This window comes from Manihot esculenta, chromosome 4 (assembly GCF_001659605.2).
Source record: "Manihot esculenta cultivar AM560-2 chromosome 4, M.esculenta_v8, whole genome shotgun sequence".
In the NCBI taxonomy this organism is placed as follows: domain Eukaryota; kingdom Viridiplantae; phylum Streptophyta; class Magnoliopsida; order Malpighiales; family Euphorbiaceae; genus Manihot; species Manihot esculenta.
In genome coordinates this window covers 995,366-1,067,454 of record NC_035164.2, presented here as the reverse complement: position 1 = coordinate 1,067,454, position 72,089 = coordinate 995,366, and the positions used below count along the sequence as shown (strand labels likewise).

General features: G+C 29.3%; 8 protein-coding genes and 1 non-coding gene across 9 annotated transcripts; 5 read left to right on the top strand and 4 right to left on the bottom strand.

Moving 5' to 3' along the window:
• The first annotated feature begins 5,754 nt into the window (after positions 1–5,754).
• On the top strand, positions 5,755–5,835 carry TRNAL-AAG. The gene has a single exon. It is a non-coding gene; the product is annotated as a tRNA-Leu (tRNA).
• Positions 5,836–13,170: 7,335 nt separating this feature from the next.
• Positions 13,171–15,783, bottom strand: LOC110613849 (arogenate dehydratase 3). The gene has a single exon (XM_021755207.2). The coding sequence runs from the start codon at positions 14,781–14,783 to the stop codon at positions 13,479–13,481; it is 1,305 nt and encodes a 434-aa protein (XP_021610899.1). The 5' UTR covers positions 14,784–15,783; the 3' UTR covers positions 13,171–13,478.
• Positions 15,784–18,290: 2,507 nt separating this feature from the next.
• On the bottom strand, positions 18,291–19,951 carry LOC110613990 (arogenate dehydratase 3). The gene has a single exon (XM_021755433.2). The coding sequence runs from the start codon at positions 19,854–19,856 to the stop codon at positions 18,570–18,572; it is 1,287 nt and encodes a 428-aa protein (XP_021611125.1). The 5' UTR covers positions 19,857–19,951; the 3' UTR covers positions 18,291–18,569.
• Positions 19,952–22,794: 2,843 nt separating this feature from the next.
• Positions 22,795–31,960, bottom strand: LOC110613523 (nucleobase-ascorbate transporter 12). Its single transcript, XM_021754695.2, has 10 exons — positions 31,170–31,960; positions 30,485–30,582; positions 30,209–30,379; positions 29,391–29,491; positions 27,313–27,448; positions 27,091–27,141; positions 25,878–26,165; positions 24,710–24,944; positions 23,910–24,196; positions 22,795–23,411 (listed from the first exon to the last, which is right to left on the bottom strand). The coding sequence occupies exons 1-10, from the start codon at positions 31,690–31,692 to the stop codon at positions 23,190–23,192; spliced, it is 2,112 nt and encodes a 703-aa protein (XP_021610387.1). The 5' UTR covers positions 31,693–31,960; the 3' UTR covers positions 22,795–23,189.
• A 5,517-nt stretch (positions 31,961–37,477) lies between these two features.
• On the top strand, positions 37,478–40,342 carry LOC110612934. The gene is made up of 3 exons (XM_021753796.2): positions 37,478–37,756; positions 37,862–37,971; positions 39,934–40,342. Exons 1-3 carry the CDS (start codon positions 37,581–37,583, stop codon positions 39,963–39,965), a joined length of 318 nt encoding a protein of 105 aa, XP_021609488.1. The 5' UTR covers positions 37,478–37,580; the 3' UTR covers positions 39,966–40,342.
• A 6,843-nt stretch (positions 40,343–47,185) lies between these two features.
• LOC110613922 lies at positions 47,186–48,438 on the top strand. The gene has a single exon (XM_021755341.2). It carries the CDS (start codon positions 47,404–47,406, stop codon positions 48,304–48,306), a length of 903 nt encoding a protein of 300 aa, XP_021611033.1. The 5' UTR covers positions 47,186–47,403; the 3' UTR covers positions 48,307–48,438.
• Positions 48,439–52,610: 4,172 nt separating this feature from the next.
• LOC110613616 (fructose-bisphosphate aldolase 8, cytosolic) lies at positions 52,611–54,693 on the top strand. The gene is made up of 2 exons (XM_043955805.1): positions 52,611–52,818; positions 53,033–54,693. Exons 1-2 carry the CDS (start codon positions 52,791–52,793, stop codon positions 54,079–54,081), a joined length of 1,077 nt encoding a protein of 358 aa, XP_043811740.1. The 5' UTR covers positions 52,611–52,790; the 3' UTR covers positions 54,082–54,693.
• A 140-nt stretch (positions 54,694–54,833) lies between these two features.
• Positions 54,834–55,461, bottom strand: LOC110613967 (stress-response A/B barrel domain-containing protein At5g22580). Its single transcript, XM_021755408.2, has 2 exons — positions 55,294–55,461; positions 54,834–55,206 (listed from the first exon to the last, which is right to left on the bottom strand). The coding sequence occupies exons 1-2, from the start codon at positions 55,410–55,412 to the stop codon at positions 55,005–55,007; spliced, it is 321 nt and encodes a 106-aa protein (XP_021611100.1). The 5' UTR covers positions 55,413–55,461; the 3' UTR covers positions 54,834–55,004.
• A 13,200-nt stretch (positions 55,462–68,661) lies between these two features.
• Positions 68,662–69,918, top strand: LOC110612756 (ribosome-inactivating protein gelonin). Its single transcript, XM_021753539.2, has one exon. It carries the CDS (start codon positions 68,662–68,664, stop codon positions 69,583–69,585), a length of 924 nt encoding a protein of 307 aa, XP_021609231.1. The 3' UTR covers positions 69,586–69,918.
• Positions 69,919–72,089: the final 2,171 nt, after the last annotated feature.

The window sequence follows — 72,089 nt, the reverse complement described above, 5'->3', positions numbered from 1 at the left end:
GTGAATTCTAGAAAAATTAGACATTAAATTTGTTATAAATTTAATTATTACAATTTAAACAATATATCAACTCATTTAATTTTATATATTTTAATACACTATCTTTAAAATTATTGCAGACCAAAATATTGATGCTTTTTTATAATTTCATTTTGCTATATGGACTTGGTATAATTCTATTTGAATAATGGTTAATGGGTTAATTACAAATTAAAAAGCAATGTTTGATTAAGTTGAAAACTTATGAAATTTATTAATTAAATTATGAAAAAGTAGTCAATAAAATAAATTTATCGACTATTTACTAATCATTTGAAATATTGATCATTAAATTACTGATCAATAAAATGTTATAACTTTTTTTAATATTTTTAGTAATTCTAATCTATTTAGTAATATAACACAATAACCACGTAAAGTAAGTCATGTATTTCACAATTGAAAATATAGTTTGATAATAAAAATCTAATCGGATAATATTCGATAATCGATTTCAATAAAAAAAATAATAAAATTGAAATATTTTAAATCTCAACTATTTATTAAGACTCGCACCCTAAAGTTAGAAGACAAGATTCTATGAGATTTAATTGGCATGTGACATTTAATTGGATATGTAATATTCAGACATATTACTTCTTTGGCATGTGACATTTAATTGGGCAACAAATATATTAGTTCTATTTGTATTCTACTAATTTAATGTTTCCTAATTAGGTTATGTTGCATTTTTCTAGTTTAAATAATATTAAATTATTTTATTTAAATAGGATTCAATTATTACTTCTAGAACAATTCTTTGATTATTTCAAAGTCTATAAATAGACTACTATGCTATGTTTATTCTGGATATTTATTAATTAATTTTTAGATTATTTTCTCCTCAATTTTTATCACTTTTTAAGTGTTGCCAAAGATTTCTCATCCGAACTTAAAAATTTTCGATGCAAATTTTATTTGTAATCTCTTTGTAACTCGATACTCTCGCATTTTTTTTTTTTAAATCTAACTTATTTTTTTCCTTTTTTTATAGAAAACGATCTGCATCTGTTGACTATCAATGAAAAAGAATATATTATTGTCCCTATTAAGAAATTCAGAGATATTATAATCGTCACTTGTAATTTTTATATGGTGGGGATATTTCTCACATACAATCCAATAAATTTTCAGAATATGCAAACCTCTTTAGCAGATTTATGGCATCATTTAGAGGGGTATCTAGTATGGAATTAGAGGAAAAAAAAAATATATGTTTCGGTTACAGGTTGTTACAGGTTTTCATTCCTTTCAACAGGATGCCTCTAACAACACCTTGCGAATGTTAATTTGACAGGCAACAGTGGAGCGGCTCATCCCGTCAAAGGACGGGATAGCCGAAAGCAATGAACATCCTGTGTTGGAACTGTCGAGAACTTAGCAATCCTCAAACAGTTAATGCATTGAAGAATTTGGTTACTAATTACAAGCCGGACATTTTATTTTTGATGAAAACAAAAACTCTTAGTTCTCGTATGGAATTTTTTCGTAATGTTTTATATTTTGATGGTTGCTTCTTAGTCAATAAATAAGGATTGGAAGAAGATCTTTCGTTAATGTGAAAGAGTCATGTATCTATTTCTGTGGTTGGCTTTTTTTCAAATTTTATTGATTCGGTTATTTCGGAAGGTAATATTCAATGGAGGTTTACTAGTTATTATGGATTTCCGGAATCGCAACGACGATGTCAGTTTTGGAACTTTATTCGAGTTTTATCTCGTAGAAACTCTCTTCCATGGTTTTGTTTGGAGACTTTAATGATTTATACTCGAGAGATGAGAAAGAAGGAGGAGCATTTTTGTCAAATTATTTTATGCAGGGTTTAAACAGGCACTTGAAAACCATTTTTGCTAAATTATCTTATGCAGGGGTTTGATTTTGAATAATTGTAAATTTTTGTTAGACGCTAGAACTAATATTTCTGTTAGATGGATTCGTCTCAATATTACTCTAACTGTTCATACTTCGGCTAAAAAATCTATTAGATATAATGTCTCAATATCTCTCCTAATTTAATAAAATTTTATTAATACTGAAGTTTTGATTTAAAAATAAAGTGTTGCAAATTTTGATTTATAATCTTACAAAAGCTGCACCAATGTAAATGTTTCATTACTATTATTTGATCTTAAATTCAAACATCAATTTAAACAAACCATGTGACCAAATCATTTATCATAATAAACCATAAGAAAAATTATTTTTTAGTCTCTGAAATACAACATAATTAATGGATTTATTCTCTATTTTTAGAACTCAACCCTTTCATTTTTTAAAATTTAATTTTATTAAAATTCAAAGTCTCTCCATCTAAAATTTATATTAAATCGATGATTTTGACTTTGTCATAAGAATAAATATAATTTCAAAAATATTCTTATCAATAATAAAATGAAAACATTACTATTTAATCTTTATAGCATGAAAAACTCGCTACTTAATCTCTCAATTTTAAAAAATATATTAAAATGTCCCTAACATTTTAAAAAGTCTACTAATTAGTTTCTCTATTAATTTTATCATTAAATATTATACTATTTAGTCCCTATAATTTAAAAAAATTTATTAGTTAGTCTCTCAAATTATTAAAAAATTTATTAATTAGTCCCTCCATATTAGGGTATTTTAGATTTTTTTTTATAATATTTAACGATTAAAATTAATAGAAAAATTAACTAGTAGACTTTTTAAAATATCAAATATATTTTAATAAATTTTTCAAATGGCGAGCAATAATCAACAGTGAGCCGCATCACAAAAGTAATTTCTATTGAGTAACAGTGATGAAAACCGAGCGATATCAAAAAATAATTTTTATTGAATTTTAACTTTTTATTTTTAATAATTTAAATTTTATATATTTTGATTTTTATTATCTTTACTGAATTTAAATTTTAAATTTATTGAAATTTTTATTTATTTATGAAAATTGAGTTTAAGATTTTCTTCCTTAAATTTTGACGAAATTAAACTTGAGGACTAAAGTATTAAATTCAAAAAATAAAAAAGATAAATTTATTAATTATGTAATATTTTAAGAATAAAAATATTTTTTCCTTCAATTCTTTGAGAGAGATTTATAAATTTATAAGAATTAAATTTTAGGGACTAAAGTGTTGAATTTTAGAAATTGTAATTCAGTTATTTTTCTTATTATTAATGATATTTTTGATAGAAAAATTTTTAATTTTAATAAAATTAAATCTCACGAATAAAAATATTAAATTCTAAAATTAAACAGATGAATCCGTTAATTATCGTAATAAACCAGAAATAAAAAAGTAATTTTCCTAAACCATATCATGTTCAAATCAACAATAATCGAAGTAAATTATATCACAGTTTAACTCTTGTTGCTCATATTAATTATATTATCTTTAGTATTTAAAATATGAGAAAGTCGTTTACTTCTTATGAATTTCTTTTCATTTTTTAGATGTATTAAGTTATTTTCTTGTTTTATATCGCTAAATTAATTAATATTATTCTTTTACTATTTTGAGTTTACTTAACAAGCCTATAAATAACTTGGGAGGCCTAGAGAAAAGCTTTGATAATCACAGGTAATTGCAACATAATTGCAACATAATTAGCTTTGGTATATGTAATTTCATCATTGAACTTAATAAAATCTAAAGACAGAGAATTCAGAATTTTAGTTTGATGATAAATATATCCGAGTAAATTTAAAAATACAGATTTTATTTTTTTTAATTTTTAAACCCAGGATGAAAACCGGTTGGGGAGACATTGGGTGCAACTCCTTTACAAGTCCATGTGGTTTTGGCCAGAATAAAACGTTTTTTTGGCATGAATACCAATAGTGATAACCTCTTCAAGAGATTTTCTCTTTTGATAAAAGTAAACTCATTCTGTTCTTTTCAAATAAATAAATAAAAAAAAAGGTAGGTGTTGAGAACAATCAAATCTGAATCAAGACTCTTATGAGAGAGGAAGTTGCACATTTCAGTCCATAATGGAGGTCAAGTCCCATCATCTAACATGCACTAGTAACATAACATAATATAATATAATATAATAAAAAATTAACTTGAAATCTTATAATTGAACTTCATAAAATTTAATTTAAAAATTAATTTATACTTGATAAATTTAGAGCTATATCAAGCTATTTCAAAAAATAATATACTGAAAATTTTTAAAATCTTTTTTTTTTTAGGATAAACTATAGATTAGTCTCTCTATTTTAAAAAATTGTCAATTTAATTATTCACATTTCAAAAAATAATATAATAAAAATGACTAAACTACCCTTTAAGTAAAAAAATCCAACCAAACAGTATTCACTACATCCCAACACAGAAGAAGATTAAGGAGGAGGAGGAGGAGAAAGGATCGGGAGAAGAAGAAGAAGAAGAAGAAGAAGAAGAAGAAGAAGAAGAAGAAGAAGAAGGAGGAGGAGGACGAGGAGGAAGATGAGGAGAAAATGAATAAGAGGATCAGAAGGAGGAGGAGAAGGAGAAAGGATCGGGAACAGAAGGAGAAGGAGAAGGAGAAGGAGAAGAAGAAAAAGAAGAAGAAGAAGGAGAAGGAGGAGGAGGAAGATGAAGAGAAAAGAAAGAAGAGGATCGGGAAAAAAAGAAGGATGATGAAAAAATGATAGTTTAGTCATTTTTATTAAAATAAATGGAAGGTTAACTGAAAATTTGACGGTATAAATTATTTTATAATTTTTTTAAATGTGAAGAATTAAATTAACGATTTTTTAAAATAGAGAGACGAAAGATTGTATTTTACTCAATTAGAGGGACTAAATTATAATTTACCATTTCTTTTTATTAGAGATTATCCCTTTCCGCCCGGAGGCATTTGATAAGCTGTCAAATCTAACAAGATATGAGGCTGGTATTGACAATAGTTAAATTAATGCACATTAAGATTAGTGGGTTGAGGGCCTAATTTTGTCATTAAACTCCTTATTTGCTTATTTTCTCTGTTTACTTTCATTTAGCCACATGTTACCTGGAAGATTTGAGGTCCAAATTTTTCTGCTCATCATCAATGGCACCTCAAAAATCCCAGTTTTGATTGGATAAGGATTTGATTGATTGGAGAGGTAATTGGTTGGTAGAGATAATGCAATATTAATATCTTAGCTAAGAGTTTATTATTTTTCTTTAATATTTTGATAGTGCAAATAAAAAAGGTGATTCAACCCTCTAGCCAGTGGCAATTCGGATCCGTGAGTCATATTTGTACACGAGTGTCCGCATGAATTTAATATAAATAATAATCATCTCAAATTTTAAATATTAAAATAAATATTTTATTATATGTGGTACACAATATGATATAATTAATTAATTTAATTTAATTGAGTTAATAAGACATTATCTATCTAATATGATTTAACTCGAATAATCTTATTAATACCATTTGATATAATAAATTTATTAATATTGAATAGATATGGTTTATTATTTATATATTAATAGCAATATTTAGATATAATTTTACTAAATATTTACAAGATATATCAATTACAAATCGCCATTAATTATTAATTATTAATAAAATTATCAATTATCACTCGTAAATTGTATGCAACAATTAATAACAAATGTTCAAAAAAGACATATGTGGAAATATTGACAAATAATTTGTAAATAATTTCAAAAATATGTTTGCTATTATATTTGAAAATAAAATACGAAACATGTTGTTAAAAAAGATCAGCAACGTTTAGGCAAGCAAGTTGAGATGGCCGAGTTGGTCTAAGGCGCCAGATTAAGGTTCTGGTCCGAAAGGGCGTGGGTTCAAATCCCACTCTCAACAGCTCTCTTTTTTAAGCTTTTGTTGTTTTATTTTATTCAAAAATATTTAAAAAATACGTTATTGATAATTTTTTTACATTATAAAAAATTATTGATATGATAAATAAAATATAATTAATAATTTAAAAATATATTTTCTAATTTTATTTATTTCTATTATAATATAATTTTTATATCGATATTTTTAAAAATATTTAAAAGTTATCATAATTTATTAATACTGCCGATATTATAAATATTATTTTAATATAAATTAAATTATAAATTTTAAAATAAAAAATTAATAAAACAAGGAGTTTTCTTTTCTAAAAAACCAGACACTCTACAATATGTTTTTTATTTAATTAAAGAAAAAAAATAATACAAGTAAAATTCATCTAAGTAGGCAAAACCCTCCAAAGTGCTGAGATATTAGTTTACTCATTTTACTATTAGCCACTAAGATGATAATCCTCAGTCAAAAACGACATAAATCAAACCTTGAAGGCCATATCTTTAGAATCAATAAAAAGTTTGGTTTACAATAATCACAAATTTCCTATTATTGTCATTCATTTCCCATTTTCTAATCTTTCACCAATTATTTTCTACTAAAAAATACACAATTTTTAAATAATTATCTTTCTTTTTTGCTATAATTAATGATAAGTAATTTCATAACATAGTAATAATTCTAAATAAAATGTTAAAATTTATGAAAAAAGGGAAAATACCGAGCATCAGCTGAAATTCAAATGAAACAGAACGAAATCTAATTTCAAATTGAAAAATATTATTATTCAGTACATGTCATATAAAAAAATTGACTAATTAATTAAATTTTAAAAAATATATTACTAAAATAGGCAGCTAGTTTAAAAAATAAAATATTAAAAGGCGATTGTTATTAAATTTGATATTCTGATATTTATAAAATAAGATTTATGAGAGATCTCGTTCCTTGTTTTTATATTTTTTCTTTTATCCACTAGTGATATCTAATAGCTTCTCTATTATAGAATTATCTATTTCTGTCACTCAGATCTGTACGTATGGATGTATTAGAATATCTCTCTACGCCAGGCGGTCATTTAATTATCTCGCCACACATATTGATAGAACTGTGAAATAACTGGACTAATTTCCCTTATCTTATATTACATCAACAGATTAGACTTTTTATGGATAGGTACGTACATGTAATCAATACGGTCGGTCTCTCATTGCAGGGCTCATCAGGCGATGTTGGCCAATTTACGTTCGTGTGGCTTGAGAAACTTTTAGAGCTAGATTTCGTTATCTGGTGAGGAAAGTCCGGCAATGATCAAAATTAAAATATTATTACCATTAACTTTAACACTAAAAAAAGACAATTTTTAATAAAATGTTACCTATAATTCAAAATAATTGAAAAAAAAAATGATAAGATACAAACATCCAAAAAGTGGGTGAAGGATTAGTGTGGTGATTGGTCAAGAGATCAATATTGACTTTGAATGGCATTTTTAATTTAAAGAATCTTTCTAAGTTCTTTGTTCCCTTTGATGGCATCTTCTTCTTTCTAAGCTATGTCTCCCTTCCTTCCCTTTTTCAAGTTTTTTTTCTTTTAAATTAATTTTATTTGTTATTTTAATTTTCTTTAGAAAAAATTAACGTTTTAATTTAATAAAATATAAAAGCGTTTTAATGAAATTTTAAAAAGTAAGAACTAATTTTTAAAATTGATAAAGTTAAAGAGATCTAACAATATTAATTTGTTGAAATACTAACAAATTTAATGGAAAGAATTTTTTTAAAAGGAAAAAATTCATTTAGTCCTGTAGAGAACTAACCGATCACTCCAATGGATTTTTAAATATACATTGAATTGGCTATTAATTTTAAAAAAATTATTAAAAATTATTTTTTAATATATTTTTTTATAAAAACACTAACATTTTAGTTGTTGATATTTAAATTAGATGATATTTTTAAATACTTAAAATTTTAATAATTTCAAAATTAAAATGTCTAATTTTTTTAGTTGTATTTTATAATTTCTGATAATATAAAATTAAAATTATTTAATTTTTTTGTATACAATTATTTAACTTTTAAATAATTAAATCTTATTAAAATAAGATTATTAGATTAGGTTTGTGTAGGCGCAACATTTTAAATAAATAAACAAGGTTGGCAAGGAATAATAATAATCTACTATTATTATTAGTGGGCGATCCCTGGCCGTGTGTTCACATTGGGTTTCAGTATTATGAGCACGGTTTACCAACCACCAACAATTTTTTTTCTTATTCTGACAAAAATAAATTAAATAATTTCAAGAATAATAATTTAATGTAGTTAAATTTTTTTTTCTTATTAAATTTCATATTCTGATCAAAATAAATTAAATAATTGAGAGAATAATAAGTTAATGTAATGATCATGTGTAGATTAAATTTTATCACATGAAAAATATATATATATATATTTTTTAATTGTCATGTGTAAACATGTGATTTAATTTTTAATTGTTAATTTTATTTATATTGATAAATCTATATGTTCTTACTTGTTTTATAATGCATTGTGTTAGGGTCCTAAAATTTCAGGAATTAAAATTGTAATTTTTCATTGATATCATCGTTATAATAATTCTCACCTCCTTTATAGATAGGGGACGATCTACAAGGAGTGAAGGCACAGCTCAAAATTTTCGTAGGCCTACGGTAGTCAACTGGGCCCAGTTCCTGTTGGTGGGCGATTAGTCACTCCCCATAAAGAATTTTAGAAACGACTTGACTTGTGACAGGAGAAGACATCAATATGTCTCATATGACATAACCCTCTAAATAAATAATCTAAAGACAATTATAGAAATCTGATACGGCACTTAACTTACTTTTATTTTATACTAATTTATCCCAATATTATTTCTTAAAAACTCTATTGTTGAAAAATTACAGTTTTGATTCCTAAAATTCTAGGACCCTAACACATGCTGGAAGTATAATTAGTTTTTTTAATTAACAACCGTGACTCTTTTACTATCGATTAATTATTTTAGTGATTGCTAAATATTTTGGTAATAATTAATTAAATATTATAAAAATAATTTTTATAATTTATTTCTTAATTTTTAAATAAAAAAGAACCATAATACAAACAAAGTTTTTTCTATTAAAATTCAATAAAGATTTTATATTTTATTAAAAAATGCTAAGATTTATTCCATACGTCCATTTCAACGTTCTTATTAATAGTATATTTAATATTTTAGTTCGGTAAATCTATTTTTTTCCTTGAAATCTTCAATAGATCTACTTAAAAAATGTAAAAATTAAATAATTTTAAAAAATTGACTCAACTGAGGTCCTTTAATTTATTTTTTCACAATAAGCCTTTGTTTATAAGATAGACATTTATAAATATTAATAGATTTTGGAGTTTATATATTAATATTATAGCAATAATTATAAAATTATTATTGAAATAATAATATAGTAATAATTTAAAATAAATAGAAAGGGATTTGATTAGGAATTGCCGACGGTGTGCGTCAGCGAGAGCTAAGACATGGCGTCACTAATAATAAGGAATTGATAGGCTTAGGTTTCAACCACTAAAACGCTCTTCACCTACCACATCACTCTCCTCTTCTCTTCTCTTACCAACCCCTTTATTTGCTAATCCTCCTATTTTTAATCTCATCATTAACACTTTTAATTAAGTTTTCTTAATCTCCATTATTCTCATCACTCTTTCTTTATAAATATAATAATCAAGTTTTAATTTGTTGTTAATTAATCATACAACTTTGTTTGTTTATGTGTTGTAACTGTATTATGGGAATCCACTTTTTGTTCATTCTCCTTTTTTTTAGTATTTTGTTTGGATTTTTTTATAATTACAATTATATTTAGACCATCTGAGCTGAAATTAAATTTTATTTGTATTAAATTAATTTATAAAAAAATAAAATACTACTAACGAATATTTACTCTATTTAAAATTAAATTCTCAATTTTATTTAATCAACTATTAAATCACTAATCATAACACTCATTTATTTAAATTAATTATGATATATTGAATTTTAAAATTTATATGTAAACAAAATAAGAGATAGAAAAGAGATATAGATATATATATATAATGGTATTATGTGATGTGGTTGAAAATGAACTAAAAAATTATTGGTCAATTTCTAAAAAAGAGAGAGTAAGATGGTTGCCGTCTGCGAGCAGTAATTTCAGTACTTAAAGTCAATAATTTATTATAAAATATGAGTGTAAAAAAATAATTTGAGATTGTGTTAGTTAATAATTTTCTTAGAAATTCAACTGATACCTATTAATAAATAAGAGATCTCGTAATTATATAAGTAATAAAATTTGCTAAATTCTATATTTTAACGGTAACGTGTGGCGTAAAAAATTCAACCAACTCAATAGAAAATAAATCTTTTATCATTTCAAATATAAACTATTATGATATCTTATAAAATATGATATCTTATAAAATAGTTTTCCGTCATACATTGTGGAAGTAGATTTAACAAAAATACATGAATATTGAATTTCATGTGTAACTTAATATCTAATCTAAATTTCAGACTCCTTTTGTTTCCTTTTGTTTTAATAAAATTATTTTTTAAGAAAATATTATTTATATTTTTTAGCATTTGAAGTATTAAAAAAAATTAATTAATAGAAAACATTTTCCTATTTAAAGAAAAAAATAAATTATTTTAAGAAAAATAATTTTGTTGGAAAGAGATAATCACACCTTTAAATTCAAGACTTTTATATATAAATTTATTAATATATTTTATTTTTAAATTAAAATTAAACAATAAAAAATAAATTATTTTATTGAAGTATATTTTATTTATTTTTATAGAAAATAATTTATATTTAAAAAATATTTTATATAAAAAATATTTTCTAACAATATAATTTTTTTATTACTTAATTTTAATTTAAAAAATAAAATTTATTAATAAATTTATATATAAAAATTTTAACTAAAATTTCGATATAGAAAAAATAATTTGCTTTTTTTAATAAAAAATTATTATTTTTTAAATAGCTCATTGTCTTTAATTAAAAAAATATTTTTTATTGATTTTTTTTTGAATCAAATTTTTTATTGATTAAATCTTTTAAATTTTTCTGTAAAATAAATATTCTTAGTGTCTAGTCCAGATATATTTAAGAAGTTGCTTAGTGTAAAAGTAATAAACAAAGAAATAGGAAATTGAAATGCTACATTACATAGCTTGACTTGCTATTATCAATACTTTAAGTTAGAACTTTTCTCGAACGGTTGGTGAGCAAGCGTAATAAGTATGATTTCCAGCAAGTTGCTCCCAAATCTATTTCTTTAATGGATCCCAAGACATGTCTTTTCTTTTCTTTTTCTTTTTCCCTTGTTTAAAACAAATATATAATTTGTAATATTTTTTGAAAAACAAACTATTTCTCATTAATGAAGTATAAGTTCGCATTATACTTTTGCATTAATATTATTAATCATTCATTGCAAAATAATAGTTTAAATTTTTGAAAAGCATAGCTTAAACATCATATTATATTAAATACTTAGATATATATTCGCATATTTATTAAATATATTTTAATTTAATTTTACACAAATTTTTATAAAATTATTTAATATAATGATTATTAAATTTATTTTTATATAAAGTCATAATTATATTATATTCATCTAAAAATAATACTAAATATAATTGGAGTACTAATAATTATATTATATTCGTCTAAAAATAATATTAAATATATTATTTTAATTTTTATACTAATTATATATTTATAGGTTTAGTCTATTAGTATAAGAATTCTCCGAATTCTCGATTTTCATTTAAAAAAAAAAATACTAATTATAGAAGGTTCCAAACTATGTGGCTGTCAAGTAATTATATAACTTTTTTTTTTTTTTTTTTAAATAGGGATAGGGGAGTAGAACCTTTGACCTCACAAGGCTACAAGGATGCACTTTCCACCAGGCTAAGCCTCAGAGTGCAAGTAATTATATAACTTGACAGCTTCATTCATTTATTGATGAGGATTATTTTAAAAATATTTATTATAAATGCACCAAATTAACATATCCTTACAAGTTACTATTAATTAAATAAATAATGTATCAGTATTAATTCATAAATACTTTTAACTATGACTATAATAAATAAATATTAAAAAAATTTTAAAATAAATAAATTTAATTATTTTATTCTAAAATAATAAAATTGTTATAAAAAGTCAATAAACTAATTTATTTTAAATAAATTCTTAAATCAAACCAGACAATATATGTTTTACCAAACATAACTGAAGATATATTATAAAATTCTTTAATTCCCACAAATTTAAGAATAAAGTCTTATTTAGTTTAAAATTATCTATTCCTTGGGAAGTATAATTTTCAGAAAATATATATTTTTACTCCTCATTTTGATAGGATGATTTTATAAAAAAAGAATTCAAATAAATTATTATAAAATTATTAATGTAAAATTTTTAAATTAAAAAATTTTAAAATTTTTTTATTTCAAACAAAAATTTTTAATCAACTAACTTAAACTGTAATTTTGTCTTTAGTGAGGGTAGGTCTAAACAAATTTATTTTCATAATGCATAACATTGAAAAATAAAATTATAACAGAAAATGACTTAAATGCAAAAACATGAAAGGCCGCCAACCAAGTTTACATTCACGTGCATTGAAAAGTAAAAACAACAAATACTAGAATTTTTTTTTTCAAAGATACTACTTCTGTTTTGTAATGACTCTTATTTAAGGTTTATACGCTCATATTAATAAAATTAATTAATAATGTCAATTTTAAAAAATTATAATAATTTATCTAAAATATCATATTTTTAACATATTAATAATAAATAATTAAAAAATTAATAAAAACATACATATAAAAAGCAGTTATTATAAGACCAAAGTAGTAACTATTGAATAATTGGCTATATGTTAAAAAATAAAGTATTTATTTTTAAAATAATTAGATCACATAAATATATTTAATTGTTAACAGAGTAATATGTATATACATTGAAAGAATTGTTATATTTATTTATATTAGTATCATTTTTTTAATCTTAAATAAGAGTTGAGTATGTATAAACTAAACAAGGAATAATATTTTTAAGCAATTACATATTTAATTTGATAATAAGTGTATTTCAATAAATTCGAGAGATTTTAAATTTTATTTTTTCGATCTCTAATTTTTAATTAAAAAATAATATTTTTAAGAAAAAGAAATAATTATATAAACAATATTTTCAAGAGTGTCAAATTTTAGATTTAAAATTCAAATAAGGTAAAATAAATTAAAAAATTGCATGAAAAAAATATATTCCTTTTCACATCTCTTCTGCTTGAAAGGGTGTCCTCACGTTACATGACATAGAAAGGTCCAACGATAAGATGGAGGGCTAAATGGTAATTTACATTCTTACACATTACACCCACAACTATTTTTAATTTTAAATATTTACCCCAACAAATTTTCATCCATTGAATTAAAAATTCCAAACATAAAATAATTTAAAAAATTCCAAAAAAAACCAGTTACCCTTTGTTTTTTTGCAAATAATACACTTTTAAGGGATTTTTTTTTCTGGAATTTTCTATTGGTGGGTTTTGCTAATCTCCCCTCGATGGGCACCAAGGAGTCATGTCCATAGGATAGCTACCCAACACCCTCAAGAAAGATGTGAACTCCTGCACCTCCGCCAACGCGTTCTGAGCCCTAACCTCCGCCATTGAAGCTTCGAAATCCACGTAAAACATGTACTCGAAGTGCTTCGCCGTGCCGACATTCGCATCGTCGACCAGCCTGATCGGGCGGTTTCTATGCGGCCGCGACTCTATCTTAGTCAGGCTGATGTTACGGAACGCGAACGCCGATAGCACCTTGAAAAGCACGCTCGTTCCCTTATCGTGTGCAAACACAATGCTTGTCTTGAATGGTCTGTCCGTGCGCGGGATTATCGGCTCACGCGCCAGCATCACGAATCGCGTTACGTTGCTTGAGTCGTCCTGGATTCCATCAGCCAATATCTGCATTCCGTACAACTCCGCCGCGCGTGCACTTGCTATGGCCGCCGTGTCGCGGAGGTTGTTGGCTGCTATGTATTCTGCAGCTCCAGCCGTGTCGTCTACTGCCTCCCTGGCGGCCTGCAGTCCCAGTTTAGTGAGCGTAAGCTCGCATTGTGCTAGTGCTTGAGGATGAGAGATCACTCGAGTAATGTACTCTTTGCGGACGCCGGGGAGGGCTAAGAGACAGTGGTGGACTGGCAATTGTACTTCACCGACGATGTGGAGGCGATGACGGAGTAGCAAATCGTAATTTCTGTGAATAGATCCTCCAAGAGAATTTTCAACCGGTAAAACCGCACGATCTGCGATCCACAGCTCCACAGCCTGGAAAGCTACCTCAAATTGATCACAAGGGATGGCTTCACAATTTGGATAAGCTTTCCCCGCTGCAGCCTCCGAATATGCGCCAGGAACTCCCTGATACGCCACGCGAAGCTGAGAACCGTGCATAGGAGCCGGTGAGAGATCCGTAATAGTTAGCGGCTTCATGGGCTTATTATTACTGGAGTTGCCATCATCAGTAGAGCCTTTGTTGAGAGGGATTAAATTAAGGTCGATAGAAGTCTTGTGCCCATTGACGGCAGCGACATGGTCACCTCCGCCGCCGCCGCCGCCAACTGAATCTCCACCTGATATATCAGTAGGTTGCTGTTGAGAAACGACTTTGCTGGCTAATATAGCGCAAGAGCTCTGCCAGTCGGCTCGGCTGGAGCCAACGCCGTTGGAGAAATGGACAGAATCTGACCGATAGATGCAATGGAGGATGAGTTTGTTGGGGGTGAGTCGGGCGAGTCGACGGCGAGTTGGGACTAAAGACTTAAGGGGAGAGGAAGGGGAGATGGCCTGCATCGTTGAAACGGCGCGTTTTGGTTGCGATTACTCTAATAATAGGAAGAACGGAGAGGTTTATGTTTTGATTTTATGCTTGGTGTTCTCTACGAAGGGAACGTCAAGCTGAGAAGAAAGAGAGGGGCGTGAAGGGGTTTTTATATGTGAAGTGTTTGAGAGGTGGTTCGGTCAATCTCATACCTACCCCCGCGTTGGCTCTCTCTCTTTCTCCAACTTACGGCCTGTTTGGATATTGGGAAAGTAGGAGAAATAGAGAATTTACTTTCTTTCTTCTATTTGGGAAGTGGGAAATGAAAATCAGTGGTGGAAAGTGCATTTCACTTGCGAGTGAAATCACATACCTACCCTTCAGTTTTTCAATCCAGTTACTTCTTTTGTGTTTAGTAGGTAAAATTAAATAACAGTGAAAAGTAATTCACCATTAGTCCTCCACTTGTAGGCGGAAAATAAGTTACCTGAAAAATACTTTTTACAAATATTTTTTTTGTAAGTTTCTCTGACAGCCACGAGGATGAAGCCCACACACCTGTTTCCCATCTGTAAGTGTCTCTTGTGCCCTCTTCTTTTCTTTTAGTCACTTGTGTTTTCTCCATCTTTGATTTGGGGTTCACTATGTTTAGTTTCAGGAGAAATGAAAACTTCTATCCACCATTGATTTAGTTTCTCATTTGCTCTCTTCTTTCAATTATCTTCCTTCTTCCACTTGATTTAGCAACTGAAAGAGCTGTTCCTGTGCATTTTGAGCCACTGAAGCAAGAAAGCTTGGTTGATTGTTTGTTTATTCGCTGTGGTAAAGTGCTTGTTTGAGGAGAAGATTTTGGGGAAATATGTTAGTTTATCGATCAAATGAACTGCCACAATAGCTTTGTTCTACATGAAGTTTCAATACTTGAGTTTTCTCATTACTGGTTGATTGTGCTTTTCTGGAATGTTTCTATATTGAACCTCTTAGCGCTTATAATAAAATTATCAGTCTTGGAAACCCTATTTTAGGAGCAATTTAATTTTTCGTAATCTGCTGGTTGCTTTATACATAAAGCATTAGCGTTAAAAATGAGTTTATACGATGTTTGGTAGTGTAATTAAATTATTTATTGAATCTTAATATAAAATTTGATTGCATTACATTGCATTACTATGTATCAAACATAGGTTTAGTGTTAATGATGGAATGTTCAGCAATCTGGGAACTACCTTGTTATGTTGTTTCAATGTTCTGGGAAGATAACACGTTGGGACTCTTTGTGGATTCTGTTGGTTTTGGTTGGAAGCAGAATTCAACATTGTTTCCATTAATGTTTCAGATCTCCCAATTCTTCGACCAAAAAAAAAAAATCTCCCACTTATCCTCAACAAGGAATAAGAGAGAAATTAAATCCTACAAAAGACAAAATTGAATGGTTCTTGTGGCCTGTGGGGAACTAGACAGAATAGAAGGATGGCTTCCTTGTATATGTGGCTAGAGAGGGTGGGAAATGGCCATTTGCTGCGTAGTTGATCAAACCGAGTCCCGCTAGTGTAGATGGTATATTAGCTAAATTCATAGTAGATCCACATTTTAATTTAAATCAGTAAAATTTATTAGATGGGTATGCATAGAAATTTCCGTTAAGATCTGTCTGCTTAAATGGTCATTTGTGGGTTCAGACCTTTACAATCTTGCTTGCTGTGATCTTTGAAAATATGTGCTAAAATATTTCTTTGCTGGATTAAGTCACCTACATTTCACTCTGTTTTAGATTGTGCAGCCATCATCTCTTCTGGCGTTATGATCCTCTTTTTGTTTATGACTTGATTGCTGGTTGAGTTTTGACACTAGGGAACAAGTCTATGTAGACTCAGTCTAAGCAAGTTTTTCCTGTAATTTCAGTGCCTATTATGCTTAACTTGGAAGAGTAAACCCTCTCATGTTATAAGATTATTGTGATAATGTGTTATGTACAGTCATTATGTTTTTTTATTGATGATAGCGTTATATGCTAAGTAGGATTAAAATTTTTTTTACATTAATTTTCTCTACAGCCTACGATTAATATGTTTCTTGCATTGAGCAACTTTTTTATATACTTGTTAGGACATTTTTATTTTTACTTATTAAACTATATAAAAATAATGAAACGATGGTTTGTGTGAATGTTATTAGAATATGGCATGTTATATTATATATATATATATATTTTTTTGAAAATGTTTCATAGATATTCCCCCTAATAATTGTTAGAAGTATGTATTATAATGATCATGATGTGATACAGAACAACAGTACAATCTTTGTTAAATCCACTCATCTCCACTAGCTATAATTGAAAAATAAATAATGAAAGCAACATATTTTTGGGAAATTAAAAGGGAAAAAATAAAAATTAATTAAAAAAAAAGATTTGGTTAGGAATTGCCCACGGATTTGTATGAAGATGTAGCTTTCATTTTCAACCACTAAAAACATTTTCACCTACCCCAACACTTGCCTCTAACTCCTCATCATGCACTCTCCTCTCCCCCTTACCAAACCCTTCATTTTCTCCTCCTTCACACTTAAATATCATCACCATAAAATACACCACTCTTTGTTTTCTATCTTTAAGCTGGGTTTGTTAGAAGGAGAGAAAATAAGGAAGGAAAATTTAGGAGGAACAAATTATATTTTTTATCTAAATTTTTTCAGATGAAAGGAAATTAGAGACAAGAGAAAATATTGAAAGAAAAATAAGTTTTAAAATCCACTTTTATTTTTTCTCTGAATTGGGGATAAAGTGGGAGAAAAGTTTTTAAATTACAAATATATTCTTACATTTATTATGCTCTTATTAAAATATTTAAAATTGTAATTATAATTTTACTATTTAATACAATTTAGCTTTTATATGTTTCTCTGATATTTAAACAAATCAATAAAATTTTTTATTTTTCCTCCTAATTATTACGTTTTTTTTTTTTTTACTTTCTTCCATACAATCTTAATTTAGTTTTGATAAGAATACAAAATTATCATTATGGAAGAAAAATAACAAGATGACATATTGGATCCAAAAGCATGGATATATGACAAAGGAAGCAAGATTGTTCATCATAAAAAAAATTAGTATAATTAAAAAACAAAGAAACAAAACAAAATGTTTGAAGAATTCATATGCAAATCAATATTACCTATTCATACAAGTTGGAATGATTAAAATGAGCAGACAACAAGTAGTATAGATAATTATAACAAGAAAAAAAGAAAGGAGAAAGGGTGTGAGTATGACAACTACCTAGCTTAGTTAGCCCTCTGCTTTTCCACCACCAATTTTGAAAATCCACCACCAACCCAAAATTAGGCAGTCATGTCCCTGTAGCTCACAGCCCTTAACAATGCCCATCTAATGTTTGCATAACCTGCAACCACTATAGTGTGAATAGAATCTTCAAATAGTAAGTCAAACAAATGCTTTAAAATTCATAAACAAAGAAGTAACTTCAGAAGCTAACCAGATAAAAAATAGGAAAGAAAAAAAAGGAAAAGCAATGTATGGAAAAGTCTTATGATATATTCATTTTCATGTCCCTTCTAAGCAAAAGGGTCTCTTGACATACAAAGGGCCATGGGTAATTCATAATCTTACACCTTTCACCAACAACTATGTTTAATTTCAAAATATTTACGCCAATATATTCTCATTGTTGAAATAAAAATTCCCAATTTAAAATAATAAAAAATCTAAATAAAAAAAATTCAGTTTCCCTTTTGGTGTAAATAATAACACTTAGGGGTTTCTTTTTTCTCGAATTTTCTATTGGTGGGCTTTGCTAATTTCCCATTGATGGACACCAAGGGGTCATGTCCATAGGATAGCTCCCCAACACCCTCAAGAAAGATGTGAACTCTTGCACCTCTGCTAACGCGTTCTGTGCCCTAACGTCCGCCATTGACGCTTCAAAATCCACATAAAACATGTACTCGAAGTGCTTTGCTGTGCCCACATTCGCGTCGTCCACCAGCCTGATTGGACAATTTCGGTGCGGTCGCGACTCAATCTTCGTCAAGTTGATGTTGCGAAACGCGAACGCTGATAGCACTTTGAAAAGCACGCTCGTTCCCTTATCGTGTGCGAAAACAATGCTCGTCTTGAATGGTCTATCTGTGCGCGGGATTATGGGCTCACGCGCTAACATCACGAATCGCGTTACGTTGCTTGAGTCGTCCTGGATTCCATCTGCCAGTATCTGTAGTCCGTACAGCTCCGCCGCCCGTGCACTTGCTATGGCAGCTGTGTCGCGAAGGTTGTTGGCAGCTATGTGCTCTGCAGCTCCAGCTGTGTCATCCACTGCCTCCCTGGCGGCGTTTAGTCCGAGTTTAGAGAGACTTAGCTCGCACTGTGCGAGTGCTTGAGGATGAGAGATCACTCGAGTAATGTTCTCTTTGTGGACGCCAGGGAGGGCTAAGAGACAGTGGTGGACCGGTAATTGTACTTCGCCGACGATATGGAGGCGATGCCGGAGGAGCAAATCATAATTTCTGTGAATTGATCCGCCAAGAGAATTCTCAACTGGTAAAACCGCACGATCTGCAACCCAGAGCTCCACCGCCTGGAAAGCAACCTCGAATTGATCGCAAGGAATAGATTCACAGTTCGGATAAGCTTTTCCTGCTGCAGCCTCTGAATATGCCCCAGGAACTCCCTGATAAGCTACACGGAGATGAGACCCGTGCATAGGAGCCGGTGAGAGATCTGTAATAGTTAAAGGCTTCATGGCCTTATTGTTATCTTCAGTAGAGCCTTTGTTCAGAGGGACTAAATTAAGGTCGACAGAGGTCTTATGACCATTAACAGCAGCGACATGGTCGGCGCTACGATCGCCGCCGTAATCTCCATTGGATTTGTCTGTAGGTTGCTCTTGAGAGACAACTCTGCTAGCTAATATAGCGCAAGAGGTTTGCCAGTCAGCTCGACTGGAGCCAACGCCGTTGGGGAAATGGATGGGATCTGAACGATAGATGCAATGAACAGATAGTTTGTTGGGAGTGACTCGGGCGAGTGGACGCCGAGTCGGGAGCAAAGACTTGAGCGGAGACGAAGGAGAGATCGCCTGCATCGTTAAGCTAGCGTCTTTGTTCCGCTTAATTGAATAATAGAAAGAATAGGGAGGGATTTTTCTTTAAAGCTTGGTGTTCTCTGTGCAATGGAACGTCAAGCTGAGAATAGAGAGGGGCGTGAAGTGGGTTTTATAGGTGATGAAGTGTTTGACAGGTGACTCGGTCAAATCTCATACCTACGCTGAGTTGGCAGGGTGTATGTACGCGCGAGTGTATATTAAACTTTTATGTTTTCTCCAAAAAGTAATTCAGTCAAATCCTATACTTATTCTCCATTGATGAAGTGTATGCAAAATTATTCATCGCATTAACAGTATCATAATAAATTATTAAAAATTTAAAATTACTTATTAAATTCATATTCATTAAAAAAATTAAAATCTTTTAAGTATTATTTTTAAAAAATTATTTTTTTTTAACAACAAACTCTAATATGAATATCAAATAGGCTTTTAAGTGCATATGAAAAGCTTTTTAGTAAAAATGAGTCTCATCTAGACTTGAGTGTATATACTTAATTTTCTATTGATTGAAATAAAACATTTGTCTCTTTAAATGTATTTTTTTAAATTTTATTAGATTTATATTGACACGTGGGTTAAAACAAAGTAGTGTTATAATAAAAGAGCTTAGAGTCTTGAAATCAACTTGATGTAGAGGAGAGAAGTTTTAAAATAATAAAGAAGATTCGGAGGAAGGAGGGGTGTGTATGGGTATGAAAGTGGTAAATTATCAGTTTAATAAGTTTTTTTTCTGAAAATATATTAGGTGAGGCTGTTAACATCAACATGGTTGTTGAAGGCTTTGTGTTGTCATTGGTCAAGACACCTATTGTGGACTTTGAATTTCATCCACAACGTTAGAATCTTTCAACTTCTTTGTCCGTTTTGTTAAATTAGGGTAATTTCCAGTATAGTCGCCATGTTTAATAAAATTTATTTTTATTATTTTATAATTTTTATTTATTTTATTTTTTACATATATTAAAAAAAATTTATTAATTTTTTAATTATATATCTCTTAAATATATTAAATTTTATTAAATATTGAGAGAAATTTTAAAAATAAAATAAAATTATAATAATCAATTTATACATTATTATAATTTTAAAAAAATAAATAAATAATAATTTTAATATAACTAAAAAATAAATAAAAATTATGAAATAAAAAGAATATAATTTAATTTATATTTATTTAATATTAAATAATTTAATTTTTAAATATTTATTTTATTAATAAATTAATTCTTTTATTAAATTTATTGTTAGTGGATAATTAATCGAAATCGATTCAAATTAAAAATATTAAATTATTATAAATATTAAAATTATAATAATTAAATTATCATAAATTTTAAAATTAAAAATTAAACTATTATAAAAAATTAAATCTGTAATATTTAATTATTATAATTTAATAGTGAAGAAATATAAAATACTTAATTATTATAGTTTAACTGTGAATTTTGATAAAAAAAATTTATTAATAAAAAAATTATATAAATAAAATTAAATTATAAATTTTTGGAAATTACGCTATAAATTAATTATTATAAATGGTGAAATTTATCCTAGAACGGAGTAATAAATATCAAAGTCTATTTTCCAAGTCTCAATTTGACTTTTAATTATTATTCAAAAATTTAACTATTATTAAATAGTTCAATGATAAATTGTAAAAAAAAATTAAAATTTTTAGTCCCACTATATAATTCAGAGTCTTTTTTTACTAATTAATTATTAATCATATTATTAATAGAATACTTGAATTCTTTTGTATGAAGGAAATATAATAGCTAAGTATAACTGATTTGATATACTACAGTAAATAATTTTTTTTTCTTATGATAAGATTGATTTAAACTCGAAATTTCCTCGTACTTTTCATACAGAGGATGAACTTATTGGCTTATTGGCAGACTTATTGAAATTTTAAGTTCACTCATCACGTTCAAGTTGACTGGATTAAGCGTATTATTTTAGATTTATTTATTTATTTATTTTTAATTAAATAATAAAAATGTATTATATAATAACTGCTCTTTAATTTTTATAAATTAACCTATTTGATTTGTAAATAACCTTAAAAAATTAACCTATTTTTATAAATCTTACTGTGTTTAATCATGTAGGTAAAAAAAAAAAGGCAAGTAATAATAATATATGATTATTTTTGTTATTTTATTATTATTATTTGTGGACCTGAGGTCGTAACAGAATTATTATTTGTGGGTGTTTTCACATTGGGATTTTTATTGTTAAATCTTAAATATATGATTTATCAACAACCAACAAAATGTTTTTTAAAAAAAAAAAATTGAAAATTATGATAATAAATAGGAATAATTATACGTGGAAAAGGTTATTATTTTTGAAATATATTATCTAATTATATATGCTTCGCCACATCACCCAATAAAATAATGGTATTTGGCGAATTAATTAACAATATTAATAATATATTATCATTTTGTTGACTTGAAAAAAATCCCTTAAGTATCAATCAATGCAAAATTACATAATAAATTTTTAAAATTATCCTAATAAATAACTTCTTTGTATATTTATCTCTTTCTATTGCATTTAAATGTGCAAAAATGAGTTTTGCAAGTTAAAAAAACGTTTTTTTTACATGATTTTGTCTTATTAAAAAAAAGATTAGAAGAGAATACGATTATACGAAGCCGTATTGAGGACCACAGCTACGCACGCAGCCCACGTGAGAGAAAAGGGTTCTGCCGAAAATAATTGAACTTTCATATATTTTATTCACAAATTTAATTTAATAATTTAATCTGAAGAGGTTGCTAATGAATGATTGATGTAATTGTGATGTTAAGAGTTTGTTTATGTATTAATAATTATTATCCACTCACACAAGGGGTAAAGAAAGTTGCAGAAAAGAAAATTTTCAAGTGATTGGAGAATCCAGCAATAGCAAAAGAAACTCATTAAGAATATAACTGAGAGAAAAGATATACATGGAGAAGATGGATTCTCAGTGTTGTTCTAAGAGTAGGAAGTCCCCTCTAGACAAATTTTCAATGAATTCAGAAACTACATACATTGTTGATAATTTCAAATTACAACACAATCAGATCCCTATGGACCTTTCAAATTTACACAAATAACTCAACTCTATAGACCTATAGTCCCAAGAAGGCCGACCAGCCGTGTGAGAAAAATCATTTTGCTCCTCCCTTCTATTTACCTTGTGACCTCAAAGGGACTTGCATCTTGAATCAAAACGCAGCCGAAATCATCTCCTTTTGAATAGGAGATCTTCACTGCAATGATGAGCAGCACAACAACAAAGGCATCATTGGTTTCTCAAAGCCCAACCCATTTCACCCATCTGAAAACCCGGCCAACTCTGAAGGGTAACTCGTAGTCTTTGGTGACAGCCGGTTCCCTCCTTGCTGCCTCTGTTTCAGACCATACGTAGACTCCCCGCTCTTGTCGACTGCCTGGTACAGTGTTGTCCAGGATAACAGCCACCAGGAATGCAATCACCATATGTAAGGATAATAATGTGTTTAAAAAGTAGTTCAACTGCAAAGCCAACACATTTACCAAAATTTGCAATGTCAATCCCAAGTGGTCGGTTCAGGGACTTCGAATATAAGTGGAGTTCAAAAAATATGGGAGTTGGAGCCTCAACACAGACTAATAAATGTTTAACTCAAAGAAGATGAAGTGCTAAATGAAAAATCACAGAGAAATTCGGTCTGGATTCTAAATTCAAACCGTAAACTAAGAAGAACACATTTAAATAATATTCAATATAACAGCTAGAAAGAAAAGTAAAAGATCTTGCTCAAGACAAGCAAGAAAGACGGATGATGCAATCGAGATAGAGAAGGTTTTGACAGGCCAGACAAAAAAGAGAAGCGAGCCGATCCCAGTCAACAGGCACATTTAGTTCATAGCTTGTAAGTTTTTTAGGTACCTCATTTTGCTACCAATAAATAAATTATAGATTGAGATTTGCGTAAAAGAAGCAGCATTTTCATATGATATAGGAGGACAAGTAGAAAACAAGACTCATACCCCTCCGTATTTGCTGCGGAATGGTCCATGAGAGGCAACAATATAAGGCAGAAAATAGCTTGGAACAGACAAGTTGCTATTTGGGGAGATGCCATATTGCTGAAAATATGCTGGCACTGAAAGTGAAAAGAATAAAGATAGGCCAACTATGATGATATTCCGAGAGCTTCCAGCCTCACTGTAGCGCAGATTTGACAATCCTAGTGCTGTAAGCATTGCCCACATGAAGCACAGGAGAGCAGCGACCATTACTTCAGGAATTGAAGCTATAAATCCTCCAACTTTACCTGGTAATAACAGATTCTTAGAAACAAGGAACAACTGTATACATACACATACATATATATATATATATATATAAAGAATGTGTTCTAATCTACCAGTAAAATTTTCATCCCAAGATTTAGAAGCGGGAGCTCTAATAAAAACTTAAGAGATTAATGGGAACAAACTGCAAGCAAACTGCTCCCAACCCCCTTTTTCTCCCCCTTGCTCTCAAAAATAACTTATAAATAAATCCAAAATTATTAACAAGGCAGAGAACGTTAGTGATGTTAATGAGAGTACTTTGGACAAAAACCATATATGAAATACAAGTAACCAATTTCAAATGCTGAGAAGGTCTTTTGCAGGATATCTGTAATGCAATGGAGATATGATTCATTGTCTGTCCTTTTGCAAATCAAAATATTTGTCAGCATTCAAACCATGACATATGCTTTTCACAAACAATGGAAAAAAAACAGATTGTTATGCTGTGCTAAGTAAAATTGTAGAATAAAAACAAGATTAGCTCTTACCAACAAGGGATAAGAGAATCAGAACACATGCCCCTAATTCAACTGCTCTGCGGCTTCCCATTTTAGTCACAGCAATAGTGTGCACGTTCTCAGTTAAGGTTGTGGAGCCAGTTCCAGTACCCCATAGACCAGCCAACACACTAGAAAGTCCTTCAAGGCCAATCCCCCTGCTAAGAACACCTCGTGTTGGAGGTCTAGATGCCACCAACAGTGATGATGCGTGGTATGAGCCAACCTAATTTCAAACCAAAAGAAAAAATCAGGAAGTGTCCTCGAACTTTATCCAGTACATCATATACACAACCATTTCTTAGACATCTTTAGTTTAATGCATGACAAGTGCAACAATAAATGCCAGAAAATTGATTGCTAGGTATTAGTGTAGGGAGAATTACTATCAAGTTCCTGGAATTTTAGAAATTTATTAGTTCATCCCTATTTCAAAATCGCTCAATTAAAACATCCTTATATTTTGTAAAATTGAACTTTTCAAGTCCCCCTGTCAAAGAAATCATAAATCAACTTGTTTTAGCCTTGTTCAAAGGAACTAAATAGTATGAGTATTTAAAATTACAAAGATTAAATAATACCTATAATTAAAATTACAGAACTAAACAGTAAGAATATGCAAGGCGGTTAATGATTTCTTTAATAAAAGGACCAAAGAGTTGAATTTATAGAATACATGGACGTTTTAATTGAGTGATTTGAAATAAGAACGAACTGGTGAAATTCCTAAAACCTCAAGGACTTTAGGGTAATTCACCTACTATTGTATTACTTTCTCAATAGATAGTTGCCAAATTCAATGCTGAAACCATAACTGAATTCATAATTTTGATGCCAAATACAAATTTATTTATTTTTATATGTCTGAACATTATTTAATTCTCCAGACATCACTACTAAGTAATTCATAAGTTTTCAGCAAAGATGCGAGTGACAACATGTAATATTTTGAAATTCCTAACAAGTGCAGATTTTTAACAAAAATGCATATGCAAATGAATTGTGTGAAGGTCAACAAACCTGAGTTTATGACAAAATCAGGTCTACAAGGTCGTAAAATATCATGCAAATATATGATGTTTAAAAATAATAGCACTTAGGCCAAAATATTGCACATGTCCATCAGAAGATTCAACATAACCATTTATAAGGAACTAACCGAATCCACGGATGCGATAATGGACACCACACACATAACAAGTGCCATTTTCCACTCGAATACAGGAGTACCCCATTGTAAGGGATAAGGAAACCTAAACCATGGGGAAGATTTCAATGCATGAGAAGTATCAACTCGACAGTGCTTCATCCTGGAAACATGCTTTCTGCAGTGATCAGATATAATATTTGAAGCAGGAATATTTGGATCACAACCTTTGTAACTGTAGGCTCCAGCTTCAGTCAGAAGGAAAGCCGCTGCCCATGTGATTGCTAAACCCAGTGGAACCTGGTAAAGAAAAGATAGAAATATCACATTCTAGAGTATGACAAAAGAACATAAGCAATGTAACAATTATAAAAGCTTGAGTTGTTAGTGCTGCAATATTCCAAAAGTGTAATTTGGACTAAGGACTTTTTCACTTTTGCTACCCTATTAAGATTGCTAGTTTGTATTGGTTTGCGTTTACACTCCAGTACTCCACCAAGAAGTCCATGCAGTTAGTCCCACTTGGGTTGCCTTATAGATCATTTACATTTTTTCCTTGTTTTGTTGGCCTACAAGTGAAAGAGGGTTCTAAATGGGAAGTCCAATTTTATTGTGAAAAAGATCTGAATTAAGTCTCAAAGTTGCATTGTTCTCTCAATTAATGGCTTAGGCTTATTGTTATTACAAGCTCACAGATCTACGCACATACACATACACATGCACATAATCACAGTACAAGAGAGAAAGAATAATGAACACAAGATTTACATAGTTCAACCGTAAGTTCTACGTTCATAGGCAAGGCAAGATAGATATAAAAGTTATACTATGGTGAAAAAGAGTAAGATCTAATCTCTAGGCACTCTCAATTCCTAACTCCAATGTATTTCCCAAAATTCTCATAATACTATCATAGTAGGGAAAAAAAAAACGATATTATACTGGTTTGTACCACAGAGGGCATTCCAAGCCTAGAGCCTACTACTAACCTCACAAAATATTCTTTCTAGTCATAGCATGAAACTTTTAGGGTTGGGTCACAATTTCAGTGCATGAAAAAATGACACTTGTAAACTTTAAGTTCAAATAGCAATTGCAGAATATATAATGAAAAATCAATGAGCAAGAGGATCAGATCTGTGCAATAAGGGTAGAAGGAATAGATAAAAACAGCAACAATGAAAAACAGGATGATTGAAATATAAATTTGTCAAAGTAAACTTACTGCATAAATGAGAAAAACACGGTGACCCAGAACAGATATCTTGCGAAGATACTGCAATAAGCATGAAAAAGAATAGATTAAATAAAACAAAATACTTGAACAGGGAGAGACGGCAGATTCTAATATTTTCAGTATTAACAAATTAAAATGAAAAGATATTCCCAAAATACTGGAGAAAAATCCTGTAATTGAGTATACTGAGGTATAGTCCAATAAACTTACAAGAGAAAAAATAATAACCAGTAATATCTGCGCCACACCAATCTCAAGACATGTACCAACCAGTGGAAAACCATAACTATAAAATGAAAGTCCAACAGCAGCAATTGTTGGGGCAACAACCACTGGGTTGATCAACCTGTAAAGGTAAGAGATGAAACCAAGTTGAGTTATTGGGCTTGTCCTGCAAAAGGCCTGACATCTGGTACATAACATTATTTGCAACACAAATGTTTCATTACTGGAACATAAAGAAGCTATACTGAGACTGCAAGATAAGAGGTTACTAGTGGATGCAATCAAACGTCTCAATCACATTTTATTGGAAAATATCATCCTTTAACAAATGCGCAATATAGAGAGAATTTTGAAACTTGAAAAGAGGGAGTTGGGGAGAGGGGGAGGAGGGAGGGAGGAATGTACTTCTTAATATCGATAAGTTTTTCATCTCAGAACTACAGTAATACACTGAGATCTAAACTATCATTTGGCAGTGACAAGTCATCAAATTATGGAACCTGAGTCAGCAGGCAATCCTTCTAACAAGATATGTAAACCACTTTGGCTCATCCAACAGGGACCAAGAAACGGTAGTTTTACAATGTCAACTTACAGATTATGCATGAATGAAACTGATTACACAACTCAGAACCCCATTTAAAACAGGCTAACAAATTTAAGCCATCAGGCTCAAAAGATCCAGCAATGTCAGGTTTATATATTCTGGAAATAATCAAATTTTAAGATTATCCAAACTCTTTTAATATTTAAGAGTGTTAATTCTTTTGGACAATCAAGAACCTGTATTAATTTATTATGCAGTTAGCATACAACTTACATTTTGCTTGCATTAATGGTTTTCTGTATGGTTATACATTGGATTATACTCAACAAGCAATCATAATGCAGGATGAAATTAAAGCTTTAGGTTGACATCAAAATAACTTAATATTGGTTCTTCCACCTAACAGGAATAATACTGCATGTTAAAGAAGCATGAATGAGCTAGCAACCTCAAGGAAGCCAACCTCAGGCCTTACCAGCTGAGAATCCATGCAAGTAGGCAATCATAACAACTAACTATACGTTAGTGTGCATTTGATACAGGTTAAGGTGTGAGGCTTAAAAATTGTAGCAGTAACAATTAAGGGTGTAATGATTGGTGTCGGGGGGAAGGGGGGGTGTTAAAGGAAAATTGATATAGAAAAAGATTACAGGGTGTAGAAATAAGAGTTAAGTCTGTTTGGTACAAGATAAAAGATTAATCAAAGTGATATATTATAACAGTAATAGCTAAAACCCATCCATGATGATTAATAGCAAAAAAATAGGTAAAGGAGATAAATTGTTACCCCCCCCCCAACCTCTCTCTCTCTCTCTTCTAATAACAAACACTCAAAGGGGATATTTCACCTAAGTAACAAGCTAAAAAACAAATACCATAACTGATGGCAATTCATCTGCCAGTTGGAAAAATTACATGCAATGGATTACATCTTCTTGCTGAGAAAAGGCTTAATAATTGAAAAAAAAAAAGGGTGTCTAGACTCTAGGGTCTAGATAACCTATAGAAAGGCCTCATGTTCTGTTCCTTCTTCAAATTTTTTTTACAAAATCCTTCAACATTGCTTCCATATTCAAGGAGGGGAATTACAGCTCAGGACAAGAGAATAGGAAGTGGTAATATTCATAGGAGATAAATTAGCATTAAATTATGTCACCTGCACTTTTGACGCTCATGTCGTAATAATAAAATGACAATAATAATTTCAAATGAAGCATGTTTAAGATGGCATACACTTAATTCATAATGATTATGTTTGATAATATCCAATAAATAACATGACCTAAAACTACAAATAAATAAATAAAAACTCTGTCCCACTCTGTTTAAGCTATTAACGTTGCAAGGTCTATTGAAACACTTTACAAAATCCACTATTCACATATTTGAAATTTATAAATGGAATACAGAAATGTGAGTAAGGTAATCTTTTCTGTTAATATAAGAGTAAGGTAATCTTTTCTGTTAATATAAGAGTAAGGTAAACATACAACAAGGAGAGCTGCTGATATCATACCTCAAAAATATAGACATCAATCCACTATATCCAAGCAATGCTTGGAAAGCTGAAGCAATAATTATAGACCCTTGTAATCTCTTCATAATATGTTTGAAATTCTGCCACAATAAATAATTTGTGAGAAATGTTGTTAAAACTAGACATGGAAATGAATTTCATTTTAGAATCATAATTATTGTAAAACCATGGAATTACTTAATGCATTTGTTCAGTTGAAAAATTAATTGGAAAAGTAGTTCAATTATTATTGATTTACATATTGACGAAAGTTCAATCTGCAATCAAGGATACAGCCATACAGGTCAAGTCAACTCTTCTACATTTATCATTTCTTTACCTTCTACCTTTGATCCTTTTCTCATTGTTCTGCCGAAGTAACTTGCCAAATACTGACTCTTTATCTTCTATAAGGTTTAAAAATTCAAGACAATTGGGAAAAATTTAGCAATCAATTTTATTAAATTCTAAAGAGCAGACAAGACGAGCATCAGCGAACTATATTATATCATCTTTCAGTATTACAAGTCATTCACGAGCTTACTAAAGAAGTACAACAGCAGCAGGTTATTTGTCACATTGTGGGATACTGTATTTAAGAAATTCCAAATTGAATCACTTGTAAAATTTGTACTTTTCTATCATACATACATCAGGCTAATTTGGATGTCCAGGTGTTGATGTTGGGAGTAGAAACTATAACAGACACAAACAAGCTTACTTTTTCATTTGCTAGCATGGCAACAAACCCAAAAAGACAACCACTAACTTGTATATTTATTATTTAACCAAGCAAGAACAAGAGGAAAGGAACATACATTTCCACTTAATCCTTGGAACTCCAATGAATTTATTATTGCTAACGCTGGAGCAAGATATACAAATGACGGGCCTTGTATCAAAGGCAACCTTGATCCAAAAGATGTATGCAAAAGTGTGGTCACTCCTGAAATGAAAAGCACTGTTGACACCACCATCGAAGTATCCTCCTACACCAACTAAATCCAATAAGATCAAGCTATTCGTACCATATTCTCAACTAGACAATGAATATCACAACGCATAGAAGATTTAAATAATTCACAACTACTCACATAAGAGCCCCCCATTGCAGGAACGATGACGAGTGGAATGAGAATTAATGAACCTAACATCGAAAGGTAATGCTGGAACCCATATAGACCAATGGGAACTGAAACATTAGGCAACAAACATAAGTCAATTTAAATATATCACAAAACCAACGAAAATCGAAAAACACAATTTTTAACCTTAAAAAGTTTCTAAGTACACCTGTAAACGACAATTCCAACATATCCAACAAGAAAACTGCATTATTTTCACATGTCAGCATTTATCATTACAAAAAGGGAACAAAAGGCTTGCTCATTCCAATCACAATTAAAACCAACAAAAAGAATAAAGAGTACCTCACAACATCTAACTGTCATCAATGAACTTTAAAAAAAAAAAAAAAGGTCAGCATACATCATATAATCAAAGCATCGCCATTTCTTTCGATTAAAATGGTTGACGCCCTCAATCCCTTATGAACAAGTCAAACTCCAAATTTCACACAAAAAAAATGGACCTTTTAAGATATTAATAAAAATTAATACTGAATTCTAGTTTTGTTCTACCACAACATGATCATTTTAAAGATCAATACACCCAGAAAAAACCAAACGACATGAATTCAGATTCCCAGTTAAATGGTAACAACAATTTTTTTTTCCTGCTTCTCCCAAACACAGCAATCAATCAATAAGCACAACTTACCAAGGCCTGGTGTATCTCTTAGCTCATATTTCATATGAGAATGCCTTCCCACAAACCCATTATCCTCCACAGTTTGTGGCAACACATCAACCACTTCCTCATTCCTCGCGGCTCTTCTCGTACCTTCTGTGGGGGCAACCGGAGCCTGCCCATTAGTTCCATGACCCGACTCTTTCTTAGGAGCCCCACCACCATCAGAGTCTCTCCTCCTCTTCACCCTCTGATCTTTATTCTCAGTTGGCACTGCCGTTTCAGTACCATTCACAGCAGCAGGAGTTGGTGTCGCCGTCGTGGTGGGAGCTGCTCTCGCTCGACCAGCTTCAAGATCCGGCTGATTATCAGACTGCTCTTTGGGCTTGGGGGGAAGGGAAATCTGACCGGAATCACTAACATTGGTCTCTCCAGAGAACTTGGGTCGGAACCCAGTTCGCTTAGCCCAAGAAGAAGGCGGCAATGGGGAAGATTCAGGCGCAGGCAGCCATGGACCAGGCTTGGAACGGGCTTTCGGGTCGGAGTTAGACATTGTTATACTATTGAATTGCAGAAGGTCCCTGGCAAAAACATAATAGGAGGGTAATGCAGAGCAGATCTAAGGTGAAAAGCAAGGGTTTAAGAGGTCCTTAGGGTTTTTGAAGAGATAAAAAAGCTGTCTTTTTTAGTGAGAGAAAGAGAGAAGCTTGTTTAGCTAAGAAGAGGAGTAAAAGAGTCAGTGTGAGAGTGAGTGTTTTAGAGAGAGAAAGGAAGAAAGATGACAACAGAGAGACAGCTATAGCGAGAGATAAAGGAGTGTAGTGGAAGAACCCAAAACCGCGTTTGCTGCTTATTTTATTAATATCTTCACCTCACAATATTTATAATTTAAGATTTATTCATGTAATTTAAAAAAATAATTTTTCATATATTAATATTAAATTATTTAAAAATTAATAAAAATATAAATAAAAAATAACATCTTTTTAGATGATAGATAATATAAAAAATTAACTAAAACGACAGTGGATGGATGTAGTATTATTATTTATTTTATTTTTTATTTTTTTAATAAAAATAAACTAAATTGCGACAAACCCGATTATCTCGCAATTTGTGTAATAAAAATAGTTAGCTTTTATTGACGTGTAGTTAGTTAGCTGTCGAATGGATAAAGAGATGATTTTTCAGACATTACGTGTAATCATGGTTATTGGCATGCAATGCACCTGCAATTGCAAAAAATAAAAATAAATAAATAATTCTTTAAATGAGGTCAAGCAGATTTTTACGAATTTGATTCCAAACAATTCTACCCAATTTAATTTTAATTTAGTTTTCATTCGATTTTATTTAAGTTAAATTAATTTTAATATTTTAAATTATTTTATAATAAAATTTAAATAATTTTTAATATCTGAAATTTATAAATAAGTTCAAATTTAAAGTATATTTTAATAAATTTAGTTTGTCTTTTTTTTTATTCATTTTCTCTTTTATCTTTTTGTGACATGTAATCACCGTTATGTATTTATATTCTCTTGTCATATTTACGTTAGTTATATGTATGGATGTATTGCATTTTTTTTTCATCATGCAGTCATTTAATTTTATCTTGCGTCACTTAAACACGATTCCAAACATTACAGGATTTGTTATTTCACGGAGATTAACAGATACTCAAGGCTAGGGTCCTACGAGCAAGTTGGCCCCAATTCGGCTTGTCTGGACAAGTCTTGAGCTTACATAAGGCGTAGAGCCGCATTTTGGGCTCTCCGAGGGCTTAAGCCTGATCCTTCTAATTTGGACTTCTTCAAGATCCGGAATTTTGGAGCCCAGCTATCATCAAGTGCCTCTTTATCCGCTCATTAATTATTACATGATTTATGAGAAGGTAAATTTTGAAATCTCAATTATTACCGTGCGACTATAAGAAAGTTCTATCAAAATATCATTTATTTGCCTTTTACTTGTACTTTTGCTTCCCCGTCTCTATCTTCTTCTGTCATGCTTTATTGGGGGATTTGATAATTTAATGTGGTTTAGGGCCCATTGAGATTGAGTCCTTTTGCTACGAGGAGTTTGCTCAACGGGATACTGAGTCGAGTTCAGGTCATTTTGGGTAATTTCTGTATGGTTTTCACTATAATTGGTTATGTGGATCTCAGCGGGTGAAAGAAGGAAATGAGAACTCTGGTGACAAAAAGATCTCCTTCATCCCTATAGATGGCATCAATTGATGTTTGAGATCCAAATAATGGGTTGAGACTCATGGTGTATTTTAGTAAATTTGGTTTGTCTCTCCCTTTCGTTTCTTTTTATTTCTTTTTTCTTTTGTTATTTTGTAACATGTAACCGGTATCCTACACACATACTCTCTTGTCATATTCACGTTGGCCGTACGTACAAATGTACTGCATCATTTTATTCTGTCAGACAGTTATTTAATTCTATTCGGCTCTACTTGAACATGACCCCAAGTATAACAAGGTCTATTATTTCATGTGGGCTAACGGATACTCGAGGTTAGAATCCCACAAGTAAGTTGGCACCCAGCCTGACTTGCCTAGATAAGTCTTGGACTTGCATAAAGTGTAGAGCTGGATTTTGGACCCTTTAGAGACTTAGGTCTGGTTCTTCTAGTTTGGGTTTTATCAAGATTCGAACGTCGTCAATTTTTTTTAAAAATAATTAGTATAATTCCCGATATATAATCTAGCAATTGAAAGAGAATAAACAGTATTTTGAAACAAAAATTGAATGAAAAACTCTATATCCATGCTTTTAGATAGAAGAGGAGAATATACTCTCCTTAAAATCACATATTTATTTTTTTTTTAAATCAAAGGTGAATGGTATATTCTCCTTAAAATCACATATTTATCCTTTTTTTTTTAAATTAAAGGTAAATGATATATCATTAAATAGTTTCAAGGTCAAAATTTATTACAAGCACTAAGAACAACAATATATATTACAAGATTCAAAATATAAGACAATTCTAACTCGAATCTATAACTACAAAATCTTAAACAGCGATTATATTTTGAATTTTCTTCACGAATGCCCAACCTATTTTAGTCAATTAAATTCATGGCTATGCTTAATAAAATCTTCCGAAGACAGCCGCCACGAAAAATGAATCTTTCTTGCTGATTATCCACTCTCTAAAAAAATCCCACCAAAAGTTAATACATTTTATCAAGTAATCCACATGCGATCGAAAGATCACAGCAACAAACAAAAATAAATATACCTCTCATTCGTGGGAGAGAGAAAAACCTATAAAATCAAATCAGAATAAGATGATCTTTTCTATCCAAAAACCACAAATCAATAAATCAAAGGATTGGTTTCTCATAAAAAAGGGGAAAAACCCAAAACACATTTGTCCCTTATTAGACCGTTTCAAGCACTTGCAGATTATTACTTAAATTGGAATTGTTTAGGTGAAAAAGTTTATGAGAACATAAACCTAGCTGGATTACATGTAAAAATACACATTTATTCACATATTTAAATACATAATTGAAATATTTCTAAAAAATTTATAATTAAAATAGAAAGTAATTTTTAATTTCAGCTCAATCAAATTCTATGAGTTTGGAATCGTATAAATTTTAATTATAATGAGGGTTTTGAATTCAAATAGCGAAATTTAAATTTAATAATAATTTTTTGATTGAATCAACTTAAATTAAAATTTAAAATTGTGTTAAATTACTTTTAATATCATATTTAATTATACTTTATTATAACTTTATTTTAAACTAATGAATGAAAGTTTTTAAAATGATATCACTGTTACATAATAGATCTAAAATAATACTGGTAAATTACTATTATATATACATAATTAAAATGTAATTATAAATTAATACTAAAGTTTAAAAAATTCCGTATAAAATTAAAGTGAATAAATTAAATTTTTAGTATTTATAAAAATTAAATCGAATCAATTTTAAATAAAAATTAATTTGAATCAAACCACTCTGATTCGATTTAATTTAATCGGCTGATTTTTTAAGAATCTTTTTATTTTTTATACTTTATTATTAATATTTTAAAATTTAATTAAATTATTTTAATTTTAATTATAATTTAACCTCTATATTATTAAAAATAATATATTATTATTATTAATAAATTCAGTTTAATTTTATTGATTTTTTTCTAATAAATATTAAATTGCAATAATTGAAATTAAAAAAATTAAATTTAATAAAAAAATAAAAAATTAAATTAAAATTTTAAATTAATTCAATTCGATTTATTTTTTAAATTTTAAATTAAATATTACTCAATTATTAAATAATAAATTATTTATTTATTTATAACAAAAAATATTATTATTATTAAAATTATAGTCTTATTAATATAATAATACATTATTTAAAAATATTATTATATATATATTTAAATTTATTTTTTATAATAAATTTAAATTAATTATAATTATTATTTTAATAAAAGAAATGATTGCACACTTATTGTCATTTAAACTTTAATAGCATATTTTAAAATTATTGTAATTAATATATAAAATATTTAACCTTCAACTATTAACATAAAATAATTAATTAATAAAGAATTATTTATACTCGATTAGAAATTTTAATTAATATTATAAATTAATATTATTTAGTTAAAATAAAATTAAAAAACTAAAAATTTTATTTAAATTTCTCAAAAATTAAAAAATGAGTTTCTAGTATTTATAATAAAAATTAAAATTTTAATATATAAAACTGTAAAAATATCTAAAATATATAAAAAAAATAATTAAAATATAAAATTAATTTCTAAATGATGAAATTTATATATCAAATTTTGTGATAAGGCATGTGGCTTGAAATTCTTTTTTCGAAAAAGTATCGTGGATTTTTATTAGATATCGACAATAAAAATTAGACTGAATTCAAATCTGCCGTAGAGTCTAAAATTAATTATCTCATGTCATTAACATATTTAAAAAGTATTATTGTAAATAAAGTAATTAGGAGGGGAAATGCAATTAGCTTTTTATTATGTAAAATAGCAAGCAAAGAGAAAAATCAAAATATTAATCCTGTGTGTCATTTAAAGTTCAACATTGTTTTCTGGTGAAAAAAGTTCAATGGGATCACAGAAATCGACACGCCATTTCTAAGCCAATGGAATTTTCTAGCTTTTTTATATTTTTGGTATTAAATATTAGATGTGAAAGGGTGACTTTATTTTTTAATTAAAATATTTAATATTTACATATTTTTTTATATTTTAACCCAAAAGTTTTAATTTGAAAGTTATTATTATGAAAATAAGATAAATTTAAATCAAAATGTAAAATTAAAGTTTACACAAAATTAAAGTTTTCTTTGCAATAATATTAAAGTACTATCAAAATATTATTTTAATAATATTAAAATAATAATTTTATAACCACTCAACACTAATGAATTTCATATACATATTTTTTAATTAATAATTTTTCTTTAATTTTTTTTTTGGAATGTTAAAAATCTAAGTTGTATTTTTTTTTCCAAGAAAAAAAATATCCAAGTTGTAAGGATAAGCACAAGTACAAGGATACAAGGTGCAGATAGATTTTTAAGAAGAAAAAATAATATTCCATGATGTGTTAGCCCCACAAAAGAATTGAAAAAATGATAAAATCAAAAGCTAAAGAAAATGACTTTTTTGCGAAGCTGGGTGTGATGGAGGAAGAAGACCACCACCTCTCGGGACTGAAAGCAACGGCTATTTTTGGCTTCAAATGGAAAAAGCAGACCCAACTAGCCGTTTGAGTTTGAAAATGATAGCTACCTACTTATTCATTTGGCCCTACCAATTCCATAATCTTTGCCTTAGACATGGCATCTTCTGTTACTAAAATCAAATCAAACCAACGGTTTAATTAGATTAATTTGTTTTTTAAGGTTGACTCTGAAGACACATATTCGTTATGTTTTTATTTTAAAAACTCTAATTTGAAGTAAATCATTTAAAGGATAAAGAAATTTATTATTTAATTTTTATAATTTAATCAAATTAAATACTTAATTTTTAAAAACACAATAGTTATTTTCTTTTCTATTACAACAATTGCACAATATTAATAAAAATGTTTTTTTGATATTTTTTTAATATATTGAATAATTAAAAATACAGGAAATATTTTTTAAAAATGTTTTTTTCTAAAACAAACAAAATCTTGAATTAAAATTATTTGAGGTTGATTATGAAAAAACTCCCATCCTCATCCCTTTAATAATTATTGAAGTATAAAAAATTTAATTTTGGAAAGTATGTAAAAAAAAAAAAGAAGCAATTTGGTAACTCAAATCCATTGGGTTGGGCTCAGATAATGGGTCAAAATGCTAATAATCATATTGAGGAATTGAAAATGGGGTTTTATGGAGGTTTTAGGGTTCATAGCGAGGGAAAGAGAGGGGAAAAAAAATGGCAACTTGGGCAATTGCAGGGAGATCCACATCTACATTGATGCGAGCAACATGGAGAACCACCACTGCAAGGGAATCAGCAACGGCAAGAATCCGTTTATCAGATTCAGTTCGCTCATGGACTCGGCCCAATTTGACTCTCCGTCAATCTCGAATTTCCCCTTCTTCTCCAGTGTAAATTTCTTCTGCTTCTTCGCATTTTCAACATTTCTAACCTTTTTTATGCTCTACGTGGGTATTCGTTCGTATGATCTTAATTTGCGGTATTTGATTGGAAAGTGGAAGATTTGTTCGGCGAGAATTGAGCTCAGTGTTGCCTCTCCATAGTGCGATTGCTTCCGCTTGTCTCGTATCCAAGCTCCCCAGTGAACTCAGCACCTCTGCCGAAGGTTTTATCCTCATTCCCTTTCTTTCACGCTGATGGTTTTTATTCTAAATCTATATTCAATTGTATGTTAAAATAATTTGTGAATTTTTTAGATCGAGAAGTATTAGTAATTGAACAGCCAATTTAGTTTAAGGGACTATCTGTTAAAATTTGGAGGAGGAATTGTCACATTCCAATGTGAATTCCTGCATAGCTTTCATTGTTGATAGTTGACGATGCGAGATGATGTTGTAAGTGGTCTTTCACAAGAAGGAAGAGATATGTAGGACTTAAGTATTAGGCTTTCAAATGAGATTTATGGATGCCTTTATGATGAAGTTATTGCACTGTGATTTCCCATGGTAGAAGGTACTGGTACTGGGGAAGGCGCACTGGCGCAAGGTAGAAATTGAGTGTTTTTTAATAATGGAAGTGAGTAATTAATTCTTTTATCTGTAATTTGTCCTTGCTTATTTTGACTGCTGAATAAAAACTGATGAAGTTGATGGTCTTTTAGAATATGGACTCCAGTTTAAATCATCACATGAACTGACTGTATTGCATGAATGAATTGCTTAGAATTGTAAATATGATTCAGAAAATAGTTGTGGATTGGGTAATACATTTTGGATGAAGCAAGGAAAGAACAATGAATATGAAAAAATATGAGATATGTTTCAAATGAGAGGTAATTTTATTTTTCAAATAATGAATCCATGACATGAAAATGCTTAAGAATGAAGCAGCTAAGAAGCCTTCTCTTTTCTTTCCACTCATAGTGGTTGCCTTAGAAAGAAAAATAACGACACTTTAGTTGCCATGACTTTCGAGCTTTTGCATTTTAAGATCTAAAGTACCTTTCATTAATTTTAGAGTCAGAACTTTCATACTCTTAGAACTTGAGGAAAAAATGACTAACTACATTAGCTATGTTGACGTGGCATACTGACATTACCACCACATCTGATGTGGCATGCTGACATCACTGCCATGTCAACAAATTTATTTAGGTTGTACATTTTTTACCTAAGTGCAAACGTTGGACGTGGAGATGATGTCATAATAGCTAATGTTGTTGGCCACTGTTTTCTCAAATTGGTAACAGGACGAAAGTTTAGATTTTGGAATTCAGCAAAAGTTACTTTAGACCCTAAAGTGTAAAGCTCAAAAGTCCAAGTAACTAAAGCGTCTTTATCCTTAGAAAGAATAGTAGATGAAGAAAGTATAGCTGACAAAAGCTGAACCATTAAAGAGCAAAATTGTGAACACAATGCATTGTTATGTGTCAGGCATCTGGAGCAAGATGATTCTCTGTCATAATAATAAATAACACCTAATAGCTAATTAATTATTTAAGTGGGTTGAAAAAAATTCCCTGGGAACAGCCAATCTATGGACTGTCCTATCTTTGAAAATTCGGTCGCCAACCATTTGCATTAAGGAAATTACTACAATTCAAAGTAGTTTACTTAGTTCATGAATTAATATACGCTTTTGCCCCCCCTTTTCCCCTCCCTTTTGGTTATTACCTGTGATCTCTTTTGATAAGAGGGTTACAAGTATCATATACTTAAAGAGAAAGGTATTGATTTGCTGTTGCTAAAAGTTCAAGCAATTACCAATTTTATCATTATGAAATTAAAGCATTTAAAATTAGTGTAATTTTGTTTTCATAAGTACGGAATGTGTTTGCTTTTCTTTTGGTATTTCTCATAACACTATCTAGTAACCTGTGGATTTGCTCCAGTAAAAGAAGTTCCAGTAGTTCTGATATGAAGTTGTCAGCTAACTGAGTTGGACAGCATGCAGTTCACTTTCAATTTAATTGGAAGAAAATAAATGTGCATTCATAAAAAGCAATGTGTGCAAAGAGCAGAAAATATAAAGCATTGGGATTGTCTTCTTTACATGATGAGTTATTCTATTGCATTTTCGTCTTTAAGTATTTATCTACAGATTTATGCCTTCTTTCTGTTGATGGCAGGTAGATTTGCTAATTATCTTAGTCCCATCTAAAGTGAATGCTTGCAATGGTGAAGAGTTTTCTGTCGTAGTTGAATGACTAATCAGTTCCTGTGCAGAAACTGAAATTCAGGCCTTTCTGAGGTTGATTGCTGAACATTTTTGTGTACTTTAAGTTCTTAGCCAGTAGCCGACTCTGGAGTAATCTCCCGAGACTCTCCTACTCTACCTTCTATGGAATTTGGTTTCAGATGGTGGAAGGATGATTTTTATTTTTGTACTCCTTGAATATCTTGAGAGTTAAATTGGGATGAGAAGCTGGTAATAATAGCTGTTGATACTGTATTTTCAAGGTTAGAATTTTCACCACTTTTCTGCATTTTGATGTAGAGTTTTAAAATTTGAAAATGTGAAATTTGACTTTAAGGGAACCTAGTTTATATATATATATATTTTTTCATGGTCATGGGAAAGTTTTGAAGGGAATTGTACATTTTTAAAAGGCTAGAGAAGTGTTGGACTTTGAACTCTCCATTTTTTTGCATTATGAGATACGGTTTGATTTTACATAAGATTCTTTTTATTGATTAGATTTGTAAATCTATGTTAGGTTAATGAATGTGAAAAAACTTTATTTTAGTATAACTTTATACTACCTTAAGACTTTTTTAGGAGATATCAATATGAAATTTGAAATCTATTTCAAATGGGCTATTCATAAATCTAACTAATTGAATAATAAATTTACCTTCATTCAAACAATTTGAGATAAAAAATGAAAAACCAGATCTCTTCATTGAAATTATTGTATTCCAAAATTCAAAATAGAGATGTGACAACCTGGTCTATTACTAGAAATTGAAGGCTTTAACTTCTTGGGTCTCCCCCATCCCTAATTCTTCCCTTTGTGCTTGCTGGCAGGGGATTGAAGTGCTTGTTTTGAGTGTTGACATTACATGCAAATTGGGAATATTGCATTTGGAATAGAAATATGAAAACACATACTTTATGGAATTATAAATCTATCAATGAAAGCTGAATTCTTCTACTTTCTCTTGATGCTGAGGAAGTAGTTTCTGTGCAACTGGAACTGTCATCTATTTTGATTGAAACAAGCAGAAAGTTGCCAAAGGTTCAAGTTTATGAAATTAATTTTATGTGTTCTTTAATTTATATGTTCCATTATATATAGTCAATATGAAGCAGAATGTTGATATATTGTCTCACTTGGGGTTCATGTGTTTGAATAGTTTGAGGAAGAGCGGTGAATGCTGATAGTGATTCTAATTTTCCCTCTTCATTCTAGATTTGAAAGTATTGAACTGAAATGATAGCTAAAGTTTTTGGGACACAAAAGCAAAGGAGATTGTCTTCTTTATGAAGGTATTTGAGACTAGGACAGTGTGTGTTCCTTGTCAATGTTCTTGATTTATAGGCATATTTCTGTCCTTATTCTTTCCTTTTAACCTAGTGGGACCAGGGAATTTTTATATTAATGGAAACTGAATCAATTATGCTGATATGTTTTTTTAGAATTTGTGGCCCATTTTGATTTCTTGTAATTTCCCATTTGCATGTATTTTCTCTTTTACTTTTCCGGGAAAAAGATATAATTGTTTGATTTTCTGCACAGATTATCTGACTTCTTGTTCCTAGAACTCAATTCAGCAACTTTCTGTGACCAGTTATCAGTTGGGGTATACCAATAATAAGAGGTTTGTTGTGGGGAATTGATTTGAGTAAAGATTGGTGAAAAATATGGGAGTCCAAGTCCAGGGTTGTGTTAAAAAAAAATAATGTAAAGTATAATCTCGAGATTTAGCAAAACTTAAAATTTAATTTCTACTTAAATAATTTAGTTCTTGAATTTTTATTTTGGTAATAAAATAGTTATTATTTTAAATTTATTGTTTAGGTAGCTGAAGAAGTCAAAATTTAAATTAAAAGGATTAATTTTATGAATATTAAAATTAAAGGGATGGAAATTTTGTAAAAGTTAAAATTTAAAATATTAAATTATTATAGCATAGCTATGAATTTTAAAGTTTTAGAGACTTCTCATTAAAATATAGAGATTAAATTATAGATTTTTGTTAAATTTTAGAGATTATATTATAAATTATGTAAAAAATTTATAATTTAATTTTGAAGACTTGTCGGGTTGAGCTAATCCCTATTTCCTGAGTGTTGTTTTTGTTGCATTAGTTATTCGAAATCTTTTGGACTGCATCTTTGTTAAAATTCATTAAATATGATATTTTATTACTAATTTTACATAAAAATTGCAAAATCTCATAAAAGAGTATTATATCATATAAAATATAATGAAAATTATCTTTTTAATGTTAGTTATATAAAATTAATATAAACATTCCTTTTATCTCATAATTTTTATTTATTTATTTTAATTATTTTAAAATTATTATATTTTTTTAGACTATAATAACCTATAAATTTATTTTTATTTTTTTAATATTTAATAAAGTTTAATATGTTTAAAAGGAATGTAATTGAAAAGTTAATAAAAAATTATATTTTTAATATATTTAAAAAATAAAATAAATTAAAATTATAGAAAGAGTATTTATATTTAATCAATTTTATTAAAAATAATTTACACAAATATACATTGGGGTTTACATGACCGCTGGATTTTTTCATCTCATCATGAGGCCGGGCCGATAGTAACAGCCTATAATTAGGAGGTTCTTAAGTCCTCGAATAAGCTGGGCCTAACTCGTTTATCCTTCAGACTGGACTCTTATTTAAGTCACTTGATCAGACCGGCTCAGCTCATTTCAGCCTTAAAGCCAAATATTTTTTGATTCTGGTCCTTTTCATCAAACTCGGGCATGGGAAGAAATGATTGCGGGTTCAGTCATTTCGTAGCCCTGTTCACGCACGCTTGCCTGACATAGGGAGGGGGCATGGGGTTATCTCTACGTACTTACCTGCACCCAGGGATAGGTGGCCCTATGACGAAGAGGCCATTTCGCGTGAAAAAGAAGAAAGAGTATAAAAGGGAGAAAATACCCTCTTCTAAAGCTAATTTTTTTCCTAAATTCACAAAATTTTTGTAAAATCTTATTTTTTAGATAATAGCAATCCTTAGTTCATATGTAATTTATTTAAATTTACATTAATGAAATGATGTTGAAAATTGAAAATTTTTATAACTCATGTGTGATGATTAATTTGAATTTTAAGTTTAAAAATTAAATAAATTATATAGAATTGTATCTGCACAGGAAATTCTCAAACTATATATTAAAAATGGTTAGGTAGTGAGTGATGCAATTAATTATAGTTGAAAATTGAGCAGCTAATGAGTCTAAGTTAGATATTCAACGGCTAAACATATATATAAATAAATAGGGAATGGTTTGCAGTTGAGTACAGCTAATGGTTAAGTAGACTACAGTTAGACATTAACCAATTAATGGTTGGAATTAAAAATAAAAAAATTAAATTTTTTTTTTGAAAATTTAACTAAGATTATTAGTCTTCTTTAATTAAATTTATTACTTATTTCTCTTTCATTACGGGTAATAGTTTCTGATAACTCTAAATTTTTCTGGGCTCCATATTTGCTAGATCCGGTCCTCCCTCGTCTCCTGTTATATGGATCTGAGTCCTTTTTGGGCTCCTGACGGGTCTGTCGAATGAGTTTCTACATGTTCTATCTGATGAAAGGACCTACAAAATAAAAAAAAATAATCAGGGGTCCACCGAGGATGCCCTGGCGGAGACCCTCCAACGTTTTAGTCAGGTTTCATGAATAAGAATAGTATATTCAGGCAAGAATTGCAGAGAGAAAATAAAAATGGAGTCCAGACAGGAGGAGAGAAAGAAGAAGATATCCCCTTGTAAGAGAAGACCCCCCGGTATATAGTGCTTCCTGTCCTTGTCACTCAGGTCCGTACGTACGGGTGTGTCAGGCACCTGCTCCATGCGTAACGGCCATTTAATGCTCTCCAGAGCGCATGCGGGTAGGGCTGGTGAGTGAATTGGGCCTACTCCCTTATGAGGCTTGTGCTCATATCTGATTCGGATCATCCTGGGTTGCCGGTCCAGACTCGTGAAGTCAAGCCGCCTCTCGAGCGTATGATCTGATGGGCTTTGGACCTGTGACCTTCTTTTGGACCTGACCTTATTCCTAGGTTAGGAAAGATCTGGAGATTATCAATTTCTATTTAAGACCGGTAATAAGGATTTTAGGCTTTCACAAGGATCTTTGTCTCTTGCTGAAATAGTCGTTGCATTTATTTTTGCACTTAATCACAACTTTTTTGAACTTGAGACAGTGCTTTTAGGGTATGAGACATTTTATTCATGGCTCTTCAATAATTTTAATTTCAAAATTATTTTTTTGAATAATTAGAATTATATGTTTTATTTTTTATAATAAAAATCCCAATTATTGTCCACATGCATTTAGAATTACATGTTTCTTATGATAAATTTGCATCACACATTAATTTTTGTGAATTTATCCTTTTAAGGGTCATTTACTTACACACGAAAAAGCAAGAAAAAGAAAAAAAAAAAAAAAAAAAAACTTTTTCAACCCCATGAGTGATGTGATGTTTCCTTCCGCCCAGAACAAGAATAGATTCATATATACCATAAAATCTATATCTACTCGTTTTAAACTATTTATTTAAATAAATTCTTATAAAATTATATATAATTTTACTTTCTCAATAATTAAAAAAAAAATTAAATTCTTTTAAAATAATTGATTTCAAATCAATATTTATTAATATTGTCTGAAGATTTTTTTCATTCACTGATTAATAAAATATTGAATTTATAAGATAAGAAAATTATAATAATTTATAATTATTGTTATAATTTTGAATATTTACTATTTAGTATTTTAATATTTTATTTTTTATAATCAGTTAATTATCGTGATGTTAATATTTACAATAATTTAGTTTTTTAAATCTGGATGGATTTCTACAATTTCCAACTAATAATGAATTTAAAATAAATTATTTTATTACCAAAATAAAATTTATAAGTTAAATAATTTACTCTTTTAAAAAAAGCATAGATTAAATTATAATTTTTTACTAAATGAACTATCAAGAACTAAAAGAGTTTGGAATCCATTTTTCTTGGTTGGTAACCAAATAAAGAATTAAATTATAATTCCAACTAAAACCAAATTTAAAAAAAAAATCAGACAAGAATTGATTATTACTTTTTTTTTTTTCTGTTTTTAAATAAAAAAATGTAATTATTATTTATTAATAGTGACGGATTAACCAAAGTTTAACTAATCAACCAACTTTTTCTTTTTTTTAAAGGTTGTTAAGAATATAGAGAAAGGAGAAATTTATTAATAGAATATAGAAAAAGAATTTATTCTAATAGGAAAAAAGTTCCAAATAAAATTTTCTTTTTTGAAAAAGAAAGATCATTTCATTAATGTGAATTAATGTGAACAGAATATAATAATGGAAAAAAAATCAACATATTAAGTTTCATGAAAAAGTAATATTTTTTAAATAAATTATTTTAAAAATTTTAAAAATTTAAAATTAAAATATATTTTATTCATAAGAATATCAAAATAACAAAATAAATTTTTAATTTTTTTTTTTACAACAGATAGTTTTGTTCATCAATTTAAACATTGATGGTGATAAGACATATCTTAGAAGAATATGAGCTCTACGAGATTAAAATTAAAATTATATACATGTTCATGATTGACGGCTTCTCTCATTATCGGGTGAGGCCGGATTTTAAAAAAAAGTACGAGTTTAAAGTCTATCGAACCACATGCAAGTAGGTGGCCTAATGTCGCACGATATAAGTGGATCGGATAGGCCACACACGCGAACTTACTCAAGAAAAGCCTAATTCGATAACATGACAGAAGAATTCGGTGACATGACGGAATATAAGGAAAGCAAGTCTAATCACCTTGCAGCCTTGAATCACCTCGCAGTCCTGACTCGTCCGTACATATGGATATGAGTAATAGAGACAAATGACACTGTAGCAGAATAACAGTTATACGTGAATGGAGGACAAAAAAAATAAAGAGTGATTCTCCGAAACAAGTTTACTCGCCCACTATAAATTTTATTTTTTATATTTCAGAATATTCCATGTAATTGAAAGTGTAATTTTAGAAAACTTATTTTATTATTTTAAAATATTATTATTAACACATATTAAATTAAAATTATTTTTTTTAATTTTTTAAGAAACTAGAATAATAAACATAACTTAATTAATAGGACCACAACATTATAAATAAAATTAGGTTTGGTTAACAGCTAATTATAATATTAACACCCACATGACATATGAGCTTAATTTCCCAATTCTTTATCTTTCTGCCTTCTTTTTTTTTTTTTTTATTTAATCTTTTTAAAAGCTTAAAATAAGCATGTACCCACTTTTTCTTTTCTTTTTTTATTTTTTTATTTTCCCTTTTCTTGATGCAACTTTAATAAAATTGCTGGAGCTTTCACATTATTATCAATAATTATTTAATTAAAATTTCATTAAAAAATACTTATCATATAAAATTATAATAATAATAATTCAAAATCTGCAATTTTTACTATTTTAAAATAATTTATCCAGGGTTTTATTTTCAAAACGGGAAGAATTATTTTTTTTTTTTAGAAAAAAATGGGACTGGAGAATGCTATTTAGTATTGACCCTAAACTGAAAGTTTTAATTTATGGAGAAAGGAGGAGATAGGAATGAGAAAGAAAAAATCTATTATGATTAAAAAATTAATCAAATTTATTTAATTCAGTTTTTTGATTAATTTAATTTGTTCTGATTATAATGAAAAAACTAAATTGATTAATTTTTAATATATTTTAATTAACTTATAATGTAAAAATTAAGAAAAATAATTAAAAAAAAAACTCAAAAAATCTTACTGCAGCTCCACTCTGAATTAGTCGGGGCTGATGTGATACAAAACACTGAAAAATTTAATAAAAAAATATGCAGAAGAGTGAGTCTTGTTATTTTCTTTCATGATGTCATTTTTTTATTTTTGGTTATTTTTTTAAAATTTTTTTATTATAATAAAATCGTTTTACTCATTTTTCACTTGCAAATATGAAATTTATAGTCAAATCACATAGATTTGTACTATTTTTTAAAAATATTCTATGCAATGTATCTCGAAATTCATGTGTTCTAAAATAAAAAATAAATTTTCTTTTTATTTATGTCTAAGAAAAAAAAAAAAATAGTGAATTTCCTCTCTAGAAAATTTAAGAGAGGCAGCTCAAACAGCACCTAACTTGGCCTAGCCTTTAACTTGCTAAATTTTCTTTTTGAGTATTAGCTCGAAAGAGAAAAAGAAAAAAGAAAAAGTACCCATCTCCTCCAAATCCTCCTCAGATCTCTCACTTTCTTTCTGTCTGTCTTTCTCTCTCCAAATTCTCAAGAACCCATTTCCAGTTTTCCATATATCATCATCAGGAATTGTTTCTTCATCTTACAATGAGAGATTTTGTTTCTTGTTTTAATGAAAATGCCATAAATGTTTCTCATTCTTCTTCATGTTCTAGCTTTTCAAACAATGCTTGTATCTCTCCAGCTCTAATCCCATCAGTTCAGAACACAGTTTCTTGCTTTTATAAGATCATCCTCTCTTCTCAAAAGCAACTCTTGGTCACAGTCACTTGGTTCAAAAAACACACAGCTCAAGGCCTTAGCATAAGCTTTGGCAATGAATCTTCAACATCTTTCAAACTCAACACCAGTGGCAGGCTCTTCAGGAAGAAGAAAGGCAGCAAAATTATAGATTCTGATAGTTTCAAGATTGAAATCTTCTGGGATCTTTCTTCTGCTAAATATGATTCAGGACCTGCACCAGTTGATGGGTTCTATGTTCTGGTCATGGTTGATTCAGAAATAGGCCTCGTTCTTGGTGATGTAAAAGAAGAAACCATGTTCAAGAAGCTCAAAGCTAGCAACTCAGTAGCTAAATCAAGTCTCATTTCAAGACAAGAACATTGTTCAGGCAATAATTTGTATGTTAGTAAGGCAAAATTCTGTGACACAGGCATTGAACATGATGTTTTGATCAAATGCAGTGATGAAAATGAAGGGCTAAGGTATCCGGTCTTGGCGGTATGTATTGATAAGAAGACGGTGATTCGTGTGAAGAGATTGCAATGGAATTTTAGAGGAAATCAGACAATTTTTGTTGATGGATTGCTTGTTGATCTGATGTGGGATGTTCATGATTGGTTCTATAATCCTTCTTCTGGTTCCGCTGTGTTCATGTTCAAGACAAGAAATGGAATTGAAAGCAGGCTGTGGTTGGAAGAGAAATTGGTGCAAAAAGATGAAGAAAGATTTGAATTTTCTTTGTTGATTTTTGCTTGTAGAAGCCCTTGAAGAAGAAAAAAAAAGATTTTGTTCATCTTCTGGTTCTTGTTAATTATCTTCTCCATCCTTTCTGTTTGATTTTTAGTTTTCTTTCATTTTCCTTTCTTCTTGAAAGGCATATATACTTAGCATTCTTTTGATTATCTGACTGAATTGAAACAAAAAATTAATTTCCTTGGTTTTTTAAGACCAAAGATTGAAATTTGTTCTAATTATTTTAATGGGAATGATTTGGGATTTTCAAAATTGTATAATAGAAAAATTAAAAAGGTGAAAAGAAAGAAGATTTTGCTAGAAGGGCATTAGGGAGGAAGATGGTGAAACAAATCAATGGAGTTTTGCTTTTGGCCTGAAAAAGGACAAGATAAAGTTTAATCACATGATGATGATCAGTTCATTTTGACCATTTAATGTGTTTCGCAAGGTCACAAAATTTATTTTGTTTTTTTAAAAAATTTCTTTTTATTCTTTGTTTGAGATGTTGCATTATGAGGGTAATTAATTATGTTTTTCTCATCAGGCTTGAAATAATTGAAAATATGAAGAATTAAAGCAGGTGTCCTCCCAATTAAATCAAGCTTGAGAAACCTTGTGAAATTGATTGTTTTTAATTGCATACAGCTCAGAAGTAATAGAGAGTATGAGCAATTAAAGCAACCGTACCCCTCCCAATTAAATCAAGTTTGTGCAAACTTGTGAACTCAGACATGATCACATGAGTTCAATTCAATTCAAAAAGCCTTTTCTACTTCTTCAGAATAAGCGTTTATTATTATTTTTTTGCCCGATTCAAGGGAACAGTGGGTTAAAAGAGCGAAAAATTTACTATTTAACTATGATAATATAAAAAAACTCATCAATTCGTTTCTCAATTTTATAAAAAAATGTTAAAATATCTCTTAGATTTTAAAAAATTTATTAATGAGTCTTCCTATAAATTCTAACTATTAAATATTTTATTATTTAATCGATTCATATAATATAATAAAAAAATTTATTAATTAGTCTGTCCATCGTGTGTGTAGACTAATCCGTGTCTATATCTTCATTTAGAGGTAAATTAGTGCACAACTTGAGTCTTTTAGTGTCTCTATGGTCCCCTCAGTCTCCAAGTTTGTTTGTGTTTGGACCACAACCCATAAAAACATAGGGTTTCTGAAGGACAGTGATCAGATTTTCAGCCACTCAACTCGTAGTTTTTTTGCACTTAAAAGACAAAACGTACTCTCACTCAGTTCCTTCATTACACAATCAGAAAGTTACTTATAATTTCTAAATCCCTAAGCTCACAACAACTTGAATTTGGAAACATGATCATTAATTGTTCTGCAAGAATTCACATGAAAGGTATAGGAGATTCAATCAATCATGTTTTGATTTGAAAACTCAATTAATTGTTTTAATTAACATTTTAACCAGAAACCACATGAAACTTGCAAATTGGTTCATATGAGAACTTGCTTAAATGATAAATTTAAAGTAACACGTAATTAAAATAATGTGAACTTAAAACCCACTAGATCTGACTATTTCTTTTTATAAAGAGATTAAGGAATTAAAGGATGATTCTGAAATAAATGGTCTATTCAAAATCTTTGACACTTGAAAATTTTCTTACACGTTATTGTTGGAGAAATGAGGAGAATGAAGTGTCCCAAATCACATGGCTCTCGAGAATTCCATGTTTAGGTATTTTAGCACAAACACAAAGGTGGTAAAGAAATTCAACGTAATTGAAAGAATTTCTCCTCATTTTTTATCCAACTTCTTCGCTGGCAAATAAAATTAATCATGGTTTACTTCAAAAAAGGATGAAAAATGGAACCCACACTTAAATAAGAAGAGTATATTTCGGTTTAAATCGAAAAATCAAATTGAACCGACTGATTTCGATTCAATTTGATTTTTCGATTTAAATCGAGATATACTCTCTTTTTAAGTGTGGGTTCCATTTTTCATCAACAGTTTAGTTAATAAAAACATTTCATTTGGTTCGATTAATATTTTTTAGATTATTCGATTCTCAATTCGATTCAGTTTAAACGTATTAAATAACCGACTAACCAAACTAACCGATTTTATTATATACTATTATATTAATCCTTATCTAATTCAGCTAGCAGGTCAAACTCAACCTCTTTCTTTCCTCCCTTATTCAACCTAGCCAGTAGTTAGGGGTGAGCATTCGGTCGGTTCGGTTTAAAACCGAACCGAATAAACTGAAAATCAAAATTTTAGTGTTTACGAAAACCGAACCGAACCGATTTTGATCAGAAACCGAATCGAATCGAACCGGTCTGATTCGGTTCGATTCGGTTCGGTTTGATTGGTTTCGATTTTTAATAATTTTTTTATTTTTTACACTTTATTTTTAATATTTTAAAATTTAATTAAAATATTTTAATCTTAATATGATTTAATTTCTCTATATTATTGAAAAAATATATTATTATCACTAATCGGTTCTGTTTGATTTTTTCGATTTTTTTCTGATCAAAACCGAACCGAACTGAAATAACCGAAATTTCTGAAATTAAAAATCGAACCGAACCAAAATGTATAAAAAATCGAACTAAAATTTTAAATCGATTCGATTCGGTCGGTTTTTTCGGTTTGAACCGAATACTGCTCACCCCTACCAGTAGTTAAGTTCAAACATATTAAATTTGTAAACTTCGGTTTTGATATAATGGAACTAAACCAATTTTTTTCAGTTTAATTTGATTTAATTATATTTTTAAAATTCAATTTTTGATTTTTTCTACTCGAAACTGAACCGATGGATTTCATATCTCTATCCACACTTTGGAATTAAAATTATTAAACACACGTGGTTGAATCGATTTATTACACAATAAAAATAAAATTAACCAAACTGAATTAATTTAGAAATTAAATTAAATTTTATATTTATTTTGTTCGGTTTGATTTTAATTTTTTTAAAAAAATTCAGTTATTTTTATTTAATTTTAATTAGAAAAAAGTTAATAAAAATTGAACCGACTAGTTAACAATACTATATTATTTTAATAATATTAGGTGTGTAATCAAACCGAACCGAATTTTGTAAAGCTCATATTTATTTATTAAAAAATTTTAGAAGTTCGAACTCGACTTAAACTCTAATATTTAGTTTAAATTCAATTTAAGAATTAAATATTATAATCGAGTTTTAACTTTTAATAATATATGAAATTATTCATGAGTTTATGTAACGAACTAGTTTACGAGCTTAGTTAAACGAGACTACACACGAGTCTATTTAACGAACTAGCTTGTGAGCCTACTCACGAATTTAAAAATGAGCAAGCTCATAAGGCTTAACGAACCGAATACTATTAAGTTTAAATTCGGCTCGTTTAGGTGACGAGTCTCAAAATTAAGTTCGATTGAGTTTTCATCGAATCAAATCTCAAATAACTCGAGAATAGTTTAATTCATTTATACTTCTAAATAATATTGGTAAAAATAAATTCTAATCAAACTTAAAATACTTAATTAAATCTTAAAACATTAAAAATACAAGTGTAAAAAATTTAAAAAAATTAACTGAAGTTAAATTGATTTATTTTTTAATTTAATTTAATTTTTATAAATATTTAAAATTTAATTTTCAATTTAATCCAGTTTTGTTCAAAATTGGCTCGCATGACGATTATGTATTCCCAATGCCTTAATTTCTCTATAAATCCTTGAAACCAAAATTAAAAATAAATGAATAATATCATGCTCAATCAATTGTATAATACAACTTTTTCTTTATGAAGGGTCAATAAAACTTAAATTTTTGTCCAAAATTTACATGATCAATCCAATTAGAGGGGAAATCAGATTGAGTTTATGTTTCATGTAATTTAATTCGATTTTAGCTTTATTTTAGACTTTTTTATAATTGATTTAACCTCATTTAATTATAATTTTTTATTTCAGAATATCAGAGAAGAATTTCCATATTAATTCAAAAGAATCAATTTCTTTTTTCTATAATTGATTGAAGAAATATCAAGTACACCAAATTAAATTACTTTTACCTTAGCAAATAACTATTTTGTGATATATCTAATAGGATTTGAAAGGAAGTGCCGTAAAGATTGCGAGATTAATAGGGTTTGAAAGGAAGTGCTGCAAATATCCGAGATTAAGAGGGACACGTGTGTTTGGGTGGTAATTAAAAAAATAAAGAAAATTATGGCGCATGTCACCTTGAATGGGCCTAATTTTCAGAGGAAGGCTAGAATTGGCCCACAATATATATTGAGGCTAGAGAAATCAAAAACTACAAGGATACTTGCCTGTTTTCCAGGAAACCAATCGAGTCTTCGAGGACAAAGTCCCATGCCACAAATGGCGCTTACGTGACCAAGAGCAAAAATTGGCAAATCCGCCATAAGCGTTGCTAAAATTTTCTAGTGACTGTAATCAGCTTTCTCTCCCTTTTATATCCAACAACCTTTCATTTCTTTCTTCTCACTTCATCAAAACAAAGAACAATCATGTCTTGCTTTAAGGGAAAGTACCATGGTAATTTTTTTTTTGTTCTCTCTTGTCCTTCTCTAGTCATTCATGGGTTCTGTTTTGTTTTTGTCTTGAATGATTTAAGAATGATAATTGGTCAATTTCAATTTATTTGCAGCTGCTTTTGTGCTAGATTTGTTAATATCTGATGATAGTCTTATTAAGATAAGTAATGATTTCCAAATCATTGATTCATTTTCCCTTGCAAAATGCTGTGCAGATGAACTGATTGCCAATGCTGCTTACATTGGAACCCCTGGAAAGGGAATCCTTGCAGCAGATGAATCAACTGGCACAATAGGCAAGCGTTTAGCTAGCATCAATGTTGAGAATGTTGAGTCCAATAGGCGAGCTTATCGCGAGCTCCTCTTTTGTGCGCCTGGAGTCCTTCAATTCCTCAGTGGTGTGATCCTTTTTGAGGAAACACTTTACCAGAAAACAACTGATGGTAAGCTCTTTGTTGACATTCTCAAGGGAGGCGGAGTTCTTCCAGGAATCAAAGTTGATAAAGGCATTGTTGAGCTTCCTGGAACCAATGGTGAAACTTCAACTCTTGGTCTTGATGGCCTAGCTGAGCGCTGCCAGAAATATTATGAAGCTGGTGCTCGATTTGCTAAATGGCGAGCTGTGCTAAAAATTGGTCCAACTGAACCATCTCAGCTTGCTATCAGTGAGAATGCCAATGGCTTGGCACGTTACGCCATTATCTGCCAGGAAAATGGCTTAGTACCTATCGTCGAGCCGGAGATTTTAGTCGATGGATCTCACGATATTAATCGCTGTGCTGATGTGACTGAGCGTGTTCTTGCAGCTTGCTACAAAGCTCTAAATGATAACCATGTGCTGCTTGAAGGAACACTTTTGAAGCCAAACATGGTGACCCCTGGCTCAGATAGTGCAAAGGTGAAACCTGAGGTGGTGGCTGAGTACACAGTCAGGGCTTTACAGCGGACAGTTCCTCCTGCTGTTCCTGCTATTGTGTTCCTTTCCGGCGGACAGAGCGAGGAGGAAGCCACCATCAATTTGAATGCAATGAACAAACTCAAATGCAAAACACCATGGTCACTTACATTCTCTTTTGGCCGTGCTCTTCAGCAGAGTACTCTCAAGGCATGGGCTGGAAAGGAGGAAAATGTGAAGCCGGCCCAGGCTGCTTTACATGTAAGATGCAAAGCGAATTCAGAAGCTACTTTAGGTTCCTACAAAGGTGATGCTACGTTGGGAGAAGGTGCTGCAGAGAGTCTTCATGTGAAGGATTACAAATACTAAATCATTTCGAGTTCTATTCTAATGAGCAAGCAAAGATATCTAACGAGATGGTTCATAGATTGACTACTTGAGAATGGTGGTCCTCAATTTTCCTTTTATTTTTAAATTTGTTCCTCATACAATATTCAAATTTTCTCTTCAGTCTGGCTTTCTGAAGAAACTATCAATTATGCAGCAGAGTTGCCCTGCATTATTTAGTGGGTACACAGATGAATGCACTATATCATTTGCAGCACAAGTTTCAAGATCAACTTTGGATTCTTTTTGTTGGATGTTAATGTTACTCCAATAATGGATTCTAGCTCTCTTGTTATTTCTGCAAGTCTGCCTGAGCTTGTCCCATTCTAGCTATCAAGCTTTGTCATAACTGTTGTTTGTTTGTGTGCTTTCTTGGCAGCTTGTATTTTCCATGAAAATTTCCTTGAATTGGATGCACTCATTTGCACTTATAATCATCTATAATGTTACAGTGATGCTTGAAGAACAATTCAAATCTTTTGGATGAAAACATTTGTGAAGCTTTTCAAGATCATTAACGAGTAGTAGGCATGAATATGGGATTTCAAGTTCTTGAGTTCCGGGTTTGGTTTTTCAAATGGTAAACAAATTTGCTGTGGGGCTCTCGGCCTTGGTGCATGATCAGATCAGCTGAATAGTAGAGAATCTACTTTAATCTTGAAATCATTTCTCTTTTATCAACTCGAAAATAGTGGGTGGCCAGTCTATTCATTAAAAAAAAAAAAAAGGCAAAATGAAGAACATGCAACAACAGAACATTTGCTTGATACAAAAGTTGATGGTGAATTACAATGAGAGATCTAGTTGCAGGAAATTAATAATACCCACATAATCTTATATATATATATAATAAAAATACCACAAATACCAAATTTTTTTTTCTGATTATTTCTAGATCTCATAGATCATGCAACAGCTGGTTTAACCTGAACAGAAGGGAAACAAAGCACAACAATTTTCTGAACAGCAGTAGAAAATGTAAGAGAAAAATCAATATGACTAGGAAGGTTTTGAAATGCATCATAATCTTGTTTCTTGTCAAAAGTCATTGAAATAGCATGAGTAAACTCTTGTGTAAGAATCTCTGGGTTGTCCAAATCTCTTCCCCTGTTAAAAACACAAACACGTATATTAATTAAAACTTGATTTTCTAGGTGAAATTTACAGAAACATTAATGATTAAAGAATAGTTACCATTCAAAAGACTTGACAAGATCAGTTTCAGAAACCAGCTTCTCCAAGCCTTTCATAATCTCCTCTACCTCAGCTCCTGCCTTAAACCTAAAAATCACCAAGTGCTTGTATCCTCCCATGGCAGCCAACTCTTTGACAAGTGAACCCTAAAATTTGCCACTCAACCTTTGATATATATACACACAAAGAGAGACGCTTGTTATTCATGTGTCAACCTCAACAGGCCCATCTGTCCACCGTCACATCTCACGCCCTTTTTTAACAAATATTAATATAAAATATATAATTTATATTAAATTAATTATTTATATAAACAAATTCAAATAATAAATAATTAATATATAAAATTTAAATTCATTATATATTAATTTTTAAATTTAATTATATATTATTTATATTTATTTTATTAATATTTAATTAAATCAGTATCTAAAATTATCCAACTCATTACTAAAATATAAGAAAATGGTACAATATTGCATGGCTTAAGACCCACTAGTCAGCAACTTATTTGCTCCACCTTACGTCAAAGTTTGTCCTCATCACCATTGTCTTGAAATCTTCGCTTTTGGACACATGAAGTGGGGCCCTTTTTAACGGGTTAGTGCATATTTTCTTTAAATTTGGATTTTTATTTTCCATAGGTGTTGAGAGCTTTTAATTTTACGATTTCTTTCTCTCCTTTATGAAAATTTTAAATAATTGAATCGAAGGTTTAAAGAGAGAAGAGAAGAGTGCGGAGCAGTGGAGTTTGACTCCGGCGGAGTGTGTAACTGAAGATACCTCCGTTCCGTAATTTGTTTAGGCGTTTTATGTGTAAATACTTTTGTATTAATAAAAAAAAAAATTTAAATTTATTTCATAAAATTAATTTATAAAATAATTTGAAAATAGTACAGAATATAATATAGTAGACAATAGAATGCTTACTGCCGGCTTTTTTGTCCATGTCGTCGTTTTCATATCTGCCCTTTATCTTTAAGGAATCTTTATTTTTACTCCCTCTTTAATTTTTCACATAAAGTAGGAGACAAAGTTGTGAGGTTATTGTCATCAATTACATGTCTTGGGAGATTTTTCACTTTCACATTTACACACACTTTTACCCCTACATTAAAATTAATTTATTAAAATTTTATCTATTTAATATTTAAATACATAAATTTAATAATAATTAAACATAAACTAATTCTATTATTAATATTTTTTTAAAAAAAATTAGAACTAATCACATGTATTACTGAGTATATTTTAAATTGTAATATGTATTTCTAAATTTTTATCAATAAATAAAGTTAAATAAAATTAATTTTATCATATCATGAAAATTTATTGCGTAATCACTAAAATTTTAATATATTTAGTTAGTAATAAATTAAACTATTTGATATAATATAATAATCATCCAAAATAAATTAATAAATTATAAATTAACACTCGAAGACAATATCACATGCTAAAAGTCTAATAAAATAATACTCAGTTTTACCGATAATAAAAAAGACTAAAACATCATAGTTCATAGTCTTTTATTGAAATTCTCTCTTTGATAGGATGAAATTTTATAGAAAATTACTATTAGAGAAGACAATTTAATAAATCTTTATTACATTTATAATCACAAGATCCCATAACTATTAATCTGTACTAACCGGATTGTTTTGAAAATGTGATAGCTAACTCGATCTTCTTATAATATAAAAACAGATAAATATGGAGATCAAAATATATAATTTTTATACAATTACTCTTAATTTAAAGTATTACATTACATTAACCATTCTCTTTAATTGATTAATTGAGTGTCAACTAACTAATTGAGTGTCAGAGTGATATTGCCGACCACCTCACATCTATTTCTTATAGATCGACCAATTATAATACATTTCAAGCCACATCACTATTTTTATTATTTTACAACCAAAAATTTATATTTATTTATTATGATTTTTATAAATTTAAAACTTTAATAAGTCATAACAATCAGGTGTTTAATAGGTTAATGTTAAATAATATAAAAATGTGAATATATATTTAGTCAAACTCAATATGATTTTATTTATTTTCTAATCAAATTTAGTTTGAAAATATTAATATTTATTTAATTTTTAAAAAAATCAAACTCAAATTCATGTACAATGAAAAAACACATAAATTAATTATTTAATTTTAAAAAATATATTAAAATATTTTTAAAAAATTTAAAATCTACTAATTAATCTATCAATAAATTTTAACTATTAAAATTAGAAAAAAAAATTTAAAATACGCTAGATTATTTTGATTATTCACTTAGACAATTTTAAAAACAAAATTTAATCTTTTTTTACTGTATATAATAATAATTATTTTGTTTAAAATTTTAAAACGTAAATCGAAAATTAATCAATGGATTTTTTTTTAACGTAATACCCATTCCTCTTATTAAGATTATCACTATTAGATGCACAGAATCTACAAGTTAGTAGATTCAAAACATCAACAAGATGATGATTTATTTTATTTTATTTTATTTTATTTTATTCATAAAACGGGGGACAGGGTAACCCCTCGTGCACGGAATAATTGGTTGAGTACACGTCTTATCTGGCAGTGGCAGTGTGCCCTAAACATTAAACACTAAGACGGTCTTTAATAAATAGCCTTTCTCTGCAACACCGCGTTTGCCTTCCATGTCTATTTTTCTTTTTAGTTTTCTCGGGAAAATGAAATAGCCTTCGTCAATTGAGTTGAGCTTAGAATTTATTTTTTCATTAAAATTAAAATTTATTTGTAAATTTTAAATTAGTTTTTTAAATATAGTTTTAAAATATTATATATAAATTTCTATGTTTTTAGAAAAATTATTTACTTATCTTTTAATGTTTTTTATTTTTGTTTTGAAACTTATGATTTTATGTATATTTTATTCATACGTTTATTATTATTTAATTTTGATAACTTAGCATTTTATATTTTTATTTTAACCCTTTATTTTTATAAACATTTCATTGATAATAGAAATTACAGGAACCAAAGTACAATGATTTTAGTAGACATTTTTTTTTTCAAATTAAACGAGTACATTTTAATTAAATTTTAATTAAGACAAAGAAACCTTGAGATTTTGTTTAATTAATGAACTCAAAAATTGACAGTTTATTTAAAAAAATAAAGTTATTGAAATTTCATTGCTTTTAAACAATCACCATTCTAAATTTAAAAATACTGAAAAATAAAAAATGCTTTGAAATTTATTTATTAAAGCATGAAACAGATTTTTTTTTAGAGTAAATATGTGAGAATTTTATTACTAAATCAGAAGTTAATTAACAATAAACAGAGGGATGGGTTTTCAAACTCCTAGGCCTGATAAAAGAATGAGATCGTATTGCTAAAGTGTGAGCAACTACATTCGCATATCCATATATAAAGCAATATTGAATTTTGTCGATTTCTTAAATAAAAAACTTTACAATCTGAAAAGATTAAGTCAAAAGTGGAATTATTTTAATCACTTGCTGCATTTATAGCATTTATTATCAGCAAATGATTAGATTCAATAACAACTGAACTCCAGGACTTTGATTTTGCCCAGCTAATGCCTCTCTGAAGGATAGCGCTTTTGCTTGTAACGCAATGAACTATTCTTATTGCGTCTAAGATTTTGCAGCAATAAAATGACCAAGGTACTTGCAACAAACCATGCCTCCTCCAACAGACCTTCCATCCCCATGCAAAGAAGCATCAACATTAATCTTTAGCTTTTCAACCGGTGGCCTCATCCATATTCGATTAGCTGGACCTGCAGAAATCGATGGAATTGTTGGACAAAACCTGCTTGCTGTCCATTCCTGCAAAACACGACGAGCCATTTGAACTACACCCATAGGAGCCGTACTATGATGATGCCATACTCGTTGATTTCTGCAGACCAAATAGCCTACAAAATCATCAAAATTTCCTCAGCTCGTGCCATCGTAGCCATCTGAAACACATTCTCCAACCAAGCCATCCAAGAAACAGCCCCAGAAAAAAGCCATCCAATACTCGTTAACATCCAAACATTCCTAGCAAAAGAGCACTGCACAAACAAATGCAATAATGATTCCTCATGGGCATGACACATAGGACAGATATTCTCAGCATCCACCCTCCTCCTTTGTAACATCTGCAAACAAGGAAGCACTTCACGAAAAAGACTGCCAATCAAAATTAAGAATCTTTGGCAGTACCTTGCATCTCCAAAGATTCTTCTATAATTGTGAAGTAGCCACAGATACAGTATTCAGGGAGCTTTGTAAATGCCTATAAGCACTCTTCACTGAATACCTTCCCTTCAATTCAAATTTCTAATTATACCATTTGTCTAGTACTCGACAATTTAGCAACATAATGGAAAAAATGGCAGCTTTATCACAATCATTGAAAAGAGTCTCAACCAATGGAACATTCCATCTTCCATCACTAATTAAATCTGAAACAGTGAACTAATCATTCATAACTGGCCTTACCGAGGTCACCACCGAACTATCACCAACTGGTAGCCAAGGGTCACTCCAAATAAGAATTGATTCACCACTACCCACTCGATAATACATTCCAAATTTTAATAAGTCACGAGTCTCCCAAATACTCTGCCATAGGTAACTAGAAATAGATGCCAATGGAGGATTAAAAAAACTGGAAGTAGGAAAATAACGTGCCTTCAAGACACGAGTAACAAAAGAATTCGGTTTAGTAATAATGTTCCAACTTTGTTTCCCCAGCAAAGATAAATTAAAATCACGAAGCCTTTTAAATCCTAGACCCCCAAGGTTTTTTGGCAAAGACATACGATCCCAAGCCATCCAATGGATACCCTTGCTATTTACACCACCAGACTCCCACCAAAACTTGTTCATCATCCCTTCAATTTCATAACACAGAGTTTTAGGGAGCAAAAAGAGGCTCATAACATATGATGGCATAGCTTGCAAAACTGTCTTCAAAAGAATTTTCTTACTTGCTCGAGAAAGCATATCAGACTTTTAGGAACCCAAAGAGTCTTTCTTCTCTACACCCAACACGCCACAATTGTCTCTTCTTATATCAGTAGAGGTGTTGGTGCTAAAAGTCTTCTTCAAAGTATTTGCCTCCAACCAATCTGCTTTAAGAAATATAAGACTGTCATCCGCAAAGAAGAGATGGGAAATAACAGGCCCTCCTCATGACATATGACTCCTATGCAACATACCCAAAGAATTGTGTTTCTGCAGCATTCTAGACAAACCTTCAGCACATAAAATAGCCCTCTAGTCGGAATAATCGGGCCAAGTTGCTTTCCTTATTGTAAATTCCAGTACGATACCGTTGATAAACACTGATACACTAGATTAATCCATGCTGCAGGAAAGCCAAAATGAGCAAGAACATCTCTCACATAAGACTACTCCATGTTATCATAAGCTTTACCAATATCCATTCTTAACGTTGCTGAATAATCCTTACCCCTAGTACGCTGATGGTAAGCATGCATAACCTCAAGGACCAATATGCAGTTTTCCTGTATACTCCTTCCTAGAATGAAAGTACTCTGACTTTTCGAAATTAAATTAGGAAGAAGACACTTTAACCTATTTGCCACCATTTTGGTCATAATCTTAGTATCAGGCCCAGGCCCAGGCCCAGGCCCAAACCCAAAAGAAAAAATATGAAAATTTTAATATATTTTTATAAGAAAATTCCGACAATATATTTAAATCAAGTTATAAAAATCATTAATCTCAAAAATAAATATAAAATCCTATTGATTGGTGTGACACTTAGAGACTACATTGCAGAGAGCAATTGGTGGCAAATCACCCATCACATTTGGATCTGTTTTTTCAGAATCAAAACTAGGGTAGTCTCATTTCAAGAATCAAGAAATACACCCGAATGCAAGTAACCAAGATTTCGGACCCACCACATCCCAGTATCGCTGGTAAAGTCCCGGATTGAATCCCTCCAATCCAAGAGACTTGTCAGGATGCATAGCACTTCTCACTTCCTCCACCGAATACGGCCTCAGAAGTAGATTACTGTCATCTTCATAAACAAGAACTGGAATACAATCTAACACATTACCTGAATCACAAGCTTTCGTAGTGAAAACAATATTAAAATAGTCAACCATTACCTGGCCCAAATTTATATCCCAAGTTTACATCTTTCAACTGACTAATCTGATTTTTCTTCTTTCTTGCCGTTGCAGTAGAATGGAAGAAACGCGTAATATGGTCGCCATCTCTCAACCAAAAAACTTTCGCCCTTTGCTTCCAATAAACCTCATGTTGACTAAGTAGATCATGGTACAACTGCTTCATTCTTTTGAATTGTTCCATGTCTGAACGAATGTAGTCAACGATTGCAAACAGGAATCAATCTCAGCCTTGAACTTCTGCTTAAAATCTCTACCTCAATCCATCAAAATATTCGCACAAGCTTCCAATCTCTGCAAAAGATCAAAATGGGAAGAATCAACCCAGCGCTGAACCACCAACTCTCGACAAGCAACTTTCCTGCACTAGTTATTCTCAAAACGAAAGCGAACAGATTGTCCTCTAGGAATAAAATAGCTCAAATCAAGTGATACTGGTAAGAGATCAGAAGAAGAAATTTGCAACACCGACCCCCTAGCTTGAGCAAATTGAATTTGCCACTCGCGATTCGTCAGAATTCTATCCAGTTTTTCTTCAACAAAATCCTCCCCTCCTCTCCCATGTTCCCAGGTAAACTGATAACTAGACATATGAAAATCAAACAGTCCAGCTTATTGCACTGCAGAACAGAACCCATTAAAGTAAGGCAAAACCACCACTATGTCCCTAAGCATCAACATAAAAACAACCATTATAACGTAACAACTGTTTAATTTCATTTATGTTAGTAGCATTACCCAAAATGTGGCTTTTTCAAAGTAACAAACTCCTGTAAAGCACGTACTGCTCATGGGTTGCCAAGCCCACGACAGTTCAAACTAATACTACTCATTGTTGTCGAGTCCGAATCCTGAAACCCACCGTTGATCCTTTTTTGGCCAATGAGTCATTCCCTATGGGGCCATTTGGAAAAGAGCTTTGAACTGGGCCTGTTCTTTTCCGTTTAGGGTCTAGAATTTTTACCCCTTCCTCTTGTTCATCTCCAGCATGGGAATTATCACCCCACCATTCCCGTTTCCTTGCTTATCCCCTTTAAAATTTGAATTACGATCTCCATTGGAAGTAGAAACATCCCCTCCAAAACTGCCTTGCCATCCACCTTCCATATTTGGTTCATGCAGCCACCGTGCACTAAATTGACGTTGAGGAGGCTCTCCTGGTGACTCAAGCAATAACCGATAAAACTTCTCTGTGAGATCCAAGTAGCCACATAGATAACAAAAACTCGAAAGCTTTTCATATTGCAATGATGGCCAAAACCAATCCCCTTCCTTCTTCTTTAATTTTATCTCCTTCTTGAATTGCCTCCTAACATCCCATTTAACAGGGACTCTCATATACTTACTCCATGAACGATTATTAGGATCCGTAGCCAGAAATAAAATGATCTCATTCCCAATCTTTTCAATTGCTTGACCCGACAGACACAACCACACACTTGCACCCATATATCAAAGTGAAAAAGAGGCACCTCTAATGGATGCGAGAAACCCCTCAAACAATCCAAAAGCAGTATATTAGTATTAAAAGTTACAAGTGACATATCTAGGATACAATCAATATCAACCTCGTAGTAGAACTGGAACACATATAAGCCTCCCTCCTCTTCTCTAATAGAAACCCAATGAAAGGTCTCCACAACGCAGCTAGCTTTTGTTTCATTTCATTGAAGTTTATCACTCTATCCGATAGAAATCGACCAACCAAACACAACGAAAAATCCACCCCTCCTTCATTAACATCGTCCTCGTCAAGCTCCAATCCTTGATCATTATTATGGTCGTCCTCAACAGATAGATGGGTCATGTCAACAAAAACATCATCAGCATTCTCCATAGTCACAAAGGATAAACAAATGAAGAAAAACATCAAAACTTGTCAATAGACAAGACAACGAGTTCCCTAGAAAAGAGAAACCTTAATCATCAAAGAATATCCATATGAGAGTTCTGAGCATGAGGTAGACTTATGATAATAAATAAGAGAGTATCTATTGGAATTAATTCAAATAGGTTTGATTTGGTCTTCAGAATATATACTTTAAGATTTAGATTTATTTGTTTAAAATTTTTTAATTTCAATCTTTAATTTTCAACAGTACTTCAACTCAAATTTAATCAAATCAATTTTCTGATATTTTCATTAATTGGATAATTTTTAATTTAATAAGTAAATTTAATTGAATCATTTTTCATTAATTATCAATGCTGCGGATTTAAAACTCTATACAATTAACAACCAAAAATTATTGTACATATGATAATTTTTGTCATAAAAATTATCAGTCTACAAGTTTTTCAGCTCTATCACCAATATAAGAAAGATTCAATTCTACATTATTAATTTCTCTCTATTTGTTTGCTTTTCTTGACAAATACAAATATGGAGAACACTACTCACCACCAACCTCAAATGATTTATTTAACCTAATGGCATAGCTCTAACATTTGTGTTTTCATATGTAATTACCAAACAAGCTAGAGTGTCTTTTCTTGATTATTTCAAGATATATATGCTGATAAAACCTGAATTTAGATAATATTTAGAAATTTTTTAGTGATTAGGGTTTCATTTCTCTCCGTCACCGCAAATACCTACTGAGAAATAAAAAGAATTTAGAAAATATTATTATGCCTATTTCTCTACCGACTCAAATTAACTATATATTTATTTTTTAGATTTTGATGAAAACATAAAATTTATGAGATGCTACTGATCACCAAACAATCTCTAACCATTCATTTAGGCTAATGTCATAGGTTACCAAGCCAGCTCTAATATTGATTTCCCTACGTATTTACCAAACCAAGCTCTAATACAGTTTTCTTCATGATTTGTGTTTTTGTCTGAACTTCAACGCAAACTCTCTTATTTTATTTATTATTTTAAGTTAATATTTGCCTTAACTATTAAATAATTAAAGTATATATATATATACCTTGATAATTAAAGAGAACCGATTTTGATGAGGACTGGATAAGTTAAGCACGATCTAATCTGAATAAAAAATAAATACAAAACTCCAATGCTATGATTGGCTCCACTGATTCACTCCGAATTCATAAATTCACATGTTGTGGATAAAATCGATATAACGTGAGTGAATGAATACAATATGACTTAATCGATTCTATATTTATTAACAGATTGTTCACTATTAATGAGCTACCTGATATATCTACGAGAAGACGTCCCTGTACAATCTGATGAGAATGGCACAATATTATTGAATTTCAGATATTTTAATGTTCAACTATACGACGAACTAAATCTATGAATGTGTTTGAGTTTTGTATGTGTTATACTTTATGTTATGGTATTTCTTTTACTAAAAATTTTCACTTAATATTATAAATTTATATTATATAAAAGTAAAAAAATAAAAAAATAATAAAAATTTCTAAACTACGCTTTATTTGAAAATGATAACATGTTAACCCCAAAAAAAAAAAGAATCAGTTAGATTAATATTCATTTGAATTCAAATTCATTATGTAATTAATTAAATTCTATGAAACATTATTTTTAACGATTTTAAGGAATTAATATACCTTTTTTGAAAATATTTTGAAATCATATAATATAAAAATTTGCAATTACACGTTTCACAATATTGTCAAAAAAATTACATTAGTTAATTAATTTTTTAAAAAATTACAATTTATGAAATTTAGTTATATATTATATTTATTTTTTTAAAATCATATAAATATTTAAATATTTATGAGAATGCATGGAAATACTAGAGTTCGATCTAAAATACTCTTAATTATTTTAATTATTAACAATTATATTTACATTTTAAAGTGGAGATTATTTATATTATTTTAATTTATTATTTAAAAATTCAAAATTTTGGGATAAAATTATTAAAATAATATATTCAAATATTAAATAATTATAAAAAGGATTATTTTGCTGGAACATAATTAAGGAGTATTAAAAGGAATAAGTTTTAGTTTTGTATAGTGAACAATGAAATTATCTAATATATAAAATTATTAACTTAATCTATTTGAAAGTATGATGATTCTATAACTAAATTTAATTATTTCTTATGTCAAGAGTTAAAATATTTTTAAATATTAAAAAAAATTAATATTAATAAAAACTTTAACGATTGACAAAAAAAAATTAAATAATAAAATTTGATAAAAATATTTAAATATTAAAATAAATTAATTATTTTTAAAAAATTAAAAGACAAAATAATTTACCCTTTGCAATAGAGGACAAAATTTTCCATTGACAACTAAAATCTCCATATTTATTACATTTTAAATTTTCTTTAATATTCATTTTGATCTTTTGAAATTAAAAATCTAATTTTTTTTTTATCTTTGGAAACTATTTAAGGAAAAAAATAAAATATTTACAATATTTCAATTTTTAAGCTATTATATTATATGATAGCAGCTTTAAAAATTCTCTACATTATGATTTACTATTTAAATTAATTTTTAAAATTTATATAAAAAAATTATTTGAATATTTATATAAATTTGAAGTTTTTAGTCCTATTAAAATTTCAAATAAGAAAATTGTTAAAGTAACTAAAAAACTAAAAAAAATATTATATTTTTATAATCTTTTCGTGAAATTTAATTTATTTTTATAAGAGAGTGTAGACGTCATTTTATAATTATATTATTTTTATGATTTGATTGATTTAGAGTTATTATAGATTCAATTATTAGCATATTTGGATTTGACCACTGCTAAATTTAAAACAATTTTTTTTTTAAATAGTTAATTAAGATGAGATATATAGAAAACAACTTAATGGTGAGTTTCTAAAAAAACGATTTTTTAAAAAATAATTATTTAAAATAACAGTTTCACATTTTCCATAAAAAGATATATTTTCATGAAAAAAGAAACTAGTATTTTTTTAAGAAAAATGTGAAATTCTAGATTTTTTTTTAAAAAGAAGTTTTTTCTTAAAAAAAATCTTTTTATTTTTTATTTTAATTAAAAAATAATTTTCCCGATATAGATAATGTCACTTCTATAATTATTTTGTTCAAAACAAAGTAATTATTACTTAATCACATAAATTAATTGTGCTTCACAAAAAAAAATATTTTTTATTTTAGATTTTTTTAAAGTAAGTTGATTTTTTTTGGTAATTAATTAAATTACATAAAATATTTAATGTTAATGAAAAATAATAACTTCAAATAATATATAAACATAATAATTTTTTTTAAAAAATAAAAATTAAATCTATAATATTTGTATTATAGATTTTATAAATTTATATACAATGATACATATTTTTGTAAAGTAATTATTTGTTTGAAAAATTATTAAATTAATAAAATAATAACATGTAAAAAATATTCACATTTTAAAATATAAAGATGATAATACTTTTTTTTTGTAACTAATAGAATAAATATAATTTTATTATATTACTTTGTATAAGAATGTATTTATATATTTGAAACATTAATTTCATGAATTTAATATATATTTTGTAAAATAATTATTTTACAAAAATAATAATTTTACGTAAATTTAGTATAAAAAATATACAATTTCCATAAATTTTAAACTAAATAACTATAGAAATTCCCTATAGATAATGTGTAACAGAGGAAGGAAAAAAAAAAAAAAAAAGCTGATTTCCTGATAAACGTATGGAATGAGTTTACATAACTAGGTATATAAACTTTTTCCTAAAGTTTTTTCGTAATTATCTAAAATTAATAAAATATATAATTTATTAAAAAATTAAGGTTAATTATTATTTGATAAATATATACTTTATAAAATTAATAAGATTGTGTAGGCTACAATTAATTTAAATAGGTATAAATTTAAATTATCAAAATTAATTTGATTTTGATAAAAATTGTGTAATAAATCTAATTGAATTAAATCTGTTTATTTTTAGATTGTGTAGGCTGCAATTAATTTTTCTAATTTAAATAGGTTACTAAATTATTTTTCTAACTAACAAATTTTAATACATATATTAAACTGAGATATATTATAAACTTGTTATAAATTACTAAAAACAAACTTGTAATTTACAATGAATAAAAAGGAAAATAATAGTATTTTTATAAGATGAATTAAGGAATAAAAATAAAAGTAAGATTAATTTTAGGTTTAAAAAATTTGAAAAGTAATAAAAATAAAAAACTTTTTAATATGACTATTCTACGTATGATTAAATATTAATAATTAAACATTATAAAATTTACATAATTCTAAATAATATTATAAATAAAATTATTTTGATAACTGCGGGCCACTGACACTCAGACCGAGATCGAGTTCTGAAAGAAGAGTCAGACCCAAAATCCATCAGAGACCACTAAATTGATCCATCAGCATACCACCTAATCTGCAGTTGAAGTAGGCTGGATTCATCGAGGGTCCGAACTCATCAGATAGGGACCGAGTTTGTCTGACGTGACCGAGAGGAGAGCAAGCCCAGTTATACTGCGATCCTATCAGCACGGACATCGGAAGAGAATTAAATGGTTATCTGACGGGAATGGACAGTTCAGTGTGACAGCGACAGATAGTACTGTAGCAGAACGACGATTATACATCGCCAAAGAATAAAAAAAATAGAATAAAGGAAGAAAACACAATCCATACATACTAAATTTTCATGTACACACAAAAATTCTATTTTTCTGAATCTCAAATCATATTAGAACAGTAAAACTTCTCCTATAAAAGCATATCATAGACAATGCTAAACAACATTGATTTCTCGCTTTCTTTCTCGGATGCTTTGTAAGTAATGAAGCCTTTCTCCATCTTCATTTTATTTGTTTGTTTGTTTTCTTTTTAAATATCTATATTAAATATTTTATGATATTTGTTATGTTAATAGAGTGCAGTAGTTCATGAGATCTTAAAATTTCTATAGAGATTAGGATTTGAAGGGATTCATAATTTGTGTTTTTTCTTTTAAATAGTTGAATTTCTCTTAATATGTAATTAGTGGTTAAATTATATATGTATATAAATTTATTTTCTGAATTTATAGAATTTTATTAACACTGTTGTATATAAATTTCTTAATATTCTTTTTATATTTTCTAAGTTACAACTAAATGATAGAAAATAAATTGTTTTATTAAAAAAATTTTTGGAAATAAAAGTTATTTTCTGCAAACTAAAAACTCTTGTTTGAATTGTTTTGACAGGTGGAATTTGAACAATTTCTACAGTTGATTGCCAAATGGAAGGAAACATGAACTTGTGGGTTGTAGTCTTAACATGGTTTTGCTGGACTGCTGTATTTGGATGGGCTAGAGATTGCCCCCTAACATCAAATCAACAACACACAACACTTGGGTATCCAGCAATAAGCTTCGACACTGAATCAGCAACTCCAAAAACCTACTCCCAGTTCTTGACGAATCTCCGAACTGAATTAAAAAGTGGAGCTGAGATCTATTCGATCCCATTGCTGCGTCAACAATCCAAAGTTCTCAGTTCCCAGAGATTTGTTCTGGTGACTCTTTCAAATTCCAGGAGTTCTGCCATCTTAGCAATAGACGTGGTGAATGTTTACTTGGTGGCTTATCAAGTTGGAACTAGTTCATACTTCTTTAACGATACTTCTGATTCTGCATTTTCTGATCTTTTCAAGGGCACAACCAAAACCAGGTTTAGATTCAGTGGTGGGTATCCTGATCTCAAAAACTTAGGTGCCGACAGAGAGAATGTCGACTTGGGAATCTATCCACTAGACAATGCTATATACGCACTCAACAGAGATAGCTCAATTCCTAGAGCGATTGCTGCTCCTCTTGTAGCTGTTATTCAAATGGTTTCAGAAGCATCACGAATCTCACATATTGAGCGAAAGATTAAAACTAATTTCTACCAAAGGTTTCGGCCTCTTGGTGATGTGATTAGCCTCGAAAACCAGTGGGGTGCTCTTTCCTCTGCAATCCAGAAATCTAATAAAGGAGTTTTTCAAGAACCAGTTCAGTTACAAAGATCAAATTATACTATTTTTAACGTAACCAAAGTTGACGAAATAAAACCCTACTTAGCACTCTTGTTGTTCGTATCCACAAACTCCATAACAAGCCTTGGACAAGAAATTGTAAAGAGTTATCTTTCCACTGAAAGCCTTGATGGGATGTGGCTTTGATAGATTACCTGTGCTCTCCTGCAGCATACTCATCGATCGTAGCTCACGGTTTTATATATATGGCTTAAATAATGAGCATGCATCGAGCTACTGCATGCCCAGCTTTTCTTTTCTGTGTAAAATTTGCAGTTGAAGAGTTTTCTCAGTTCCCCATCTTCTCACTGTGTATGATAATGAATCAAGTGGGGAATAAAAACCATCCTTCTTTACTATATAAAAAATGTCACTATCTTTAAGAGCAGCTGTGCAAAACATCTGAGCCTGTAATTCTCTTCCTTCTCTCTTGGGAATTTCTGGATTGAAATGCCTGGAAATTCCCTGCAGAGTTCTTTTATCAGTGCTTCTTGCTCGTTAATGGGGAGCTTGCGGAACAGGTTGATGAGGTATGCATGATTTGTGACGTGATGCGCGGATCTATCGAGGCAGTGCGTACTATGAGATGAAAAATTGGGTTGATTTTTATCGATAACTCTGTTCAAAGTGTTGTCTTTAATGGATCGTATTAACTAAGCACTCTAAATAATGAACTCAAAATTTGACATTTTATCTAAAAAAATTAAAGCTAATGAAATTCCATTGATTTTTAGCATTCATCATACTAAATTTCGAAATATTGAAAAATAAAAACTGCTTTGATATTAATTTATTGACTTTTAATAATAAAAATAAGAGTACTCCAGCCCAAATTTAATTGAATTAAATTTATTATAGAATCGACTTTTAAAAGGGAAAAATGAAGTTCGAGAATAATAAACATAAGAGAATTTCGAAGCAATCGAATAACAAACATCAGAGGGTTATTTCATCTGTTTTAATGGAAAAATAACAAAATAAATATTTTAAAGAACACACCTCAATAAAATAAAATAAAAAAAAATCGATATAAAAATCATGCAGAAAAATAGAGAAAAAAAACTGATAAAAAAACCCTTAGTTTTTTTTAGCTCTATCATCAAAAGAAGTTAGTTCTATCTTATTAATTTCTTTCTATTTGATTGCTTTTCTTGACAAATACAAATATGGAGAATATTGCTACTAACCACCAACTCTTTTTCTAACAAAACAACCTCAAATGATAGATTTAGCCTAATGGCATAGCTCTACTATTTTGTTTTTCAGATGTAATTACCAAACAAGCTAGAGTGTCTTTTCTTGATTATGTAAAGTTAATATTTTTTATCCAAATAGATATTTAGGCTTCTTTATTATTTTATTTTATCCCATTAAATATTTAAACTAAAAGTTTAATTCATTAAATTCCTACGTTTATAAAAATTGAATTAATTAAATAAAAATTAACTATTTTATTAATGATTTATAAAAAAATATATATGAAATTAGAATTATTTATGATCCGCTGCTACTGTATTTGTTGAATGATTATTGATTGCTATGGCTATTTCTCTAACAACTCAAAAGTAATAAATTTACTTTTTACATTTTGATGAAACATAAATTTTACGAGACGCTACTTATCACCAAATAATCTCTTAACAATTCATTCAGGCTAATGTCATAGGTTACCAACCCAGCTCTAACATTGATTTTCCCTACCTATTTACCAAACAAGCTCTACTACAGTTTTGTTGATGATTTGAAAAAAAAAAAATCAACAGAATATATATATTATGAAAATTATAAAATTATTTAAGTTAAAAGTACCCACTTAAAAATATAAATTTTTTTTTATACAATTTTTAAAGATAGTATTTGATGAGATAAAAAGAATTTTTTCTTTTTGTCAAATTTTAATAAAGAGTCTTTTTTTTTCTTCTTCTTCCACTTATCTTCTATTATTTTCTTTGCATTGCAATTGGAAAGCAAGCTATCTCTTTAAAAAATTGTGCATATCTAATTTGAGCATTGAGAACTCTCTACAGTAAGCATTTCAAATAGATATTTAAAATTGTGTGTTATAAAATCGTGTAAGAAAATAAAAAAATTATTTATTAAATAGCACTATAAAAATATATCGAAATAGTAACGGATATTAGTAATGGATTTAAAGTCCACAGGATAATTATTGGCTCCATTTTCTTTCATTTTTCATCATTTTCTTTCATTTTCTTTTATTTCCTTCAATTTTCTCTTCAATTTTCTTTCATTATTAATCTTCTTTTTCTTTCATTTTCTTCCATTTCCTTCAATTTCTCTTCAATTTTCTTTCATTATTAATCTTCCTTTTATCTCTTGATTTTTGTTGCATTTTCTTTATTTTCTCTCATATTTTTTCTTTCATTTTCTTCTATTTTCTTTCATTTTCTTCCATTTTCTTCCACTTTCTCTTTCACTTTCTATCATTTTCCCTTTCTTTTTCTTTCATTATTCATTCATTTACTTTCTTTTCTCTTATACTCTAACTTTTTTCTTTCATTCTTTTCTATATCTTCATTTTCTCTTTATTTTGCTTCATCTTTCTCTCATTTTTTTCTTTTTTCTTTTTTTCTTTTTTTTTTCTCATTTTCTTTAATTTTCCCTTTTTCCTTGTTTTCTCTTTGTTTTTA

Bases quoted from the DNA above. Each gene is read 5' to 3' on its own strand.
- LOC110613990 (XM_021755433.2), bottom strand. From the start codon at position 19,856: ATGCAGGCGATCTCTCCTTCGTCTCCGCTCAAGTCTTTGCTCCCGACT.
- LOC110613616 (XM_043955805.1), top strand. From the start codon at position 52,791: ATGTCTTGCTTTAAGGGAAAGTACCATG. The intron at 52,819-53,032 runs GTAATTTTTTTT...AATGCTGTGCAG, and splicing joins CTTTAAGGGAAAGTACCATG to ATGAACTGATTGCCAATGCT.
- LOC110613523 (XM_021754695.2), bottom strand. From the start codon at position 31,692: ATGTCTAACTCCGACCCGAAAGCCCGTTCCAAGCCTGGTCCATGGCTG. The intron at 27,449-29,390 runs GTATGATATCAG...TTACCTTTACAG, and splicing joins TTGATGTCTATATTTTTGAG to GTTGATCAACCCAGTGGTTG. The intron at 26,166-27,090 runs GTAAGTTTACTT...TTTCTTTACCAG, and splicing joins GTGTTTTTCTCATTTATGCA to GTTCCACTGGGTTTAGCAAT.
- LOC110613922 (XM_021755341.2), top strand. From the start codon at position 47,404: ATGAGAGATTTTGTTTCTTGTTTTAATGAAAATGCCATAAATGTTTCT.
- LOC110613967 (XM_021755408.2), bottom strand. From the start codon at position 55,412: ATGGGAGGATACAAGCACTTGGTGATTTTTAGGTTTAAGGCAGGAGCT. The intron at 55,207-55,293 runs GTAACTATTCTT...TGTTTTTAACAG, and splicing joins CTTGTCAAGTCTTTTGAATG to GGGAAGAGATTTGGACAACC.
- LOC110612756 (XM_021753539.2), top strand. From the start codon at position 68,662: ATGGAAGGAAACATGAACTTGTGGGTTGTAGTCTTAACATGGTTTTGC.
- LOC110613849 (XM_021755207.2), bottom strand. From the start codon at position 14,783: ATGCAGGCCATCTCCCCTTCCTCTCCCCTTAAGTCTTTAGTCCCAACT.
- LOC110612934 (XM_021753796.2), top strand. From the start codon at position 37,581: ATGGCAACTTGGGCAATTGCAGGGAGATCCACATCTACATTGATGCGA. The intron at 37,757-37,861 runs GTAAATTTCTTC...TTGATTGGAAAG, and splicing joins ATTTCCCCTTCTTCTCCAGT to TGGAAGATTTGTTCGGCGAG. The intron at 37,972-39,933 runs GTTTTATCCTCA...TGTTGATGGCAG, and splicing joins ACTCAGCACCTCTGCCGAAG to GTAGATTTGCTAATTATCTT.